Source organism: Thalassophryne amazonica, chromosome 1 (assembly GCF_902500255.1).
Source record: "Thalassophryne amazonica chromosome 1, fThaAma1.1, whole genome shotgun sequence".
Lineage (NCBI taxonomy): Eukaryota > Metazoa > Chordata > Actinopteri > Batrachoidiformes > Batrachoididae > Thalassophryne > Thalassophryne amazonica.
This window is the reverse complement of record NC_047103.1, coordinates 151,278,597-151,339,544: the sequence shown is the minus strand read 5'-3', so window position 1 is coordinate 151,339,544 and position 60,948 is coordinate 151,278,597. Positions and strand designations below refer to the sequence as shown.

Genomic DNA, 60,948 nt, shown 5'->3' with positions numbered 1-60,948 from the left:
TTTGATAAAAGTAAGTAAAAGATATAGCCTGAGAAACTTAGTTGTAAACAATATACAAAAAAGTGATTCTTTATGAAGTTTGTATGCAATCTCGCCCAAGCACAAAACTGCAGTTGAGATCCACAAATATGTCAGTCACTATTCACATTATTGCCAGAATTATTGGGGGAGCTGGGGGGGGGGGGGGGGAGCTTGGCTCATTATTGGAGGGGCTTAAGCCCCCCCAAGCTCCCCCTTGGTGCCGCCACTGGTGTGCAGCATCGCGGATCCTTTTCAAATATGTATTCAGTTTGCACTTTCAAAGGTTTTGTTAATCATACTGTATATGATCTGGGTGCAAATCTGTTTCCACCTCAGGTGAGCCTGAGTATGTTCACACGTCTATAAAAACCGAAAACGATAAATACCTGCAAATACCTGCAGATTTTTTTATAACACAATAAAACTGATAAGTGTCTGCAAAATTAGTGTTTCTCCTTGTAGTGTTTGTGTCTCTGATTACTGTATCATTAGTTATTCTCTGCGAGGGGTGTGTCCTGCCTGTGACGTCACTGAATCCGCCTATGCGCCTCGAGCCCATTCATGCCCGCTTCACAGGGTCGCGCGCTTTCCTCCGTCCGCGTCTCACATTTAAACCGGGAGCTGTAAATGCTATAAATTACTTTACTGACTGACTTGCTGTGGAGTGGAAATACACACGAACACTGCGGGGAGCACAGGTGAGAATTTATTTAACTTGTTTAACTTATGTAGTGATAATTTTCCCTTGCTGCCGCGCGCCTGGCGTCTCGAGCGCAGCGTCCTCATCGAAAAGCCAGACTCCGTTTAAGAAAATGTGCAGTATAAAGTTTCCGTGCCAAGGCCACTGAAAGCTACAAGTTGTTAAAGTAAGAACGTAACATTTTACTAAGGTTAGGTCAACTCTGTAATTCGGTGGTCATATTTTTTTAATTTAAAGTTAAATTGCCCTTCTTCTCCAGGAGTATATCCTCCCTTTGCACATGCATGCATCATTTGGATACAGTCTGTACTATTTGAAGAATCACAAGTAGATTTAATTTGATTCGTTAAAAAACATTGACGAGGATAACACAAAAAGCACAACACCTTTGTCTTCAAAGAAGACGAATTGATATAAATACAAGCAGCACCTTTCAAAATTCGAAAAACTAGGCAAGTACATTAAGTTAAGAAAAACTACAAAATGTTTCATACAAATGTAACTACAATTCACTATGTAACACAATGACTAAAATAGTAAGTAAAAACGAATAAAATAACTATAAATTAATAATAAAGTGATTGTTTTTTTTATTTAAATCAAAGACATTAAAAGTCTAATAGATTTTTTTCTTTTAATTGTAATCGGTTTCAGATTCTTCAGTGTTATTATTCCAGAGTCTAATGCAAAGCGGAACCTTCTAGGAACAATGTACTAATTGGAGCTGTGTGAGAATTGTTTGTAAAAGGAAGACAAATAAATTCACGGCAGTGTGTTGTGTTTTTAGGAACCCTTTCAGTTACTTGGAGCGTTAAACTTCAGCAAGCATGGACACGTTGTGCACAGGGCAGAGCTGGAGGTGAGTCAGTGTCGCTGGTGCTGACATGCGCAAGCTGTGGAAGCGCAACAAATCTGGGTTTCACATCTTATTTAGTATTGCCGGAGGTCAGGCATTGGAATTTTTTGTGCATATGCAGATTTTTCTTTTATTATGAGAAGAAGGGATTTTTTTTTTTGCCCTTTTTTGTGTAATCATTAAAGCCATGAAAAGTGACTGGTGTAGTCATGTTTGGTGATGTTGAGTCAAAACAGAATTTCACAGTAAGTTCAGACAAGTAAACATGTCATCCTTCACAAATGATGTAGACATGCCGTTGAGCCAGTCAGGATGCAGTAAGTGAATAGAGACTGCTAAATGCTGGACCCGCACTGAAATGCAACATTCCCTCAAATTTAAAAAAAAAAAAAATCTATTTTTACCTAGTTAATATATTAATTGGCTTTATGTTTTATGAGAAAGGGGTTCTAAATTTTGTATTTTAAAGTGTTTAATTAGTAATCAGATGGCGCTTGTTCATTAACATTATTTAGCATGGTTTTAGGTGTACTTGGAAAACAGTGGCAGTAGAAGTTGTCACTTCTTTTTACTCATAGAATGGGCTGGAAACACATTGCAGTTCATCCATCCATCCATCCACTCTGAGCATGGCCTGACAGTGAATCTAATTTAGACTGTTTCCCAATCATGCCAGTAGAATGTTGGTCAAAGAATGGCACCACTAGACTAGTTAGGTGTCACTGCAGGTTAACTTCCCTTTCCATCAAGTCCACTGCAGTGCTGTGCACCACTTGCAACCAGATTTGGGAGTCCAGAAAGGCTGTTGGTGAGGGCTCAGTCAACACAGTCTGCCTTATCCTTTGTGCAACACTTTGAGGGGACTTTGGGTGGATGACACGGTCAGTCCAACTCAGGCATTGTGGCCCATATAGACACGCTTCCCAAAGATGAAATCAAAAACACAGTCAACATAAAAAATGACAGCCTGCCCAAGAATAGGTATATGTCTTGGTGTCAGTGTTTATTCCCAGATGTGGTAGCACAGGTGTGAGCCTTTGACTCCCGCTGGATGGGATGCCAGTCTATTGTAAGTTACTGCCACAGCCAAGGGAAAAGAGTCTGTTCTGCCATGTGGAAGGACTGGATTGATATACTTTGCTTTTTCTGGCAACTAAACCCAAAAAAGTTTAAACATTAACCTTTTTGGTTTAAGTTGCCAGATGGTCCCTGCCCCTTTTATTGTGTTCTATGCTTTTAGAACATTGTCCTTCAAGCTTTCTACACTGAAAAAAATTGGAGTAATATTTACTTGAAAAAACCTAGGCAAGTTTTTTCACTCAGAAATTCCAAGTAAATTTTACAAGGGGAATTCTTAAGTAAATTTTACCTGCATATATTAGTTTTTTCTAAAAGAATAACTGAAATAACATTTGCTAGCAATTATCAATTGAATATTTTCATTGAATTTTACTCTGTCTTTATTCATGAAAAGTAAAACTGTTCAGCTGTTCATTCGAATGTGCTAATGATGTCAATGAAGTTATGTACCGACCAGCTCTGATTCAATTTAATTGTCATGATGTTCTTTTTCTTTAATTCAGAATGACAACAATGGACAACTTAAGGACATACCTCTGAAACGGTCTCTTTTGGAATAAAGACAGGCATATTTTAAAAGTTGAATCCCCTCCTTCATCAGCTGTGATGGACACAGAAAATGACACATGCCACAACAAGCACCACATCGACCCCAGGACAACTCCCACAATCAGTGCCGTTATGTTTGCACTGGGCATATTTGGCAACGTGGCTGCTTTATTGACACTGGAAATAAGCCGACGTAGAGCTACAAGGGGCAGGGGCATGCGTCAGTGTTCTTTGTTTCACGTCCTCGTCACATCACTGGTGGTCACTGACCTGGCTGGGACTTGTTTCGTGAGCCCACTAGTGCAGCTTTCGTACTCTCACAATACCACGTTGGTGGGAATGATGCCGGAAAACCGTGTGGTGTGTTCGTACTTTGGTGTCAGCATGACCTTCTTCAGCCTGGCCACCATGTCACTCCTCCTCACGATGGCATTAGAAAGGTGCTTTGCCATTGGCTATCCCTACCAGTACAAGCAGTATGTCGGCAAAAAATGTGCTTATATCACAATCCCATTTGTGTTTTTGTTGTGTGCTTTATTCTGTCTACTCCCTTTCACCGGTTTTGGTGAATATGTACAATACTGCCCCGGCACATGGTGTTTCATTGACATGAACCCGATGAACAGGGAGGACAGGATTTACGCCAATGTCTATGCTAGCATTATGCTTGTGCTGGTGCTGGCTATCGTGGCGTGCAATGGATTTGTAGTGTACCACCTGTTCAGGATGTATCAGCGTCGGAAGAGGAGTGGATCAGTGATGGTGACCACAAGATCCAAGAGTGACCGCAGGGCCATGTCCATGGCTGAGGAGGTGGAGCATCTCATCCTGCTGGTTGTCATGACCATCATCTTCATCATCTGCACGCTGCCCCTAGTGGTAAGATCACAGCACATACCTCATTCACACACACTTACACAGTTAAAAGATAACACTTTATTAATCTGAAAAGTGAAATTTGGGTGTTCCAGCAGCTCACAGGAAAAATTACATAAGAACACAGTAAAAAAAATATACATAGAAAAATAATAAGTTGAATAACTGCAATTTGCTATAAAATGAAATAAAAATGAATTAAATACGAGGGGCGATTGAGACATTTTGAGCCAGACCCAGATAAAGTAGGGTGTGGTTCTCCAGCATTTGCCTTCTGAGAAACTAACATTTCTTGAGAAATGTGTGAAGGTTTGATTCACTGGGTGAAATGTTGAGAAGCGTTGGTTTCTAAGAATGCACAGCATGGAGAACCACGCCCTACTTCTTCTGGGACAGGCTCAAAACTTCTCAATCCCTCCTCATACAATAAATACAGTAAGAACAAATTGAGGGCAATGGGAAACTATACGTGGCATGACTGTGCAGTGTAGTGGATAAATGAATTACAGTGCAGAATTGTACAGTCACGTGGGTGCAGGAAGGGAGGATCTACGGTAGGGTTCCATCCTGCAGCAGGGCAGCAACAGCCTGCTGCTCAGTGCACTCCTTTGCCCCTGCAGTAATTTATGGCATGGACGGGTGGGGTTCTTTATGATTGTTGACAGATTTACCAGCATCCTTCTCTTTGCTACCGTCTCCACAGGCTAGTTTCACCCACAGTACTAAGTCTGCATTTTGGGTGATCTCGTTGAGTATGTTGGTGTCCTTGGCTGTGGTGCAGCTGCCCCAGCACATGGGGCTCGACGCCACAGACTCACAGAAAGTGCTCAGCAGCTAATTCCTAACACCGAAGGAGCTCAGCCTCCTCAGAAAGATCTGTCCAACTTATCCGACACGTACTCTGGTACTTGTCGGTGTTCATCACCTCAGTTCTTTTTATTTACTTATTTACAGCCTTAGATCAAGTTCAGTTTATTTTAATTTATATAGTGCCAAATCACAACAAAGTTGCCTCAAGGCTCTTCACAGGTGACAGTGATAAGGAAAAACTCCCTCTGATGATTTAAGGAAGAAACCTCAAGCAGACCAGACTCAAAGGGGTGACCCTCTGCTTGGGCCATGCTACCAACACAATAGACAATGCAGGAAATTATACAGGAAATTTTGGGAGATTATGCGAGTCCATGCTGGTGTCCAGGATGGGAGGCCTGCAGAAGAAAACACTCACTCCCATCTCTGGATGGAGCCTCACTTTAAACAGAGAGAGAGAGAGAGAAAAAACAGAATTGGAGGCAGAAAGACAACAAATACAGTATAATTCATCAGCATTTAGTAACAAGAAAAACAGAAGAAATACTAAAGTGATCGCCAGCCACTAGCCCTAAGCTTCACTAAAAGACGCAGACTTTAGATAAAATTGAAAGGTGGCCCGCTCTCTTTACTTATAAAATGAATTTAAAAGGGTATAAAGTGTTGTGAAAGTGTAGGTACACGGACCCACAACAGGGGGCGTTAATGAACGGACAATGGATAAGCCAAAAGTAACAATTTAATGTTGTAAATTGTGCACAACGGAATACAGACAACAATCACTTTGGAACTACAGTCAATTACACGTTGGGTGACGTGTGGGCAGGCTTGAGGATAGGAGACGCCCGTCCAGAACCGAGCCGGATCCCACACGGCCCTCACCGCCAACGGATCTGAAGAACACCAGAGCTGCCAAGTCCTGGGTCCCCAGGTGGTCACCGTCTCCAGCTGTCAGACCTGGTACTGCTGACAGAGAACAGAAACAGCACAGGTGAGTGTGAGTATGCACACTCAGTAATCCCACAGTCTGTGTTCTTTTGGGAGGGAGCACCTCCACCTCCAGTCACACACTCGTGCAGCTCCTGTCTAACCACTTATCTGGTTGGGGTGTGAAGTGAAGCCGTCGCTGATCACACCAAATGCCAATCCCACAGATATGGCAACACCACAGGAAAATGGCTGCAAAGAAGTTCAGACTATTAGTCAGCGTTAATTACAGCAGAGAATATTACCTCCAAGGTAGCTGATTTCTCAGCGGGGAGGTGGAGTTGCAGTCCGGTTTTTAAGGTGGTGGTGATGTGGATGAGTGACAGCTGGTGCTGATGACAAGTGACAGCTGTCACTCCCGGTTGCTATGACGCCCTCTCCTGCTTGAAGCCCGCACTTCAAGCAGGGTGCCATCTGGTGGTGGTGGGCCAGCAGTACCTCCTCTTCAGCAGCCCACACAACAATAAAGCATAGTAACATACTAGCCATATGAAAGGGAAAATAAGTGCTTCTTAAGTCTGGACTTGAAAGTCTCTACAGAATCTGACTGTTTTATTGATGCAGGGAGATCATTCCACAAAGCAGGTGCACGATAAGAGAAAGCTCAAATTAAAACATTGCTAGCAATCAAGACTGCGAGTGAGCTACTTACCTTTGACAGTAATGATCTCATATAAGAGAAAGCCTTTTTTTTCCTTCATAAATTGATGAAAAGGAAATTTATGGGTATCAAAGGGGCCTTAAAATTAAAACTGTTAATGCATGATGGCAGTTTACTGCTTATAACATAAATTCCTGGTGATATTATTAGATTTCTGTAGTGACTATTTACCTACTGATGGTACTTGTACTATACAGTAGTGTTCAGAATAATAGTAGTGCTATGTGACTAAAAGATTAATCCAGGTTTTGAGTATATTTCTTATTGTTACATGGGAAACAAAGTACCAGTAGATTCAGTAGATTCTCATAAATCCAACAAGACCAAGCATTCATGATATGCACACTCTTAAGGCTATGAAATTGGGCTATTAGTAAAAAAAGTAGAAAAGGGGGTGTTCACAATAATAGTAGTGTGGCATTCAGTCAGTGAGTTCGTCAATTTTGTGGAACAAACAGGTGTGAATCAGGTGTCCCCTATTTAAGGATGAAGCTAGCACCTGTTGAACGTGCTTTTCTCTTTGAAAGCCTGAGGAAAATGGGATGTTCAAGACATTGTTCAGAAGAACAGCGTAGTTTGATTAAAAAGTTGGAGAGGGGAAAACATACGCAGGTGTGAAAAAATTATGGGCTGTTCATCTACAATGATCTCCAATGCTTTAAAATGGACAAAAAAAAAAAAAAAACAGACGCGTGGAAGAAAACAGAAAACATCCATCAAAATGGATAGAAGAATAACCAGAATGACAAAGGCTCACCCATTGATCAGCTCCAGGATGATCAAAGACAGTCTGGAGTTAACTGTAAGTGCTGTGACAGTTAGAAGACGCCTGTGTGAAGCTAATTGATTTGCAAGAATCCCCCGCAAAGTCCCTCTGTTAAGTAAAAGACATGCAGAAGAGGTTACAATTTGCCAAAGAACACATCAACTGGCCTAAAGAGACATGGAGGAATATTTTGTGGACTGATGAGAGTAAAATTGTTCTTTTTGGGTCCAAGGGCCACAGAGAGTTTGTGAGACGACCCCCAAACTCTGAATTCAAGCCACAATTCACAGTGAAGACAGTGAAGCATGGTGGTGCAAGCATCATGATATGGGCATGTTTCTCCTACTATGGTGTTGGGCCTATATATCGCATACCAGGTATCATGGATCAGTTTGGATATGTCAAAATACTTGAAGAGGTCATGTTGCCTTATGCTGAAGAGGACATGTCCTTGAAATGGGTGTTTCAACAAGACAATGACCCCAAGCACACTAGTAAACGAGCAAAATCTTGGTTCCAAACCAACAAAATTAATGTCTCGCAGATGTGAAGAAATCATGGAAAACTGTGGTTATACAACTAAATACTAGTTTAGTGATTCACGGGATTGCTAAAAAAGCAGTTTGAACATAATAGTTTTGAGTTTGTAGCGTCAACAGCAGATGCTACGATTACTGTGAACACCCCCTTTTCTACTTTTTTTTACTAATAGCCCAATTTCATAGCCTTAAGAGTGTGTATATCATGAATGCTTGGTCTTGTTGGATTTGTGAGAATCTACTGAATCTACTGGTACCTTGTTTCCCATGTAACAATAAGAAATATACTCAAAACCTGGATTTATCTTTTTAGTCACATAGCATTACTATTATTCTGAACACTACTGTATATGTTTGCTAAAGATACAGTATCCAGATTTGTTGTTCATTGTTCAATAAAGTTTGGGAGGAAAGCTTGCGGTTAGCACAGTGGTTCAGTGGTTGGCACTCTTGTCTCACATCAAGAAGGTCTGGGGTTTGATTCCTCTCATGCCTAGTTCTTTTCTGTGTGGAATTTGCACATCCTCATCATGTCTGCATGGATTTCCTCTCACCATGAAAACATGCACATTAGAGTCATGCTCCAATTTCTTCTATTGACCTGACCAAGGCAGTGTCTCACAATCTGGAATTGGTCCCCAGGTGCCAGATTGTGGCTGTCCACTGTTCCTGTGGGTTGGATTGTGTCTGTGAGGATGAGTTAAAAGCAGAGGACAAAGTCTATTGCCTGTACAATGATGATAAAAGCCCATCTTCTTTATAAAAATACTGTATGTTAGCTGGTTTAACTCATTATTAACAAGTGTCACTTCTGTCTTGGCTACCGTAACACAGAAGATTGTTCCACATGTTATGTTGTATCCTGCGTTGGGTTTGGTATTATGTTGTATGCCTGCTTTGGGTTTTATTATGCTGTATGACATAGGTGTGTCCAGCTTGTTGACAAACTTAAAATGAATCAAGAAAGGGAACTTGGAGAGTGTGACACCCACGCCTTACAACTTTGACACAGAGTAAAGCAAATTCAGAATTTCCATTTCAGCTGACATTTGGTGTTGACGTTTGATGAATTCGGTCCAAAATGCACTTACTTTATCCTTGACTAACACACAACCCTTCTACCATATTCAGTCCACACTGGGTGTTTGAATTAAACACTGATGACCTTGAGTTTGACCTTTCAAAGTCACCGAAAGGTCAACGGTCTTGTGACCAATAAAAATATATCTGACTTTATATTACTGTTGAATATGAACCAGATTGAATATCTCCTCACTGGTGCCAGAATTTGACCTTTGCCTGTGACCTTGACTTTTAACTGATTTTTCTTGATGTCAAATCATTTTGTCCTTGGCTGAAACCTCAGTCAGTTCACTGCTCTAGTGTAGGAAGGACATATGAATGGTGATCCACACATGGCATCAGCAGTAAACAAACAGACTGGAGCTACTCCCAGGATGGCTGCAGGGTTGATATAAAGAGATATATTAGAGATAAGAGGGCTCTGACTGCCCGACATTGGTGAGTACATGGTGCGGAAGGACTAATGCATCATGCCTCTAAAATACCCAGTGTGGTTAAGTTAACCTTCAGGCCCACCAAGAATGAATTTGGTCAAAATCAACATATTTCATTGATGGTTTTGGTGCTGCAGAAGAGTTTTCCGATTGATTGAAACTCGATTCACTAAGTTCGTGCATGTTTATTATTCTGCCACTGAGATTCTGATGATGACTAAAGGTGGTCAGTAGGCTGCACTTTTGAGGGTACAGTGAGTTTTTGTAATTTCAAGCAAGGTTGCCCCTTTCCAGGTTATTCATTCCTTAATCTAATTTTTAAACAAAAAGTTCAGGAAGGAAGAAATTATAGGTTTTTTTTTATTAGTTTAGGAAGGCAAAAATTTGTTTTGGGTTTTTTAAGGATTTCTTTCAAATGAAGCAATGTGTTAACAGAGGACTCCTGTTTACAAAAAGTGAGCTTGGCTTTTAAAACTAGGTTTTATGGGTTTTTTGGTTTTAAGGATGTAAATGTTAGTTTGTCCTAAAGCAGTTGGAAACATTACCGTCAGGTTTTTTTTTTTTTTCTTGTTTTTTGTTCAGTTGCCATCCACCCAAACACAGCATGAATCAGGAATATACTGAAATGTAATCTGTATCAGATGGGCTAAAGGTTATGCAGGCTGACATATATTTGTAATTAGCTGTCTCCAGCCACTGTGGCATTTTGGCAAAATGTATCTACTGATAAATAATGCACAGGACTGTGGCTTTTTACTGATTTTTTTTTTTTTTTTTTTTTTTTTTTGCAGACAGGAAACACTGTCGGTCTGACTCAGCCGATTTGTGTTTGACATTACATTTTTACAAGAGGAAATAAAAATGCCACAGCAGTGCCATTGTAGAGGTTTAGTGGAGTGGAGAATATTTTTGTTGACAATAAATTTCTTAATTTTAAACATAAAGAGCATTTGTGTTTCCTTTACTCTGGAATAGTACCACTGGGCATAAAGACCATTTGACCCCAGTGACTCTTGTCTTCACTGAAATGATTGACCTGTGGCTGACATTGCCAAGGAACATCTGGAATCCATCTAAGTGTGTGCCACGTTTGGTCCAAATCAGGTTGAAAATCAAATTCTTTGACTGTTGCATAGATTCTTTAACCTTAAGGGTTAAGGGTAATTTCTGTGCCAACCTTTAATGATGTAGTCAAAATCACCAAAAGGACATTTGATGATTAAGACAGCAAACAGACATGATCTTGGCAGTGATTGAATTTTTTTGAAATTTGAGCATGCTTAGCAGTTCCGGAGTCCATCTCCATATCTGTGCCAAGTTTGTTGAAAATTGGAATGAATAAGTTAAATTTTGACTGTTGGCTTGACCTTTGGACAGAGGTGGTGCCCAAGCAGTTAAGTGTGCTTGTTTCCGGTGCAGAAGGTTCCCGGTTTAAGGCCACCTTGGCCCATTCTCCATGTAATGTGGAGTTGCGTCAGGAGGGACATCTGATGTAAAACGTGTGTGAGATCAACATGCAGATCTACATCGATCTGCTGGGACTAAGGGACTTAGTTTGACCTGAATGACCGTTAACCCCAATGACTGACCTTTGGTAAACCTCTTCACCTGGGCACTTTCAGAACCAACCCACACCAGTGATGCCCGTAACGCATTACTCTATTCTAACCACTTTTTTTAGTAACAAGTAATCTAACGCGTTAATCTTTCCAAATCAGTAATCAGATTAAAGTTACTTCTCCAAGTCGCTGTGTGTTACTATTATTTTTGCATTGTGGGTCGATAGCAGCATTAAACTTGGTCCGTTTGCAGGAGGTCGGGGTTCGACTGAACTGCCCACTTTAAGCGAGCTGTGAGCTTTTCAGCCGCGGTTTTCTGCAGCAGCTACGACTCATCCTCACCTCTTAAAGCACGGTGACAACAGCACACCTGCACTGAGCTTTACAAAGACATTTTTATGCTTTTTTTTTTTTTCTTCTTTATTTAGAATTCTGAGCTGAGCCACTCCGTATCTGCTCGCTAAAAACAGCTGATCCTCCGCGATGCGTCAACAACTAACACTATTTTCCACTCAAATGCACCTAAACTCTCTTTCTGAGGACCGCATGATGTAAAAATGCAATAAAACTTTCTTACCTGTAAATCTGGTCACGTTTTCTGCATAAATAAATGTTATCCATTCTTTGTGCTCAAATGCCAAAGCAGGGGCAAATCCAGATGGAATGGGAGCGTGTGGCAAGGATGTGCCCCCCCCCCCCCCACCACAACACCCTAGATTAAAGGTCCAGTTTTGAAGCCTTTTTTTTACTACAACTACTAATACTACTTATAATAATAATAATAATAATAATAATAATTTTGACAAATAAAATGTTTAGAGAGAATTTAAATGTTAGAAAAGTGTTAGAAAGAATTTAATAGTTACATTTATAAACAATGTAGGTTAGAAATTGCAAGTTTTACTGTTACAGTGCTGTCAACAGTTAAATATGAGGTCAAGAAAGGGGTCTTTATTTTACTTTTTATAAAACAAGTATTTATTTTCATTGAAGTCAAGAAAGGGTGACTATAAAGTGAGCTTTAGCAAAACAGGTATTATTGTCATGTTGAAGTGGCAGAGGGTTGTTGTCGACAGAAACTAACTAAAAAAGTAACTAGTAATCTAACTTAGTTACTTTTACAATTGAGTAAAGTAACTAAGTTACTTTTTCAAGGAGTAATCAGTAATCACTAATTGGATTACTTTTTCAAAGTAACTGTGGCAACACTGACCTACACATATGTGCCAAGTTCCAGAAACCAATTACATATGTGTGCCAAATTTGGTCGACAGTGAGAGTGTGTGGGGGTGGGAGGCGATAAAACTTTGACCTTTGACCCATTGACCTTGACTTTTGTCATAACAAACCCATTAACAAGAATCTTGAGATTCCCCTTTGTCCCCATACCCAGTTTGGTGGGAATCTGCCGAAGTCCTGGGAGGAGTCGCGGAACAAACTTTACTCAAATTATACTCAAATGATTTGGATGTAAATTAAATGTAAATTAGTCCACTTTTGCAATTCATATTGGTGACATTTCATTGTTATTGATAACTTCTTAAAATAGACAGGAAACATTTAAACATTTTATATATTTATAAAAAGGAAATATCTTGCATTAATATATCCAGATGGATAAAAATACAGAAAACAGTTTTACCAGTTAAGTATGATTATCCTAATATTGTAATGCTTTAAAGCTGTACAAGCATCATTTACAGTGCATCCGGAAAGTATTCACAGTGCTGCACTTTTTCCACATTTTATGTTACAGCCTTATTCTAAAATGGATGAAATTATTTTTTTTGGAGTCCACCTGGAGTAAGTTCAGTTGATTGGACATGATTTAGAAAGACACACACACACACACACACACACACACACACCTGTGAATACTTATTTATATGTGATTTCTTAGGTTTTTATTTTTAATAAATTTGCAAAAAAAAAAAAAATCATGTCATTATGGGGTGTTGTGAGTAGAATTTTGATGGAAAAAATAATTTACTCCATTTTGGAATAAGGCTGTAACATCAAAAAATGTGGAAAAAGTGAAGCGCTGTGAATATTTTGCAGATGCGCCGTATGTAACACATCAGTACACATAACATAATGTGATTAAATCATGAGACTTGAATGTTTATTTAATGAAAATATCTCATTGTACTACTTCACTAACTAACCACAACCAAGTGGGGTGATAGACTACAAACTAATATCCTAATGCAATAGATTTAAATCCATCATACAAGCAGACTTTACAAGCAGCATATAATTAAATAAGTGGCTCCTAGATTTAATCAGTAACGTCATCAGGAAACAATTTGGGCTGAAACGGTAATGAGAAAATAATAGTGTCTGGCTCAGAAGGTGTAATTACAAATTACGTGTCAAATAGAGCAACAAAATCTCATCTGAGACCGAAGACAAACTTCGTGATGGACCTCAGTCATCTCCTATGACTGTGAAACACATGTAGAAATAAATGCAATGATATTTGAATTAAATTGACCCTGTTGGTGCAGAGGGGCCACTCAGTGATATTAATGAGGATAATAACACCTGGGAAAAGGGATTTTATCCTGGTGCCATGTGGTCTTTAACTTCTGCCTGCTTCACTGTGAATCATCATTTTTGCACCAAGCAAATAAAGAACTTGTCGGGCTTTCTCATGGCATTCTGCTCTGGTGACATCAATGCCATAAACTCTGGAATACTTTGATATATTTATGATTTCACCTGTGAAGGTGCACATTGAAGTTTTACTTGACCGGCACTTGGAGCTGAGCCAGGTAATTTTTGGAGATGTTGATGGATGTTACACAATCTGCTTGCACTTTGTGTGGGACCACCTTGGTTCTGGTATGACACTTTGGATCAATATGTTCCTGGCAGTGTAAAGATATGCACTTGTGGAGTGCAGTAATGGGTCATTTTATGCACCGTTGCATCTTGGCTTTTGTTGCACAGTCATGCACTTCATCTCTGCAGTGACTGCCAACTTATGAATCATACTTAATTTCATCAAATTAGAAACAAGTGAAAAGTGGAGCTTTTTTTTTTTCTTTTTTTTTTTTCTTTTTTTTTTTTTTTTTTTACACAATACTAAAAATATGGCTAAAATACAAGAAATGTTCAAGCCTGCGTCAACAGATGCTTGTAAATTTTCAAAGTTCTGGGATTTAACAGATCCTGAAAAGTGTAAATGTTAACAAACTGGCACCAAAAAGCCTTCAAAAAGCACTGCAAGGTCATGTTTTTTGTGTATTTCTGCTTTGAAAAATACAAAAAGGGCCTAAAAGGGATTAATTACAAAAGTATTTTTGAAGGAACAACTGAAAGCTGAAACTAGAGAGAAAGTGTCATTTTTTTTCCAGACCTGTGCTAATTAGACATATGTATAAGTGGATACTACCCAACACATCTGCATGTCATTTTTGGTAAAGATTCAGGAATGTGCACAGCGTGTAAGTGAACATGCCTTAAATTCAGGTTAGCTTTGTATTCGCCTAGTCTTAATCTTACATTTTACTCAGTTTTAGATTTTAGACCAAGGCAGCTTGGAATTTGTTGTAAAGTTTAACTTTATCTTTGGTTAACTTTCACTTAATTTTACATTCTGTTAGTTTTAGTTTTAGTTCTATTAGCTTTGCAGTTAGCCTTCAGTTTTGCATTTTATTTATATATATACTCAACAAAAATATAAATGCAACACTTTTGGTTTTGCTCCCATTTTGTATGAGATGAACTCAAAGATCTAAAACTTTTTCCACATACACAATATCACCATTTCCCTCAAATATTGTTCACAAACCAGTCGAAATCTGTGATAGTGAGCACCTCTCCTTTGCTGAGATAATCCATCCCACCTCACAGGTGTGCCATACCAAGATGCTGATTAGACACCATGATTAGTGCACAGGTGTGCCTTAGACTGCCCACAATAAAAGGCCACTCTGAAAGGTGCAGTTTTATCACACAGCACAATGCCACAGATGTCGCAAGATTTGAGGGAGCGTGCAATTGGCATGCTGACAGCAGGAATGTCTCCCAGAGCTGTTGCTCGTGTATTGAATGTTCATTTCTCTACCATAAGCCGTCTCCAAAGGCGTCTCAGAGAATTTGGCAGTACATCCAACCAGCCTCACAACCGCAGACCACGTGTAACCACACCAGCCCAGGACCTCCACATCCAGCATGTTCACCTCCAAGATTGTCTGAGACCAGCCACTCGGACAGCTGCTGGAACAATCGGTTTGCATAACCAAAGAATTTCTGCACAAACTGTCAGAAACCGTCTCAGGGAAGCTCATCTGCATGCTCGTCGTCCTCATCGGGGTCTCGACCTGACTCCAGTTCATCGTCGTAACCGACTTGAGTGGGCAAATGCTCACATTTGCTGGCATTTGGCACATTGGAGAGGTGTTCTCTTCACGGATGATGCAAAGGAGATGTGTTGCACTGCATGAGGCAAATGGTGGTCCCACCAGATACTGACTGGTATCCCCCCCCAGTAAAACAAAACTGCACCTTTCAGAGTGGCCTTTTATTGTGGACAGTCTAAGGCACACCTGTGCACTAATCATGGTGTCTAATCAGTATCTTGATATGGCACACCTGTGAGGTGGGTGGATTATCACAGCAAAGGAGAAGTGCTCACTATCACAGATTTCGACTGGTTTGTGAACAATATTTGAGGGAAATGGTGATATTGTGTATGTGGAAAAAGTTTTAGATCTTTGAGTTCATCTCATACAAAATGGGAGCAAAACCAAAAGTGTTGGGTTTATATTTTTGTTGAGTATATTTTTTTCAAAAACCATATGGATTTGAATCACGTGTGATTGCATCAGCCAAGCTTGAACCTTCGTGCGCATGCGTGAGTTTTTTCACGCCTGTCGGTTGCGTCATTCGCCTGTGAGCAGGTTTTGTGTGAGCAGTGGTCCACCCCTCTCGTCGGATTTTTATTGCGAATAAATGTCTGAATGATTTGGAGCTTTGGTGCATCAATTTTTTTCCAGAAACTGAGAGACCTCCAGGTGGACACCGTTCGGAAAATTAATATGGCTTTCAGGGACGATGTTATGGGGATTACACAGATTAAGGAGTGATCCAGACGGTTTAAAGACCGCCCACAACTGCTGAGAGCGCGCCGCACTCCGAGCGCCGATCGACAGGCTCAAACCCCGCTGAAACAACCAGATCATTTCCAACGTGAAGGCTTTGTTGATCCGGGACGTCGTCTGACTTTCACAAAAAGGCAGAAGGCGTGGACATCAGCACTTTTTCGGCACATTCCACTGTTACAGGAGTTTTTTTATGGAAAGAAAAGCGGAGGGACGCGCCACGGAGCCGTTCATTACGCGGCACAAAATCACCTCCATGTTGGTCTCACAGGACAGCTTTCAGGTGGATTTCAGACGGCTGTCAGTTGCTTTTCAGTCGTGTGATTATCCGAGAAATTGAGCATGAGCTGGACATGCCCCAACATGTCCTGTGAGGCTTCATCACGGCGTTGCTTTGCACCATGCGGCTCCACCGCGATGCGCGGAACTCCTCCGCATGTCTGTCTCAGTGTGCCGAAAAAGTGCTGATGTCCACGTCTTTTCACAATTCCTGTGCTAGTCAGATGACATACCGGATCAAGACAGCGTCCAGTTTAGAAATGAACAGCACATTCCACTGTTACAGGAGTTTTTGTCATGGAAATAGGAGCGGAGTTCCGCGCATGTTGAAAATGACCACAGAGATCTCATAAGAATGCTGACCTTACCCTTTATCACAGCAGGTGATTAACATCACTTTGAGCAGATGGGATGAGTTTGTCAGTGAAAACACCTGCTGGAGTCAGTGGCTGCAAAGAAAACCTGCACCCGCTTGGCCCTTTCTGGAATGTCTTTGGACACCACTGCTCAGATAGGTTGTGTTTGTTGGTTAGATTGGGAGTACCACTCCTCAAAAACCAGTAAAAACGGTTGTAGTTTCAGAGGTCGTGTGTTTATGGGGAGACATGGGGTCATGCCCCTCCCCAGCACCTGTTACGTGCTACTTTAATAAAAACTAAATAAATATAACAGTTGATATTGTTGTTTTTTTTAAATGTATTTATTTTTTGAGGGGTGTGTGGTCTGGACTCCAGAGTCAAATGTAAAATATGACTGTGGTGAAGCTTCAAAAATGAGAGGAGTCAGGAAATTGCAATATTTCACAAGGTGAGATGTGAATTTTTATACATTACCACAGCTGATCTTCATAAAATCTGGTCTTTCTGGGAATTGCTGAACTTTCATGTGGTTCACAATGTGTTATTGGACATTATAGGTCACCCTTACACAGGTAATGTGTGTATCAGGGCTGTGTGTTCCTCAAGGTTGTGTTCTGGCTCCTACACTGTATGGATTGAGTGTTGGGTAGGGTTGTGGAAACCAGTGGTGTAGGTGCATTTGTTGGAAAGGAATGGTTTACTGATCTTGACTTTGTGGACAGTGCTGTGATCTTTGCTCTTTGCTCTGATTGCAGCATTTGAGAAGTTGGACCAGGAGTCAGAGTGTCTTGGATTGTGTTGTCCTGGTTCAAGATGAAGATCCATGCTTTCAGTGACTTTGTGGCCATCAGAGGTGTATGTGGTGAAACTTAGGGGATTCTGATACCTTTGCAAGAGAATGAAGAGGTCCAAGTCTTTATGGTCCTGGTGCTTTCTGTCTTACTCTGTGGTTGTGAAACTTGGATGCTAACCAGTGACTGGATGTCTTTGGAACTAGGTCTCTTTGGTGGATCTTTGGGGACTGCTGGAATGATTTTGTGTCAAACAAGTGGTTACTTACGAAGACCTAGCTGAGGTATGATCCATTGTTGAGAACCAAAGCAGCTGGAAAAGGCCAAGGGAATGCCCGCGGTTTGACCTCTATGATGCAGATAGATGGTTACTTTTGACAGGTCGGGATGGACTGGTTGTCTGCCTGGATAGCCGCAATGACCAGGGCCCAGTCCTTGGTAATGCATAATTTATTGAGGGGTTCATATAAACACCTGGGGGTGTCTTGAAATGTGACACCATAGTTTGAGGACATGATACCACACACCCACATGACAAGTCACCCTACCTATAATTTGTGCTGTTGCTTGTTGCAACACATGCTTGTTGCCATCCAACATTATTCTGCCAACAACTCTGATGAAACGGGTCCAATCCCTGCCAAACTCCAACAATGCATGGATTATTACTGGGACATCCTAGATTGGGTCTTTTCGAGTTGAAACTTTGTGCCACTGTCAAGCGTCGGCTGATTTATTTCTGTTATGTGTCTCCATGATTATCTTGGTCTCACTAACATCTCATGAGCAGCGAGAGTTCATTATAGTTGCCAATGTCATGTCTCCTCTTGTAGCATAGAGAAGAAATCATTACCAATATTTTCCATCAGCACCAGTCTGCAAATAAACTTAACACTTATTAATTAATAATAAATAGAAAAATACTTCTTTGTCTTTGTTAGCAGATTGCAAACAAGCTTTAGAGGTGCATACTGCCACCTACCGTATCGCAGTGTGCGGAATAATGGCATCATTTACTCTGTCTATACAATACAGAAGGTGAAACAATAAAATGAAAATAAAAAGTCAAAATGTACAATCTTAATGCTTGGTAAACAGCACAAGTTTGATCAATTTAGCACAATCATAAAGCACTTTTAAAAGACTGAACAAGAGCAGTCTGTGAGTGTTGTAATTTATTCACAGCCTAAAACCACAGCGTTGATGCACAGATTGCAACGGTGTGCTTATTCATATTTGAATGAAAAAACACTGACAATTTTGGAACTACTCTTCACCCGGGTGAAGACCAGTACCTCTACCAGTATTACATAATTTCTACAGAAATTAAACTGTAAGCTGCTGATTGATGCTGCTTTCAGATACAGTATGCCTCAGCCTGTTTCCACATTAAAAACAGCTACAATTTGACATTAAGGAGAGAACCAGTGATTGTGGGATTTAAAGACAAATGGAAACAAAAGTTACCATCACAAGTATTTTCAATGTCTAACGTGTCAGAGAAGCCAACACGATGCTCTGCTGATCAAAGTCTGCATTCGTTTAAAGCTATTGTGTGTAGGATTTAGTGGCATCTAGTGGTGAGGCATCAGACTGCATTATGCAACCGCCAACCCTAATCTTCTTTCCCTTCATATTTTCACCTCTTTGATGACAGGGACTCATGCTCCCCTGCCCTCTCTTGTAATATGTAATGATCCACCATTTCACAAAAGTAAGAGCTCTCAAACTTGTTAACCTGCACTAGCAACCTGTAGACCAGTGGTGTCCAAGGTATTCCAGAAAGGGCCAAGAGGGTGCAGGTTTTCTTTGCATCCACTGACTCCAGCAGGTGATTTCACTGATGAACTCATCCCATCTGCTCAAAGTGATGTTAATCAGTGAAATCACGTGCTGAAGTCAGTGGTTGCAAAGAAAACCTGCAACCTCTTGGCCCTTTCTGGAACTCTTTGGACACCACTGCCATTGACAGTGTGTAGGTGAGCAACCACTAATTATTCTTCTTGTTTTCTTCATGCAAAAGGCGGACTGAGTATGCCCCTTTTGGGCAACTGTATCAATATGGTGGTGCAACATGGCATCCTCCATGAGAGTGCTCAGTTCCTTGAAGAAATAATAATAACACCAAAATGCTGCAAAAATATTAAATAATTTATGATACACTGCTAAGCGTTTAGGGCTAAATAAAATAATTTCATCATTTCCTGATCTGTTTATCACAGGCAGTAACCAGATTCAAACTGGAGATGTCTTGATCTGCAGTCATGTACAAGGTCTATTAGAAAAGAAACCGACAATTTTATTTTTTTTAAAAACTATATGGATTTGAATCGCGTGTGATTACATCAGCCAAGCTTGAACCCTCGTGCGCATGCGTGAGTTTTTTTACGCCTGTCGCTGATGTCATTCGCCTGTGAGCACGCCTTGTGGAAGGAGTGGTCCAGCCCCCTCGTCGGATTTTCACTGTCTGAGAAGTTGCTGAGAGACTGGCGCTGTGCTTGATCAAAATTTTTTCAAAAACTGTGAGGCACATCCGAGTGGACAGCATTCGAGAAATTCAGCTGGTTTTCTGTGAAAACTTTAACGGCTGATGATGTTGTGTGGGCCGCCTGAAGAGGAGGTACTGCTGGCCCACCACCACCAGATGGCGCCCTGCCTGGAGTGCGGGCTTCAGGCACGAGAGGGCGCTGCCGCCACGGACACAGCCGGGGGTGACAGCTGTCACTCATCATCTCATGACAGCTGTCACCCATCAACACTTCATCATGCTACTCCATAAAACCCGGACGTCATCTCCACCTCGTTGCCAAGATATCATCGACCTGTGAAGGTAACAATCTCAGCCGTATAAATAACTGTGTCTAGTAAACTCATTTTTTGCAGCTGTTTTTTCCTGTGGAGTGCACTATCTGGAGATTGGCGTGACCGGCGACAGCTTCGCTTTACACCCCACCAGATAAGTGCTGTGTGACAGGAGCTGCACGAGTGTGGATGAGAGGTGGAGGTGGAATCTCCACCATTGCTGTTACTGGGTGTGCACACACCCACATCTTGTTGTTTCTGCTTCTTGCCAGCAGTACCAGATCCGACATTCGGAGACGGTGGCCACCTGGGGACTCGGGACTTGGCGGCTCCAGTATTCTCCGGGTTCGGTGGCGGAGGAAATCGTGTGGTTCCGGTTCTTCTCAGGACAGACGTCTTCTATCCTCGAGCCTGCCCACACGTCACCCTTGTGATTGACTGTTTGCAAAATTTCACATTCCTCTGTATTGTGGTTGTGCTCATTCACAACAGTAAAGTGTTCATATTCGACTCTTTCATTGTCCGTTCATTTACGCCCCCTGTTGTGGGTCCGTGTCACTACACTTTCCCAACAGATGACAGATTTTGGATTGTTTCTGTCGCTGTAAGGACTTCCCACGGAGCAGGACGTCGCGCTGTGCTCCGAGGCGACGTCGTCATCCTGTTTCAAGCTGAAAACCTCCAAATTTAAGCCTCTGTTGACCCAGGACGTCGTGAGAGAACAGAGAACTTTCAGAAGAGGTCGGAATCAGCAGTTTATCCGGACATTCCACTGTTAAAGGAGATTTTTTTAATGAAAGACGTGCACGCCCGCCACAGGAAAAACACCTCCGTGTTGATAACCATTTGTAAAATCCAGGCGGCTTTTAGTTGAGTGAGTATCTGAGAAATTGTTTAACAGCAGGGCATGTTCCAACTTGTCCTTAAGGCTTCCAACGGAGGTGTTTTTCCTGTGGCGGGTGCGCCGCGCCGACGCGCCAATCCGTCCGCATGTCTTTCATTAAAAAATCTCCTTTAACAGTGGAATGTCCGGATAAACTGCTGATTCCGACCTCTTCTGAAAGTTCTCTGTTCTCTCACGACGTCCTGGGTCAACAAAGGCTTAAATTTGGAGGTTTTCAGCTTGAAACAGGATGACGCCGCCGCCTCGGAGCACTGCGCGACAACCCGCTCCGTGGGAAGTCCTTACAGCAATAGAAACAATCCAAAATCTCTCATCAGCCGTTAAAATTTTCACAGAAAACCAGCTGAATTTCTCGAATGGTGTCCACTCAGATGTGCCTCACAGTTTTTGAAAAAATTTTGATCAAGCACAGCGCCAGTCTCTCAGCAACTTTTCAGACAATGAAAATCCAATGAGGGGGCTGGACCACTCCTTCCACAAGGCGTGCTCACGGGCGAATGACGTCACCGACAGGCGTGAAAAAACTCTCGCATGCCCACGAGGGTTCAAGCTTGGCTGATGTAATCACACGTGATTCAAATCCATATGGTTTTTTAAAAAAATAATAAGGTCGGATACTTTTCTAACAGACCTCGTATATGCACTACACCTCCTGTGATATATCATGTACGAGGTATATTAGAAAAGTATCCGACCTTATTATTTTTTTTCAAAAACCATATGAATTTCAATCACGTGTGATTGCATCAGACAAGCTTGAACCCTCATGCGCATGCGTGAGTTTTTCCACACCTGTCGGTTGCGTCATTCGCCTGTGAGCAGGCTTTGAGTGAGGAGTGGTCCACCCCCTCGGCGGTTTTTCATTGTCAGGAAATGGCGGAATGATTTGGGCTTTTTTCCATCAAAATTTTTTCAGAAACTGTTAGAGACTGGCAGCTGGAAACCATTAGAAAAATGTATCTGGCTTTCGGTGAAAATGTTACAGGCTTGGTAGAGAATAAGGAGTGTTACTGTCGCTTTAAGGACGGCCCCCAGCGGCTGTGTGGCGCGCTGCGCTCCGAAGCTGCCATCGACAGGCTGAACGACCATTTCATTTCTAAACGGATGGCTGTCTGGATCCGTGACCATCGTGTGCCATTTCTCTGGTTATCACAAGAGCTGGACATCAACCATTTTCCGGCAGATGTCACTTTTAACAAGAGATTTTGTCATGGAAAGCCAAGTGGAGGCTTCGCCCGTCACGATGGATTCGCTACTGGAGCGAGACAAAGGAACACCTCTGTTTTGGTCTCACAGGACGGCTTTGAAATGGCGTTCAGACAGCTGTCAGTGGTTTTTCCATCGAGTGATTATCCGAGAAATTGTGGATGTGCCTGGACATGCCAGAACATGTCCCGTGAGGCTTCATCACGGCGTTGCTTTGCATATGATAAAATTGTTATCAAGTTGTTTTACCAATGAATATGGCTTTATACACCCTTCAGCCGAAAGCCGAAGGGTGTATGGTTTTCTGAAGGGTGTATAAAGCCATATTCATTGGTAAGTTGATAACTGATAATATGTCATGGACATGACGAGTGAAGCTCTTCAGCATTTCACCATGTCATTTAGGTCCTTCAGACTTTTTTTGAGTAAAGGCTTCGGTGGAGCATGAGCATGGCTAAAACCCTCAGACACCCCCCCCCCCCCCCCCCCCCCCGCCTTTTTTAGCATTTGTCTTTTTTTTTTGCCTACAATATGGCCAAAATATCATATTGCAATATTGTCATATCAGTATGATATAAGATATGACTATGATTTGACACACAGTGCAGCAACAGTGAAAATGAAACATTCTTAAACAAAACAGTAATAATACCACACTCATTTTGCACTCATCATGAGCTTAAGATACAGTGCCTTCCAAAAGTATTGGAACACTTGGCATTTCACGCATATGTTATACAGATAAAAAAAAAACAAAATAAGATTATAAAATCAAACCTTCACTGTGCCTTGTGATGGCAGCAGCATGTCTGCACATCAGCAACCAATGCAGCGTCTAGTTCTCTTTATAATGTCTGTTGGTCTACCGTCGGTTTGTGGCTTTTTTTCCCCCACTGCGGAGAGTTTTTGTACCATTTCCGCTTTGTGCCTTCATCTACCATAGAGTGAGCCTCGCGCCACACATTATTTTATGTGTGTTTGTGAAATCATTCATTACGCTATAAACCTACAAAGGATTTGGCATTTAATAAACCTGAAAAGGTCTGTTACTTTGTTTAATACACCACTTTCTGTGATAACAGACAACATTTGTGTAAAATAATTTTTTTTAAGTAAATCAGCAAATTTAAAATTTGGTCATTTACTCACACTTTAATGAAGACAAATACATCAAAATACACGTTTTTACTGAAACACTAGGATACTCACATACAGTACATTCATGCCAAATGTATACAGCTGTTTTCTTTAAACTCCATTCTGACTTTTACAGGTATGCATTCCAGACACTGTCCATGCACTGGAAAACCTAAGATCAGAAGTCATGACCCTGTTCCTGCAGATTACTTGTCCTGCATGGTTTCCATGTGTACCTGCAGAAATCACAGCTGATTAGTCCAGTGTGGTGTTTTGTAGCTCCTGATTGGCTGAGCACACCTGACTTAATTAGCAGTGGGTGGAGGAGGGAATGCTGGAAGGGTGTCCATCATGAACTCTGCCATGGTCTTGTTTTGTTCACGTGATACATGCTGTGACATCAGCGGGAGGTTGTCTGGAAATACTAAGGTTGTGCTAAAGTTCCATTATGAGTGTGCTACAGTTGTTTTTGCACGTCACATTGTACACATACGGCATGTTATATCATCAAACTGGCATATACCAACTGTGACGGTTATAGTTTCCTTCCGGTATGTATTCCTGTGAACGCGAGAGCACGTCTTTATTCTTGGCTTGTTTTGTGTATTGTTAATTGCTGTAATTTTTTTCTATGATTGTTTTGACTTCCTTCTTTGTTCTTGCGTTTTAGCTTTCTGCACTTTGACAGGTACTGACTGTTAACCGAAAGGTTCCAAGATTGTAACATGACTCAGACAATGCCGTGCATACATATCATACCATCATTTGAACATTTTTCTGTTTGTTCCTGACTGCTCTCCGATACTTTGGCTGATTTCCACCAAGTGTTGGTATATGAGTGAAGGCTAACGCCAAACTTGATCTTAACGGATTTGTTTTGGAAAAAGTCAAAGTCATGCAGGTTAAAGGTCATGCATATTTATGTGGTTTCTGGAATTGCTCAAGGGAGGTCAAATTTTCCAAAGGTCAGTTATTGGGCTCAAGATCATTGAAATCAAAGGTGAAAATATAACTTTTTCACTGCAGTTTGCACCAAACTTTGCAAACATATGGAGGTGGGATCTGGAGAGGTTAAATTTCCCAAAGGTCATTCACTGAGGCCAAGGTCATGTCTCCCAGGTCTTTTTGCTGAGTAGTAACAAACTTTGATATGTCACTGAAGGATGACCCCAAGATTTCTCTTTAATATTTAATTCTGGGAAAGGTCAAGCAATTTGATTTTCAACCTGATTTGAACCAAATGTGGTGCACGATTCTAGAGTTCCCCTGATAAGGTCTGCCAGAGGTCAATCATTTGGGTGAAGGTGAAGGTCACTGGAGTTAAGTGCCAGATTGCCATAGCCCTTACTGTACAAAACAGAAACTGAACATTCTGAATGTGTCACAACATACTGATTGGGATCAAACAACACGCTCATCCAGAATTAAAGATGCAAAACATTCAAGTTAATGTTGAAATGATTGTTATTGCTGTTTGAATTGTTTGCAGAGTGATATTTATTAAGCATTTTTTTTTTTTTAAGAACAGTTTGTCCAGTAGGAGACCTTGTTCTCTGAGCAGTGACTCCAAACACATATGCCAACATGCTCCCTTTGCTTCCTGTTTGAGAAATAATGCTCCGGGAGTGAATTGTATTTCACAACTCTGCTCAGCCCCCCAAAAAACAAAACAAAAACCCATCTGTCTTTACATGCTGACACACGCAGTCTGGCCTGTGAATAATCACAGTGATGATCTCATAATTGTGTTCAAGGCGACTCTGGGATGAGGACAGTTTGCAACTTTTTGTACTTCAAAACCACTTTGGTCAGCATCCATTAGACAATCATTTTCATTCTTAAATTATTTCACATCATTGCTTCCATTTGTTGTTGGCTCTTAATGCAGTGTCACGTCTCCTGATGAGTTTTGGGAGTTCTCGATGCTTCTGCTGCTCTACTGCCGGCTCGGCTGTGAACAGACATTTAAAACATTAGCGGCGCTCTTGGTTCTTGGATGACGGCTTAGTGCAGCAGCTACCATTAAGCATCAAGATGTTAGCATTACGAGACTGGCGTGACAGTGTTGGTGTCATCACTGCATTCTCACAGAATTTGACATTTTTACTGGAGTCAATCATGGGTTATTTAGTTAGGAAAAATATGACAATAGTCATCCAGGTGGCTGGTTTGTGATGCAGAAGAGTGACACATTCATGGAAAAGAATGAAGCACAGTGGGCATCTGAGAGTCACATCAACTTAAAGGGTGGAAAGTTTTCAAAGCAAGAAATGAGAGGAGGCAGAAGTGATGCGTCATTCAGATGATCTGCCCCACAAACTGTTTGAGGTCATGTGTTCCTGCGTTTAAACGGGACATTGTTTTTCCCCTGACCTCCAGAGAGAGCAGCGGCGGGCATTCTTAATCCTGCAGACTAGTTACGGCTTCCACGGATTGTGTTAATGTGCTGGCTCTCAACCTTGTGCTGTCAGCATGCACAGTTTATAGCATTTAATGCCAGACAAAGAGGACGACGGGAGCTGAATGTCACTGAGTTCTGCAGATTTAAAGCACAGAGAAGGAACTGCTAAATGCAAGGGGTGGGGGGTGGGGGTGGGAGGGCTGCTAGAGTGCCTTAATTGAGAAAGTGGTGACATGACGCGTTGAGAAAAAAAAAAAAAGGTCACGTGACTCCTGGTGCCATCTTGAGTTCAAAATAGCGTTCATTGTTAATCTGTCTGCATGTAAATCCATTACGTTACAGGTGCTGATTTGCCCCCTCACCAGCCTTTTACCCCTCTGCACTCCAGCCACGCCTCCAGATGGGCAGGCCACTACCCTAAGCATGAATCAGTAAAGTTATGTGTTTGCATGAAACGTTGCATTTTAACATCTGACGTTTATGTGCAGTGTGCTGCTCACATTGTTATACAACCCCTGGCAAAAATTATGGAATCACCGGCCTCGGAGGATGTTCATTCAGTTGTTTAATTTTGTAGAAAAAAAGCAGATCACAGACATGACACAAAACTAAAGTCATTTCAAATGGCAACTTTCTGGCTTTAAGAAACACTATAAGAAATCAAGAAAAAAAGATTGTGGCAGTCAGTAACGGTTACTTTTTTAGACCAAACAGAGGAAAAAAATATGGAATCACTCAATTCTGAGGAAAAAATTATGGAATCACCCTGTAAATTTTCATCCCCAAAACTAACACCTGCATCATGTCAGATCTGCTTGTTAGTCTGCATCTAAAAAGGAGTGAACACACCTTGGAGAGCTGTTGCACCAAGTGGACTGACATGAATCATGGCTCCAACACGAGAGATGTCAATTGAAACAAAGGAGAGGATTATCAAACTCTTAAAAGAGAGTAAATCATCACGCAATGTTGCAAAAGATGTTGGTTGTTCACAGTCAGCTGTGTCTAAACTCTGGACCAAATACAAACAACATGGGAAGGTTGTTAAAGGCAAACATACTGGTAGACCAAGGAAGACATCAAAGCATCAAGACAGAAAACTTAAAGCAATATGTCTCAACAATTGAAAAATGTACAACAAAACAAATGAGGAACGAATGGGAGGAAACTGGAGTCAACGTCTGTGACCGAACTGTAAGAAACTGCCTAAAGGAAATGGGACTTACATACAGAAAAGCTAAACGAAAGGCATCATTAACACCTAAACAGAAAAAAACAAGGTTACAGTGGGCTAAGGAAAAGCAATTGTGGACTGTGGATGACTGGATGAAAGTCATATTCAGTGATGAATCTCGAATCTGCATTGGGCAAGGTGATGATGCTGGAACTTTTGTTTGGTGCCTTTCCAATTAGATTTATAAAGATGACTGCCTGAAGAGAACATGTAAATTTCCACAGTCATTGATGATATGGGGTTGCATGTCAGGTAAAGGCACTGGGGAGATGGCTGTCATTACATCATCAATAAATGCACAAGTTTATGTTGATATTTTGGACAATTGAAAGGATGTTTGGGGATGATGAAATCATTTTTCAAGATGATAATGCATCTTGCCATAGAGCAAAAACATTCCTTGCAAAAAGACACATAGGGTCAATGTCATGGCATAGGGTCAATGTCAATGAGCAGATCTAATTTGATGCAGGTGTTAATTTGGGGGATGAAAATTTACAGGGTGATTCCATAATTTTTTCCTCAGAATTGAGTGATTCCATATTTTTTCCTCTGCTTGGTCTAAAAAAGTAACCGTTACTGACTGCCACAATCTTTTTTTCCTGATTTCTTATAGTGTTTCTTAAAGCCAGAAAGTTGCCATTTGAAATGACTTTAGTTTTGTGTCATGTCTGTGATCTGCTTTTTTCTACAAAATTAAACAACTGAATGAACATCCTCTGAGGCCGGTGATTCCATAATTTTTGCCAGGGGTTGTATAAACATTATGTGTAAAAGTAAAACTGTTTGTCTGTGTAGTGTGATAAGCAGATGAACAGTATGTCTCATGATGTTCCAGAGGAAATATGAGGATATTATTGTTATTATCATTATTATTAGTATTACTGTCATCATAAGATATGACGGTATTAGCAATTTATTAGCAAGTTATGTTATGATCTGTATCACAAACAAATTAGCCATGAAACATAATATCCTCCGTGTAGTCAACATTTGACACCTGATTAGTCTCACCTGAAGCTGCAGTACACATACGTGCATGTGCACATGATTTATAGGCTGCCTATGCCTCAGCAGCCTGAAAAGCAAACAGCTTGGTGTTGGAGTAATCCACATATCTTATTTGAAGGAGAAAATGATCCACACCTGTGCAAACATCAGGCTATGAATTCTGCAGAAAGCCTGAGCGCGCATTCTGCGTGCAAAAATCGACTTTATGCTGGACATACAAATGTGACATTTTACACCTGCTTGTATTTACGGGGTGATCCCCAAAGGACAGGCATATGATGAAACCATAGTTCAGTAAGATACATCTGTCAGTCTCTTCTGGTTGTACAGGAAAACTATGCTTTGCAATTCTATGGACATTTCTTTTTCAGTCTGTTTTTAATGGAAGGAATGCATGTTTTTTTATTCTGTTTCTCTTAGTCTGGCTGATGTTTATGCAGTACTAGGTAGTGGTAGTAGCAAGTCAATAATTACTGATGTGTTTCATTTCTTGGACTTTTTTTTTTTTTTTTTTTTTTTTTGCACGCTACATTTTACTTTTTCTTCATGATGAATCATCCCATTACTTTCCTCATAGCCCTCTAACAGAAGCTTTTGCTCTCCTGGGGTGAATTGTAGTGCCCTTCTCATCACCATTCATACAATCAGAGAGCTGGTAATCATAATTTCCAGGATCAGTATACATAACGTACTCCACAGGTGCATGCATTCCACGCATTTTGCAAATCTGAATTATTCCCAGTTGGGACCATGACCATATCAGAAATGTGCTACTGCATAAGAATCCCTGAAGCCATGGTCTGGAAGCGGAACTGTTGTTCAAATTTTCAAACGTTACACAATCATACCCTAATCTTCGCAAACTGCATGGAACACATAATCATCTCAGATGAATGACTCTAATCAAAGCCTCATTTGTGTTTAAATAACCCAATTAACCAGATTTCCATCACATGGATTAACAGATCCTGAATCACCCATTTTATCTTTTCATCACAATATGAAGATTATGGTCCAGGGCCCTCATTTATAAAACATTGCAGTGTGCCAACTGGGCCAACTGGATCAAGCTGCATTCCTCTGCAATGCCACATTGTACCAGATGTGTTGTGGAAGCAATATTACCTATTGCATCCAAGAAGATTTGTCCAAAACTACTTTGGTGGCACTAACAAATGAGAGCACTCTTCAGATTAACAACCTCAGTGTAGACAAATTGGCAGAGTTGGGATGAAGTCACCAGCAAGTCACTCTCAAGTCAAGAATCGGCAAGTCTCGAGTCATAATGACCACCACTTGTTTGCAAACTGACTTGAGACTTGCCAATTCATGACTTGAGAATGACTTGACAGTGACTTCATCCCACCTCTGCAAACTGGCATCAGAATCCCAAACATATTTAAGTGTGGATACCACTATGTCTGATGATCCAGCAGAGGACCTGTCGAACAGCATTCTTAAATAGTCTTTCACAAACTGGAATGCTGCCAGACATCCTCAAAACAAAACTTGGGACCATCATCACACTATTGAGACATTTGTTAATCAAAAGAGGGCTGTGGGACGGGATAAGGTGTAGTGTAGGCTTCATCATCATGTAGAATGCAAAAGTCCCGATTAGGACATGAAGCCCAGTGGTGCTGATGCTTATCCCTAGATAAGCTACAGGTTACTTCCCCAGCCAAGACTGGTAACCTTTTATAGTTGGGTGGGCTGAGGTGATGCAGAAAAAGTTCCTCGTCCAAGGATACAGAAAGTAGCATGATGGAGCTGCATACTGGTAGCCCAAATCCTATTCCATTGGGCTCCCTGCTCTGCAACATGCAATCGTGTTTTCATTCCACACATAAAACTTGCTCCATCACACCCTTGCTTGCCTTTCACCTTTCAAATGATGCAATGCCCAGGAAGAATTGCACAGTGTGCAACTATCAGCAAATCCCAGGGACACACCTTTGATAAACTGGGAACGTATCTCCCATCACCTGTGTTGTCACACGGTCAGCTGTATGTTGCTTTTCCTGGAGCAAAATCATTGAGAATCATCAGAGTCAATGTGGAAAAGTCAACACTTGAAACACAGTTTGGCAAAAACATTTGCATTTGCATGGCGGCACTGTGACTTAGTGGTTAGCAATGTTGCCTCACAGCAAGAAGGTCATAGGATCACTTCCCACCTGGGGCCTTGCTATGTGGAGTTTACATTTGCTCCCTATGTTTGCGTGGGTTCCCTCAGGGTGTTCTGGCTTCCTCCCACATCCAAAGACAAGCTGCAGGTTAGGTGAAGTGAACACTTTAAAATGTCCGTAGGTGTGAAGGTGTTTCTCTGTCTATATGTGGCACTACGATAGACTGACGTCCTGTCCAGGGTGTACCCTGCCTTGCGCCCTATGACTGCTGGGATAGTCTCCCGCTAACCCGTGACCTTTAATTGGAGTAAGTGGGCATAGCAAATTGATGGATGGATGTTGTGTACTCAGAAGTATTATAACAATGTTATGAATGTTTACTTTGTAAAGTACAACTCAGCAGTTTGTAGTGTAAGTTATGCTACTCTTTCCACAACTTCGTAGCCATGCAGAGCCTTATATGCTGTTACAAACCCCCTCCGAGAATCTTTCTGTAGCCTGACGTGCACCTCCCAAAAATTGTAACTACATGTTGAGACGACGCCAACTACATCATTTCCGGAATCTCGCTTTTGTGGTTTTACAATGAATGACTTTCATTGGATAGTAGGCCAGTCTTCAATGATGTCACGCCACATTGGTGGAGTATTGGATTGTGACACCCACCACCCCTGACTGTGAACTTTGAAAGGTTCAAAGTGATTGCGTAGCAGAGTTAAGGAGTAGTACAAGCATTGATTTCTTAGTTTTTTTTATTTATAATAAATTTGCAAAAAAAAAAAAAAAAAAAAATTCATGTCATTATGGGTGTTGTAAGTAGAATTTTGAGGGGGGGAAAAAATGAATTTACTCAATTTTGGAATAAGGCTGTACCATAGCAAAATGTGAAAAATGTGACGTACTGTGAATAGTTTCAGGATGTACTGTAAAGCGTTGAGAGGTTTGTTTTGTAACACATTATGTTCATAGCATAGTAATGATTACTTTATTTCAGGTAAAGATTATTATGAGCATAGCACACTGCATGCTTTGCACGCAGACATCCTGCTCTGTGTACACCTAATCCCGTCAGATCTCATAAGTGTAGCAGAGTATGACAGGTCCTGACTAGTCACTGGCTGGGAGACCACTTCGAAAGACCAGGGGATGTATGTATTTCTCCATGTGCAACTTGTGCCAAATTCCAGTGTGCCTCTGTACTGGATCTAGTGACCCCTAGAAACTGGGAGAAGCCAAAAGACGACAACAACATTGCATGCCAAGTGTTTAAGAATTTGTTCTGATTCCTTTATGAAGTAAAGTGCATTATGGTCATAGCACATTGTTTGCTTTATATTTAACATTAAAATGTTAAAACACAATTACAGCTACATATTAAAATGACAAAAGTAAAAACACAATTTTACATGTTGGGGGAAAAAATGCACAAGCGGTAATTCTGACAAAAAGGGTATAGGTACAGGAAGTGCTTGTTGGCCACTTTTTGTGTCTGCTAGACTTTTGATGTAGGAAAAGTACATTGACATTTGGGAAGCAGTGTTACTACCCAAATGGCAGTAAATTTTATATTTTGTAATTTTGCTTTATTACATCTAAATTTGTTTGCACTTCTTGGCCACCATAATTTGGCATCAGCATACAAATGATAAAATATCAACAGGTACAATGGAAAGTTTCTTGCCTGAGTTATCGTATTTTACTCTCACAACAAATAAATTTGGACTGTATGTTATAACGATTACTTTCGTCATTCATTGTGTTTGTCTGACTGGGGCCATAAACTTGTTCACTCACTGGAGGTTGTTAGTGTGGATTTATTGCCAGGATGTGACTGTGTCTGCTGTTACACATTGTGTTATCTCTCAGATGTTACTTAGCAGGCAGGCCAACATGTGACATCGTTCCCACATTTAAATGTTTTTCCCCCGTCTCTCTCTCTCTGTCCATTTCTCAGACTCGTGTGTACATAAACTCTACAGGACAGTACAACTCAAGGCCAGAGTCTCATCCTCTGGACCTGATCGCTCTCCGTTTTATCTCCATCAACTCCATCATCGACCCCTGGGTCTTCATCCTGCTCTCTCCCAGCATGCTGCACTTCTGCTGGGCTTCGGTCTGTCAGGCTCCTCTGGAACTCTCCAGAAGTTCGGTCTTTAAGTGTTCCCTGGCCAAACAGCCGTCTGCCTGCCAAGTAGAACTGAACCACCCGGCTCTGGACTACAGCGAGCAGCTAACGTCAGTCACTGTAGGACACCTATGACCATTGCAGAACTTTGACGTGAACACACTATCGTATCATCTTCTGAATGGGATTGTGTGGAGATCACACAGCTGTGATGAGCAGCATCTCCCACGCAGGTTTGCACAAGTTAACAGCCACCACTTGAGTCTGATTGATGAGCTACTTCAACCACTTTCATCTGTGCCTCTCACCATTTGACGAGTGCTTACAGACCTCTCTGGAAGCATGCTGGCTTCATTGGAGCTTTAGGTTGCAAGCATAAAAATTCAACATTTTATCTTCTTTGCTGCATGTTTATATTTTTTCATCTGTTAAATGAAAACAGATTATGATGTAAGCTGGGAAATGATGCAAGACCCAAAGAAAGAGACTTCCATCCGGTTCTGAACATGTTTAGAAAACACAGTGCATCCGAAAAGTATTCACAGTGCTTAACTTATTCCATATTTTGTTTTATATAACGGCTGAGTGGATCCTTGTCATTTGATTGGTGCTTTGTATGTCACGTGACATGGATTATTCGTACCATTTGTGTTGCGTTGCATTTAGCATGCAAATTTGGTTCCATACATTTGGTACCTGCACGCTGCGAACCCCGCCCACAAGTGCGGGTAGTGTTTAGCTAAACGTGGAGTTTGTTTTGCTGACTGGAGATGATAATTCTTATAATACACACACACACACACAAAAAAAATCCACTCCACTGTAAGCTGTTTGGAGGCATGAAGAGCTGTTTGGATGAAAAGCTGATGTGATTTTTTTTTTTCCGCTGGACTGAGGAACTACACAAAGTCTTTTTTTTTGTGGAAGTACGAAGTCATTGCACAGCATCACTGGAGTACACATCACAATTTGGACACCTATTTAAAGTTTGTGTTGGACTTTAGTAGCAGTGGAACACCAAAATGTAAGTCCCTTTTCTGTTGTTTATAAATTAATAAAATATCAAATGACAAGGATCTATTTTAGCTGTTATATAAAACAAATAATGAATGTTTTTACATACCATTCAGCTCGGATTCACTTCATTGAATGGTATGTTCCAGCTTTCACCTCATTAAATATTTGTACCATTGAACTCATAAACATTCATTATTTGTATATAATGTTACATTCTTATTCCGAAAAATTCTACTCACAACACCCCATAATGACAACATGAAAAAGTTTAGAAATTTGCAAAAAAAAAAAAAAAACTAAGAAATCATATGTACGTAAATATTCACACCCTTTACTCAATACTTTGTTGATGTACCTTTGGCAGCAATTACAGCCTCAAGTCTAAGTTTAGAGCACCTATCTTCGGTGCACAGCCATTTGCAGATCTCTCCAGAGATGTTCAATTGGTGCAATTGCAGGAAAGCGCAGGCAAAAACCATTTGGATAGTCAAAAAGTAATAGATTATCCTTGTACCAGTTTCACTTCAACAGCTTGCTTGTTATTGAAATAACTGCATCGGAGGAGGAACTTATCACCCGACCGTCATACAAATTACATTCACTTCAGTGTGTATAGGCAGCTGAGAAGTCAAACTAAACTGTTTTTTTTATTTATTAACTGGTAGATTATTCCACAAGATTCATGAAGGGAAAAAGCTCTGCCGCCTGTTGGATTTTTTTGTTTGCTTGTTTTTGCATACCTTGGAGACACTTCATTCCATCCATCACATTATGGAACTACCCCATGTCCTGGTTCATAAGCACCCAGGCAGACCACTGGTCCATCTCCACCTTTTGAAAGTAGACATAGCCAGGAGATATGTGCTGTTTTTCACATGCTGGGATCATTAGCACTCAGGCGCCTGTGCACTGTCACGCTCAGGGAAGTTCACCACATGGCCATTGTGTCATAACAGAGGTTCCCTCATAATGCAAGTAGTAGTCCACGTATTACCAAAGACATCTACTTGTCACCTTAGATCACTGTTTCCTGTCCAGGTCTTACAACTACATGGTAAGACTGTTAGCACCAGAACCATAAAGACTTGAACCTTTGATCTCCTGCCAAGATTTTGGCATTGTCTAGTGATGTAATGACTCCAGGAATCTCATGTCTCGATGTACCCAACAAATGAATGTCACTGTGAAGATCAGCAAATCTCTCAAGAGGTTTGACACTTTCACCACATACATTTCTTATGACTCAGGCCACAGAATCATTGAAGGACTGGATCCAGGACAGTCACAAACCCAGACACTCTGAGACCACTTAGCTTCTCAAATGCTGCAATCCCAGGAGGCAGAGGCCAGAGTTCAGCCCCAAGACTTTCTGTGTGACACAAAAACGGCTCTTTTTATTGTTAGTTTCAATTCCACATGACAGAAGCTTTAAATGTGACACCGATGTAGCCATACATGACACAAACTGTGCCCAACGGCTGCTTCAGCTCTAAAATTGGAGACGGCGCATTCAAATAAAGTTTATCTAAAAATTTTCATGACCCAGGACAAAAGTTATTTTTATTCACGTGGGTTTCCACAGGACTGTTTATAGGGAACAAAGCACTTTTCGTGATTGCTGTTAAATTGCGGCCCACAGTCCAAATGGAACATGTTGTGACTGTAGCCTCTTGCAAAATGATTTTCACTCTGCAGAAAAACACAGACTCAAACTCTGTCGCAAACTCCACAAAATCAAGTTAATAAGGTGGTAACATGTAAAGGTGGCCTGCAGCTCATTACTAAATGCAGTATTATATTAGAGTAGCATCACTACTGAACTTCCAGCAAATGCGGGTGAATTTGTTCTTTTTTTTATGTTTATGTAAATTTTAAAGTTGTGTACGGTGGCCAAAGAGGTCATAACACTTCCATATTAAAACAAACACAAGTGCAAAAGGAAAAAAAGCACTTCAACAGCAGGTCAATTTAATAGATTAAGAAAATGCTTGCAAATACAGAGAACACAAATAAATATAACATGGGGCAAATGCAGTAATTCAATTTGATAACATCTGCTACTTCAAAAAAAATGTAGGTGTGCATTTTTTTTTTTTTTCAAATGTGAATGAATTTGTCTGTCTATATGTGGCCCTGCGGTAGACTGCTGTCATGTCCAGGGTGTACTCCACCTCTCACCCGATGACTGATGGGATAAGATTCAGTCACCCCACCCATCCATAACCCTTGACTGGAGAAGGCAGGTAAAATGACTCAACATGTTTGCTGCAGATTCACAAAATCCACGTTACACTCTGCAAATAGCCACAATACAAAGTACAAGCAACACAAAAGAGGTTTGTGCACGGAGAACTTTTAGTAATGGACCCTTCAAGGAAGTGCTTTAGGCCTCTCTCTTTTTTGGGGAGGGGGGTAACCATAACAGATCTGATATTGCAAATAAATTGTAAAAAGGATTTCTTTTGTTTTTAAATACATACATTTATTGGAGGGGGGTTGATTATAGGAAGGAGGAAGATGGCTTAGTTTCATATTTGCCAAATTCTATATTGATGAACATAAATTTAGTCTGTGTCAACCCCTCCCTCTTTTTTTCCCCAGAAATGACATTTAAAATCTTTTGCATATTGCTCAAAGTTCCAATAAATAAAAATGCAAACAAAAGCCACCAAATGATAGCATTTGTTGGTATCTTTCATTGTAGCCTTTTAGGTGTGTTTGCAATGAAATGTTGAGGGTTTTTATCTATCATTTTTTTTTGTTTGCTTGCCTCATGTATTTTTTTTTCTGTTAAATAAATAAATGTGAAAATATAGCTAGCTTAAGAGTAAGATACTCTGTGCCATGTATGTCTGTTGTATTGTGGCTATTTGCAGCATATTTGTGTTTTTATGTGTGCGCTGTGTGGGTTTGCAGCCAAGATAAATAATGAAAATAAATCAGGGCTTGTGCTCAGGTGAAATTTGTTTCTTTTCTCCAAGCTTGTGTTTTCCCAATTTGCAAGACTTTATGCAACTACCTGTTGAACTGATGCAGATTTTTCCCCCTCTCATTTTTAAGTGTTTTCTGCATTTGCTAGTGTTGTGTCTATTTGGAAGCATTTTAGCTTCTCCCAGCAACTATATATGCTGGATTTATGCAGGGTTATAATGACATAAAATCACAACTATTATTACAGCATGCGTATTTATAATCAAATCATGATTAATTTTATTTCATTGATTATGCTAGATTGAAGATTAGGGCTTATGTACAGGAACGGGTTTCCTAAAAAAGAGAAAAATGTGGTGAAAAATTACATTAGAATGTGGATTTTAAAAAAAAACAACTTATGTAAGCATGAAATTAAATTTTAATTTTAAAAAGATGCTAACATGTAACATTTTGAGAAACTTAAACATCAGGTAAACGTTGTGACTGGGTATTTGAAAGTATCAGTGTGTGCTGTACTTGTGTGCACATGTGTTTTGTTTTGGCATAGTTTTGTGTGAGAACTGCAGTTTATTGCCTCTTTTGGTCTGTAATTGTTTGTGAGCTCAGCATCAAAATGTTTACAGCTTCCTGTGGCTGATTTGTGTGTTTATGTGTGTCCCAGATTGCACTGAATTGTTATGATGTGGAAACATGAGCTACCTGAAGTTATAATCTCTATTTATAAAGTACTGTATGTGGAAGTGAAGGCACTGAGCTGGTATGTGTGTGCATATCTTCACGGCACGTGTAAATAAACATCCATCAAAATATTCTGTTCAACCTGTTTTGTAACCTTTTTCCTCTGTGTACACACACACACGTACACAGGTTGTACATGTGTCAATTCAATTTATTTCATTTTATGTAGTGCGAAATCACAACAAAATTACACAAAGGCGCTTCACACAAATAAGGTCTAACCTTACCAACCCCCAGAGCAAGCACACAGGCGACAGTAGTAAGGAAAAACTCTCTTTGAGGAAGAAACCTCAAGTAGACCAGACTCAAAGGGGTGACCCTCTGATTGGGCCATGCTACCGACGCAAATACAGACACAAATTACAAAAAACAATTCCTAATAAAATGAATTAAGAGTAAAAAGCATAGTAACATACGATGCCAGTATGTTAGCCATACGAAATGGAAAATAAGTGCATTTTAAGTCTGAACTTGAAAGTCTATACAGAATCTGACTTTTATTGATGCAGGGAGATCATTCCACAGAACAGGGGCACGATAAGAGAAAGCTTTGTGACCCTCCAGACTTTTGATCCACCATTGGGACACAAATTAGGTCAGCTAGGTAGGGAGGTGTCAGTCCATGAACAATTTTATAGGCTAGTAGCAGAACTTTAAAATCTGATCTCACTGGGACAGGAAGCCAATTAAGGGATACCAAAATGGGTGTAATGTGGTCAAACTTTCTGCTTCGTGTCAAAAGTCTGGCAGCAGCATTTTGAACCAATTGGAGACTCCTAATGCTGGACTGCGGTAAACCAGAAAATAGAACATTGCAGTAGTCCAATCTAGAAGAGACAAATGCATGAATCAGGGTCTCAACATCAGCCATAGACAGGATGGGAAGAATCTTCGCTATATTTCGCAGGTGGAAATAAGCAGTCCTCATAATATCTCTAGAGCAACACCCCCACCTTGCTTCGCATCACGAGGGCTGTGACTAAATGTGTATGCTGGTGGGCAGGCCTCATTTAAGGTAAGGACACCTGTAGGTTTAAGCCAGGTCTGATGGTTATGCCCCCCTGGTCACCTCCCCAGGAAGGTCTTCCAGGCACGTCCAACTAGGAGGAGGCCGTGGGAAAGACAGAGGACATGCTGGAGGAATTATATTTCTTAGATGGCTTGGGAATGCCTCGGGATTCCGCAGAAAGAGTTAGAGGACTTGGCTGAGGATAGGAAACTGCTGTAAAAGCCCCTTGGTCTGCTGCCACTGCGACCCACACCCGGATGAATGAATGAGTTATGTGATGTGATGCTGTGACTCCAAACTGATGTAATGAAAACACGTCATTTGATGGTATTTTTACAGGAGTATCATTTCCCCCTCATAATTAGTCATAATTCCATAAATATGCTGATTGTTTTGTGCCAGTTAGTAAGCATGACCCAACCAACCAAGCAAACATTAGAAACGCATCAGCCTTAATTGAGTTTCTGGCCCATTAGCGCTTCGTCCATAAATTAACCATGTCCGTTTAATATGATAATCTTGTCCATTCTTGTGCTTTGATGAACTCACAGGAAGGAAAGAGTCAACATGTGTGTTGAGTTTGCATTTGAAAACATGCAAGAGATTTTGCTCCCTTGTCGACACATGGTTAATTCAAGACAGAAATGCCACAATACTGACAGCAATATATACACATTTTTTTTCAAATAAACTATATGTATGATCCCCCATTTGACAAAAATCAGGATCCTCAACCTTGTTATCCTGCAACAGCAATCAGGAGACAGCGTATACAGGAGCAACCACTGAAGCCTCCTGTTTTTTTCTTCACTCTTTTCCGGGCCATGCTACAAAATGCAAAAAACGAAGTTAGTCTGTCCCTTTAGGGCTCCTGTATTAAGATGGTGGTATAACATGGCGATCTCCATGACGGGGCTGGCACCCATATCGATATGAAGGGCTCATTCTAAATTTATGAAAACACATCGGTAATTATATACTAATTAACAGTCAGGAATGCTGTATCCCATTTGTGTTCATAAATACTCCTACACACTGTAGTTTTAAAAGAGTCTATACTACAAGTACGTCTTGTCTCATTTCATTGTAATGGTTTGCAGAGACAAAAATCACAAACCCAAAAAAAAAAAACAGTGATATTGTCGAAACACTTATGAACCTGAATATCACAGCAGTAACTCTCTTTCTCTCTGGTCCGAGTATACGTTTGTCATCATTAAGAAATATATGGAGAAACATGTTTTGTGTCTCACTCGAGTGATGTAATGTAGGAGGATAATGGTGGTGCACATATCTTTCCTTTTAAAGTGACTGGTTTTATTGTGTGTATCTTTGTTTTCACTTAGGTGCACATATTTTTGTGTGAGGAGTTAATATTTGCTCAGGAATCAGGTTTAATAGGCCAACTGAAGAAAAGCTGGAGAAATATTAACAACAGAGCCAGAGCAAAAGCAGCATTCAAGTTTGCCAAAATGAAATACAGGACTAAAAAGCTGGAAGTGCTGGACCAACACACACACACACTGCTCAGAAAATTAAAGGAACACCTTGAAAACACATTAGATCTCAATGGGGGAAAAAAAAATCATGCTGGATATCTCTACTGACATGGACTGGGCAATAGGGATGAAAGCATGCCACATTGTTTGATGGAAATGAAAAGGGTGAACCAACAGAAGAAGCACTACTGCTTGACCAAGCTGTACACCAGGACTCGAAGACTACACAGACCAACCTGAGCAAAGCCTGGATTGACTACAGGAAGGCCTATCACTCAGTGCCTTGCACATGGATACTGGAGTGCTTGGCACTATACAAGGATAACAGTGCACTGACAACCTTCATCAGGACCTCAACAAGCCTGTGGAAGGTGTCACTGGAGGCCAACTCTAAGGCAAGTGCACAAGTCGACATCAACTGGAGAATATACCAAGGCACTGTCCCTGCTGCTGTTCTGCATAGGCCTCAACCCCCTCAGCTAACTCATCACAAAGAGCGGCTATGGATATTGATTCAGGAGTGCAGTAACCATCAGCCACCTCCTGCACATGGATGGCATCAAGCTGTATGGCAAACGTGAACAAGATATTGCCTCACTGATCCACCTCACCAGGACCTACAGCGAAGATACCAGGATATCATTCGGATTGGATAAGTGTAGCCGAATGGTGGAAAAGAAAGGGGAGGTGATCCAGACTGAGGGGGTAGAGTTGCCAGAAGGCAGGACAGCAGACATACAGAACAGCTACAAGTACCAATGGCAACCATGATGAAGATGCCAGAAGGTGAGTCACAGCCAAATACATCCAGAAGGTAAGACAGGTGCTGAGAAGCCAGATCAGCGGTCAAATAAGATCCGAGGCATCAATACATACACTCTACCAGTCATCAGATACCCAGCTGGAATAGTACGTTGGCCACAGGAGGAGATAGATGCCACTGATGTCAAGACATGAAAACTCCTCCCAATGCACGGAGGTTTCCATCCAAAGTCCACTACTCTGAAGCTCTATGAGCAATGGAAGGAGGGAGGGTGAGGATGAATGACAACCAGATCCACAGTGGCAGGAGTCTACCACAGCCGACAGGACCCAAGTTGCAGGTTGTGCAAATGTGCCTTAGAGGCAGTCCAACACACAGTAGCAGGATGCAAGCTGGGACAGTGTATACTGAGAGGCACAACCGAGTGTTGGGAATCATGTACAGGAACATCTGTGCCACAAACGGATTAGAAGTCCTCAAGTCCCAATGAGAGACGCCACTGAAGGTGGTTGAGAACGACAGAGCTAAGGTCCTGAGAGGTCGTAGCCCTGGTGTCTGGTGTCTTTTTACAAATCAACAGTGGGAAGCATCCTAGCTTTTTGCATTTCTGTGTGGTTTACCGAATGTTTTGTTGCAGAACAGAGAATCTCCAGAGAATCATTAACATAGCAGAAAAGAAAAATATCATTGCTTGCCCCCTCCTCTCTCCGTCAGACATTGCAAGCAGCCACATTCTCTCAAGAGCTAAAAACCATCATTCAGGACAGTACACACCCTGGTCATCATCTGTTTAAACTGCTACCCCCGGCAGGCACTACAAATCTATCAAATCCAGAATCTCCAGACTCACAAAGAGCTTTTTTCCACATGCTATAAAACAATCATTGCATTAAACAGTCACTGACATTAGCCCTCACCCCGCCACCTTCTTGCACATGATCACTTGCCCATGTTTACCTGGATGCTCTGCACTTTATACTTTACATTGTGTATTTTAAATTGTTGTATGTGTATTTTATTATGTAACTTTATTTATTTTACGTGTACCTCGTGGAGTTGCAATCTCAATTTAATTGTTCTGCAATAGTTCAACAACAATAAAAGCTTTCAATTCAATTCAAATTCCAGACAAGCAACTGCTGGCCAACCAACCAGACATGGTGATGGTTGACAAGAGAAAGAAAACCACAGTTGTGATGGATGTGGCAATCCCAGCTGACAGCAACATCAGAAAGACGGAGAAAATGAGAAAACAGAAGTACCAAGAGAGGGAGCAACTGGAGCAGATGTGAAAGGGGAAGTCCAAAGCGATCTGAGATGGAGAATATTATACATATAGTGATAGTGAGGCAGTGAATTAAAACTGCAAAAATTCAGGTTTTTTTAAGCGATCATTTTAAAATAATTTCATAAGGAAGTGCAGCAGATATTGGAACTGACTAAACATGTATTTTGTTTGCTGAAATATAATCTGTGGATTATAAGAAACTAAAATTTGTACATTTTTAGCCAAGGTGTATGTAAATGTGTGTGACTGTATTGTTTTATTTGTAGCTGAGGCAGTCATGATACACTCTATCATGGCTTTTTTAGTGTAAACACCGAGTCAAAAGTCCTGTTTGGCTTCTGTGTTGAAATGATGCTTTAAACTTTCACTGTTTTTCTCTTCCCCAGTTGCTCTGAAACCACATCCTGTACTTCTCTGCAGTCATGAGCACAGATCTCATGCCTCATTCAACGTCAGGTCAAAAAAAAAAAAAAAAAAGAAGCAAGTTAGCATGTGAGAGGTTCCCCTTCTTCTTAATGTCCATACTTATTCACAGCATTTAGAGCTGTGCTTTTTCACACTCATCCAATAACAGTGTGTATAATGTAAAAACACTGCTTAGGGCCCTGTCCCACTGACGTTTAGGAGGATTTGCAGATGGAATGTGCACAAAAGTGGCCCACATCCGCCAAACAACCGCAACAACCGTGTAACATTCCTGTATGAGTCGGCTGCCATCCGAACACGTCCGTGATCATCCGCAGAGGCACGCATGTCCGCAACCAGGATTTTTGAGCGGCTCAAAAATCCTGCTGCGGATGAGATCCGCATCACTGCCTGAACACATACACAGGACATACACAACCAACGCGCTGCATATCCCCTGTCATCTGCTGATATCCGCAACCAACGGGTTGGCGCGGCTTGGAGGCAGACCGGGACAGTGTGCAAAACAGATATGATGCGTGCCCCGCACGGCCACATCACGGTCGCAAATGGTATGTCGCGCATGCAGACAGAGTGGGCACGGATGAAGCGAGTGCATCACAGCCACTGTGCCCCTCATGGGGGCGCCTCTGCGGTCACCTTCGCTTCTGTTCCCTGTTATAGCCGCTTTTCTTCCTCATGTATTCGCTGATCCACCCCGGGACATTTGTCATTTCCGCCCACCTTTGTTGAGGACGCTCAGCTTTTGTCTCCTCATTTCATGCGCAAATCCTCCTAAACGCCAGTGGGACAGGGCCCTTACTCCCAAATAACACGGTTGAGGAAGCACCTCAACAATCAGCCCTCTTTCAATTTGATCAGTACTCTGCAGGCACTAAGATGACAAAATCCCACATGTGACCCTTTATGACCTGTGGGTCAACTTGAGTCTGGAAGCATGTGCGGGTGCTGCACTTTGCCGGATCCATGACACTACAGAAAGGCCTTGGGTCCTGGATGGCAACCAGTGATGTGCAGTCAGGGGAGGCAGGTGACGCTGTGCCTCACCTGTCATCATAGAAAGAAAAAATATGAAATGAAAAAATAAATTAAATGGTTATATTTATCCACCGATTTGTACTATAAAGTTATTTTCCTTTTAACTATACCAATTTTATATAATATTTATTAAACATCGCCTTTTTGTCAACAGCTGTATGTGTGTGTAACGTGTGTCATGTGCTGAGCAAGCATAAAACGCAGTTCTCCTGCCTCATGTTAGGGGGCACTAGGGATTCTTCTTGCAGCAACTCCTCAGCTGCAGAAACACCCTGCTCAGTGTGCCGCTTTCGTCGGAGCAACATCTCTTCTATAGATAGATTTCTGATGACGTCACGGATTTCCCACAATTCTGCAGTCTGCCATGTTGTGAGTCAACTTTGTCACTGATCTATATTATATAGAGATCAGTGACATCACCACGATAATGTTGACGTCAAAGCCGAATAAAAATAGCAAGAAGGAAAAAACAATATATCGTGACACACTGAATCCAATTTGCAAAGCAAGGCATTTACAGAAAATTGCTGAAATTGCCAATAAAGACCCATACACGATTGGAAAAGAAGAACGGTGCTCGGACGAGGAAGCGCTCCCGACTATTACCTTCCCAGATCTTGTCAGCTATTTGGTATACGGTGTGAGTGCGTACACATTAGAGGAAATGAAAGCCTACAATTGTTGTGTACGTGCAGACGAGGATGATTCGAGCTAGAACAATAACACCGGGATTTATGCTGCGCGCACAGTTGTTGCGCTGATCTGCAGCAGCGCTGGCATTTTTATTATTACTGATCCAGTATCACCTGAGCGTTTTGAATAATTTACCAACAACTGAGTGCTAAAAGTCATGCTGAAACGATGTGGTGTTCTGCAGCCTGCGCAAAAGCATCTCCACGTTACGCATCGCCAGTTAGTACAGGATGGATCAAACCATCTTCCTCTGTCCTGTGCGCAGAGGAAGGCTTGCAAGAAAATAAATGTGACAATTTTCATGTGCTCACAGTGATAAAGTGCCAGAATGGAACCTGGTGTGCATCCATGGAAAGCTTACTTTATAGACCTCCGTGTGCCGCCTGCCCCTGTCATAGGTTAACAGTCGTTGCGCAATGGTCGCAAAAAAAACTAACACCTTTGGGCTATGACCTCAGATCAGGTGATACCACCCACTGAATTTAAGCAGCATATTAAATGGCGATGATTATATTGCATTCTTGGCAGATGTAATGAGAGTGAGTGCGTGTCTATGTATGTGTGTGTGAGAGACAGAGCAAAAAAAAAAAAAAATTCAGTTAAACATCAAGTTTTACTTCTTGCTCTGATGGCGAGCAACAATATGTGCCTTGATTGTCAGTATATTGTCACTTGGGACAATATGTGCCGGCATCTCTTTTGTTAAACTGAATCAGTGCCACACAACATGACAGCTAGCGCAAAGGGTCGTGGGAAATGCGCCAGAGTGAAAACCCATCTATTTTGGCATTGTGGGATAGCTCACTGGACTACTTTCGTCTGACCCTGCACTGAATTTGAAGATGCTGCTGGATGAGTGCGAGTATTGACTTATGATCATTTAGGCGTAAAAACACACGAGATACACAAGTTCTTGTGTCAAATATACTCCTGATGTTTTTGTTGTCCATCAAAACGCACCATCAACACAGGTCTGGGAACTACTTTTTGCGCAGGAATTCATCAAGCACGTCGGCCACAAGTGCGTACTAATACAGAATACACAGAAACTGGATAGTTGTTCGGCCAAACAAAAGAGCGTCCGCTTTTAGCTTGCCATAAGCTAAGCTACTGGCACACATGAGAGCATGCTGCAGAATAAGTGACAGCAATCTACAATTTACAGTCAGCAAGTTAAGAGCCACGGTCCATTTATTTTACTTTCAGACTGGAGGATTACATAGCCAAAGTAAACAATTTTCTAAACTGGACTTTCAATCAAACCCTAATTAAAGGAAGACCAAGGAGCTACAAGGTTTTTTCAGACTGTGGGACAGAAGACCTGCTCTTTTCAAACGGAGTGGGACACACTTAAAGTCTGGCTGTGTGGACATCCAGCAAGAAAATGCCTTTTCTGCTGCCTTTTTTTTTTTTCACCATGTGACTGTCTGGATTCAGATGGGATATTGTGACCTGAAGAATTTTCTCAAACACGAGCGGGTTGACCACTCACATTCAAAGCCAGAAAGGATGACTTTCTTGCCTGGCAGTGATCTCCACTGAGACAGAGAGACTTTTAAAACTGACGGAAGATAAGGAACACTTACAAACAAGCCATTGATGCTTTTGTTTAGAAGGAGCGGCACATGTGGACTTCATTTATAAGTAAAGGCAAGACCATAATATTTTTTTTTTTATGTGCTTTTTGTGTGCTACAGTTTGTATGTGTAAAGAATGCTGATATGAAATTTTACACATCACCTGTTTACTGCTGTCAATCAAATGGTGACTAAGCTGCTCTGTAGGGTTCATATGTTTGTAAATCTGATTGTGATGAAGTCAGTGCCTCACCAGTCATCAACCTCACCGCACGTCACTGATGGCAACCACCCAGGTGGATAACCGGTCCATTCCCACATCTCTAAAATAATCATGTATCTACCACAGGCAAGTGAAATGTGGGCATCCCCTTTGCCTTCTCCAGCTACTGGGGTCCTCAACACTCAGACAGCTGGATCATGCACAGAGAACCAGCCCACTTGGACAAAATGTTGTAGCTGACTCGTCTTCATAATGCATGTCATACTCCTCATTCCAGCAGTACCCAAGGATCCTTTGAAGACAACTTGTACCAAGGACATCCAGTTGTCACCTTAGGTCACTGGTTAGCATTCAGTCTCAACCATGCAGCAAGAAAAGCAGCAAAAGGACTCTGAAGACTTGGACCTTTGTTCGCCTGCACCTCTGTCCACAGACGTCATGACTCTATCAGCTCTTCCCAGGTGTGTCTCGATCATGATCAAAGTCCAAGGACCCACATACATGTATGTCACTGCTGAGATAAGTGAATGTCTACAAGTTCAACTCTTTCACCGCACACAGATAAAACGTCTGATGGCTGAGTCCAGGAAGCTGGTAAAATGTGTTAGTCTTGTTCCAGGATAATCTCAAACCCAGACACTCTCATTCCTCACCTGTGGGAGCTCATCTGTAGGTGCTTTGGAGTAATTTCCATCTAAGATAGTACATAGCATAAAGCAGCTGTAGACTAAAACTAAGAATGCTGCAGGCTACATATTGTAGTTTTCTACTGTTTAATTACAGTGAAGGACTTTAAAATTCAATGCTCTCCCAGAATGTTTTTTTTTTCCCCAGCTGCCCCTGGTTGCGTGGAACCACAACAGCAGATCTGGAAGTGATCCACATTGGGATTTGGCACAAATCTTTTATGCAGGATGCTCTTCCTCACTGCAGTTCCATGTTGAAAACACATACACAGCTTCTGGCATTCGAGAGCGGTTTTGCCAAGTATTAATCAGGATCTCCTCTGCTGTGTATAGGGATACATGAAATACCTCCCAGAATGTATTATTTATTTATCTTACTGCCACACAGCAGCAGCTCAGTCAGACAGCAGCAGCATTGTTGTGATTCTGGTATTTTGTACTTCAACCAGTCGACATGTATACACTGTAAATACTACTGAATGTCATTGATAAGATTACACCTCAGAAAACACCTCCACTCCCCGTACCAATGGGCCTCTGGGACTGTAAAGGACTGACGTTTTTTTCTTCCCAAGAGATTTTGGAGGTACAACCATAAGGAAGACAGAGCCCGTCGCTAACAGTCCCTGCCACACCAGACAACAGGAAGGCTAAGGTAAGCAGCTAACTGTCTAATCTGTCTTTTGAAAAATATTTAGTGAGGAAAGGGATAGACCATTAATCGGCTATCACCACATTTACCTCCTTAGGGATCCTTTCTGTGCTACCAAATCCTTCAAATAACGTTTTTCCTTGTACATGGTGACAATAAGTGCTTTGCATTGTTTTAGCGTGCCCCATATATTTACATTATTTAGCCAATTAATCTATGTCAGTGTTTGTGTGCTACATCAATAGTGCACAATTAAAACAATTTTTATCCCAAGTGGAAAAAAATTAATCTGAAAACATCTAAAAATCGAGCCCAGGTAGAAAGACACTAAAGCTGTCTTTCAATTTTGATGCCCATTTATTTGCAAATTACAACTTATAGGATCTAATGCAGGGGTGCCCAAGTTCAGTCCTCGAGAGCTACCTTCCTGACACTCTTAGTTGTCTCCCTGTTCCAACACACCTGAATCCAATGAAAGACTCGTTAGCAGACTTCAGTAACAGCAGACTGGGTTTAAATTACTCCAAGAACCCAAGTTTGTATTTGATAAGTATCAGTAATATAGTTACTATGAAAGCTAATTTGAAGTCATACACCACGTTTCTGTTGGTGACATGACATTTGACCTTCGGTGATCTTGAAAGGTCAATCTAATTTAAAGTAGAAATTAAAAACTGGCTAAAGCTTCAATTATGGTTACTATTAAACACTAATATAAAGTTCTGTATAGACGTCTGTAAGGCCATACCCCTCTCAGTCAACTAAAAGCAGGTAACACCAACCACAGGGATGCACAGCCAGAAGCTGGTGTAAAAGTGCAGGGAGGGGCCCTGGCTACCATCTGGGAGGGTGATGGGGAGACCACAGGAGGAGAGAAGAGACTAGACACAACCAGCTTGACACAGGACACACAAAATGTAGGGTGGATAAGACAGGACCGGGGCAAAGACAGACGAACAGCAGACTGACTGAAAACTCTACAAACTGGGAAGGGACTGACGAACTAGGGGCCAGCTTTCTCAATGAAGAGTAAACCAAGGCTGACCGGGCCCAATGCCACATAATGCTATAGCGGCAGACTAACACAGCTGCCAAGAGCACTACCACCTCAGCCACCAACTCTGAGATAAGCAGAGGCTGGCAGCCATGAATGCAGTGAAATGGTGACTGTAGAGAAGACCAGCAAGGAATTGTGGACGTGGGCATATTCCACCCAAATGACCTTGTCTGCCCATTTGGTTGGTCACCGAAAGACTAAACACCGTAATGAAGTCTCCAACTCCTGGTTGTCCCACTCCGTCTGACCAATGGTCTCGGGGTGGTACCCTGAGGTCAGACTGACCGAAGCACCTAACAGCCTGTAGAATTCCCTCCAGAAGTTAGACAGAAATTGGGGACCGCTATCGGAAACAATATCAACTGAGAGATCACGCAGGCAGAAAACATGTTGGGGAAGTGACTCGGCTATCTGTTTGGCAGAAGGGAGTTTGGTGAGGGGAATGAAATGAACGATTTCAGAAAAGCAATCTACAACTGTGAAACCGACTGTATTACCTTGCGATGGCGTCAGATCAGTGACGAAGTGAAGTGAGAAGTGGGACCAGGGATGTCGGGGAATGAAGAGATGTTGGTATGCGGTGTCCTAGAGGGCTTACATTGAGCACACACAAGACATACACCAAGGAATTTCTTTGTGTCTTTATTCAACGTGGGCTACTAAACCATTGTTGAATGAGCGTAAGGTGTGACTCACCCCAGAATGGCACATCAAGTGTGAGGAGTGTCCCCACTGCAGCACCTGAGGTCGGACTCCCTCCGGGACAAACAGCCAACGAGGCAGACACCCAGGTGGGACATGGGCAACGACAGAGGCGTCCCTCACCGACTGTACCACATCCCACGAGAAAAGCCCAACCATACATGAGAGCGGTAGGATGGAGATCTCCTCCCGGGGCATGTCATCCGTGCAAAAAATGCAAGACAAGGCATCAGGCTTGATGTTCTTGGAAACAGGACGGTAAGACAGAGTGAAAATGAATCTGGTAAAAAAAAATAGGGCGCACCTGGCTTGATGGAAATGAAGGCATTTGGCAGTACGCATGTACTCTAAATTCTTATGGTCAGTCCATTCTAAAACTGGCTGGCTGGTCCCTTCCAGCCAATGCCACCATTCCTCCAGTGCCAGCTTAGCTGCCAGGAGCTCCTGATTACCCACATAATAACTGCACTCCACCACAAACAGTTTCTTATAGAAAAAAGCACAGGGATGTGCCTTGCTATCCTCAGTGGAACGTTGTGACAGAACCACCCCTACTCCCACCTCAGACTCATCCACCTCCAATATAAACTGCCTCATGGGTTCAGGAATGGATAGCATGGGGGGGGAATAATAGATGCAAAGAATGAGCAACTGTACTGTAATTCCTGATAAACCATCTGTAAAAATTAGCGATCCCCAGGAAGCGGTATAATTGCTTCCTATTATCTGGCTGGGGCCAATTCAGGATGACTGTTACCTTGGCAGGATCCATTTTAACATGACTGGGAGAGACTATAAACCCCAGGAATGACACAGTAATTTGGTGGAACTCACACTTTTCTGACTTAACATACAGTTATTCTGTAGCAGACACTGAAGCACCTAACTGCTGTGACACACATGCTCAGAAGGGTCTCTGGAAAATATCAAAACGTCATTAAGGTATACAAACACAAAAATATATAAAAAGTCTCTTAAAACATTGTTAACCAAACACTGGAATATGCCAGGAGGAGCATTGGTTAACCCAAAAGACATCACGGGATATATACGTAATGTCCACTGGGAGTGTTGAATGCAGTATTCTACTCATCTCCCTCCTCACCAGGTTATAGGCATTGCGCAGATCCAGCTTTGTGAAGATGGTAGCTTCTTGTAGTTTTTCTAAGGCTGAGGAATGGAGGGGAAGAGGGTACTTGTTCTAAACTGAGGTCTCACTGAAGCCCCGATAATCAATACAGGGATGTAATGATTTGTCTTTTTTGTCCACAAAGAATCCTGCCCCCGCAGGGGACAAAGAAGGATAAATAGTCCCCACTGCCAGTCCCTCCTGAATGTACTCATTCATGGCCTTGCGTTCCAGGCCTGAGAGGAAGTATAATCTACCTCTAGGTGGGGTAGAACTGGGTAGCAGGTTTATCTCACAGTCATACTCATGATGAGGAAGCAGGGCGGAGGCACCTGTCTTGCTGAAGACCTCCTCAAATCGTTGTACTCTTCAGGGACCCCAGGGAGAGCCAGAGGCGGGGACTTGTGCTGCTGGTCCCTGGGGGGCTTGACAGATCCTTGGTATGGCAGACATATGAAAAAACACCGGGCCCCCACCTGGTGATTTGAACTGATGCCCAGACAACCTGTACATCAGAATCATGTTCCTTCAAACAGGAGAAGCCAAGCACAAAGGGTTTTTGTGGGGAATCAATGACAAAGAAGGACCATAGTTCAGAGTGGTTATCTGGCATGGTGAGGCACAGTGGGCTTGTCTTGTGAATTACCAGGCCCAACAGCCGTCCATACAAAGCAATAGCTCGTAAGGGTTCCTGAAGAGTGTAGAAGGGAACCGCCAGCTGGCGGGCCAGTACTTTGTCTAAAAAGCTTTCATCAGCCCCAGAGTCCAATAACGCCCCCACATTTAATGGCCCAGACGATGACTGTAAATAGGCGGGAATAAGAGAACAGTTAGAGTGAAAAGCAGCAGAGTGACTCACCATATGACATGCTGGTGTTATGGCAGACCTGAGAGGGCAATTTGCAATGAAATGTCTGGGTTGGCCACAATAAATACACAGACTATCTCAGACACGTCGCTGCCATTCCTCTGAAGAAAAGCAAGCGTGCTCCAACTGCATGGCTTCCTCCTGAGCGTGAGTGTACCAGCCGGTGCGGGGAAAGCTGATGCTCCTTACTGAGGAGTATAAGTATATACCAACTATATATATATATATATATATATATATATATATATAGTCGGTATAATACACAAGACAATTTAGCAGGGAGCACAGGGGGAGAGGCAGGGTAAATAGAGACAAAATTACACTGATGAGACACACCTGGGGGGACACAGGAAGAAAGCCATGATAATGCTCAAGAGACAGGGACAGAGACAAGGGATACCAAAATAAGACAGGAAGTGCATTAGACAGGTACAGACATGTGACAGGCAGAAGGGAGCACTTTCTCAGTAACTGCAAAAAACAATATTAAACATTTGTAAAAGTGAAATAACATCAGAATCGATTTTTACTGCTGTAACGCTAAATGACGTGCAACAGTCTCTCCTGCGCTCTGCATAAGGGGTCAGTGAATGCCAGTTAGACCGTTATCGAATTAAATAGTCATTTCACAAATCTGTCAGCTTCTTAAAAGATTGTGGATTTTCAGCTCAGAAATCAGTTTGTTAAGAAATGTTTGTGTTTTGGATTTCTTATGTGAGATAATCATGAGGAGAAATACAGCAAAAGATACTCTGCTTGGCTGCACAGGCAACCAAGAATTGCTGGACTGAAAATCTGATTTTACATCCTATCTGTGTTGTTTGGCTGGGACATCAGAGTAATAAATTATGGCAGAAATGTGCAAATGCTGTTTTTCCTGTACTGCAGCAGCTTCAGTGTGTCTGACGTGAATGTTTCAGAAATTGTGAAACATCGCTTGCTGGTTCTTCTGTCTGAATGCAACAGAGCAGGTCAGAACAGGTGCAGCCTCCACACAACACGTAACAGCCACCTACAGCCAAAACATCCCCTTCTCTGATAAAAACATCAGATAGTTTATTCTTGATTTATATATTTGCTTATTTCTTGGTCATTAGGAATGCCTGTGTATGCACTCTGTAAATCACAGTAAGTGCAAAAAAAAAAATTAGTCTTATAACTCAAAAACAATAAATGTGATCATCTTCTACATTTAAATATAAAAAGGACATATAATGAGGACAAATCTGATTCAAATTTGGTGAACATTGATGCACCAGATAAATCCAAAATACCAACTTTGTTTGCGTTTGTCATGACTTTCTGCCACCTGCTCGGCATGTCTGGGTTTGTAGGAGGGAATAATATTTTGACATACATGATAGAAATTAGGAGCAGGTGTGGTTGAAGTTCCAGCAAGGATAAATTGAGTTTGTCAGCTTCTTTTATTTCCTAAAGCTGAGCTCTGTTAGACCCGAAGGGCATCACTGATTGCATATATTATTATTTTATTTATTTATTATTTTTAATCACAAATTTAATAACATATTTCAATATTAAATTTAAGAGTGAATACAATCTGCATTGCTCCAAGTAAGCTGATGTATTTATGTATATCCCAGGTCACCAAACTGTGTAGTACATAGGTTAAATTTGTTTTACTAAATTATTTGTGCTTGCTTACAATTGCGATGTTACAATCTGAAATGTATTTGTTGTGTGTGTTTATGTGTGGGTTGATGCGCTCCCGGTCATAGTTCCTCTTGTGGTTCCCCTTCCATCTTTGTCCTGGATCTGTTGTCTTGGTGGTGTTTGTCTCCCTTCTTCTGTCTAAGGTTCATGGTCACATTCCCATGTCTCTGTCAGTCAGCTGTGTGGGCAGCCCCCTGGTGTGTGTGTGTGTGTGTGTGATCTGTGCCTTTCCTTATCTCAACTGCCCTGGTGTCTGACAGCTCTGCCACGTCTGAGTGTCCCTGCCCCTGTTTTCCTCTGTGTGTATTTATTTTTTCCACATGATTATTGTACTTGTGTTCCGGTATTTGTTTTTGTTATTGTGATGTTTTCTGTTATATTATTTCCTGAGAGAATTAGTTCTGGTTTGTCTCGTTCTGTTTTGTTCTTAGCGCTTGGATTATATGTTTGTTTTCTGTTACTCCATCGGTTATAGTAGTCATGGTCACATTTATTATGCTGTATCTTTTATTCTTGAGTTGGGTTTTGTTTCTGTCAATTTACATTCTGTCAGAGCTCGCGTGGTTTCAGGCTTCCTCTGTTTCCCTTGTGTTTGCACCTGTCACTGATCAGTTAATTTTTATTTAAACCCTCACCAGTTCTTGTTTCTTTGCCGATTGTTTCTCTCCACCTCTCCGTTCCTTGTGGTTTCCCCAGTAATTTTTCTAGTGAGTTAGGCCACAGGCTGGAATAGGTCCAGGGAGCACCCCCCACACACACACAATTTAATGAAGCCATATTTTTTAGATTCCCTGAACTCTACCGAATATGAAATGGAGAGGTAACAGAAAAAATATAGGGATCAACTTGATGAAAACACTGTTTTTCTTATTATACCTCAAATTGTCTTGTCCTCACCCAATCACGGGCTGATTTTTTTGCATTTTGAGATGCATAAAGGTTGTATAAATGTTGTGTCTATCATATAAAACTATACATTTTTAAAAAGCTTAGATTCTCTATTTACATGATGTCCACTATATTTCTGTGTAACAAAGGACAAGTTCACAGTATAGCATGTTCGCAGCCCTAACCCACACAGACAATTTTAAAAATGTTTCAAAAAAGTTTATTTTACTCCAACAAAAGTTAATGATGAATCAATATCTGCTAAATAGTATCAAACTAGAGATCTCTGGCTTTCATATGACACCAAAATCACAGTGATATGTGAAGAAGAAATCAAATAACAACTACAATAAAATTCCATATTTATGCTTCAAATTATTGCAATAGCTTTCTCTGAGCCACACGATTGTCACATTCATTTCTAGATTAGAACTTTATGTGCATTTATTAGAATCATAAACTAAATCAAATCCTGCGGTAGTACTAGTGCAAATGTTCTTACCTGAACATTCTTCATCATCAGAAATGATCAACATATCATAAAAATGTAAATGACAGATACAAGGTTAAAACTAAGCCTTTCACAGTATATTCATGACCTGGTGTCCACACATTATCTACACTAGATCAACAAACTAGTAAATGGAACAACAAACTAGTAAACTGAACAATCATGAGATTCTGCACAGCTTAGTCATCATCACTGTCTGAATCATGACACTGGGAGAAGTCAATGTCATCGTCCGACTCTTGCAACTCCATCCCACTGTCTGCACAGTCCACAAGGCTCTGTGGCAACACTGGACCAGCAAACCACAGTGGCGTAAGCTGGCCATCTTCTATGCTCCATCTGTGACCCTGTGGGGCAGGCACCTCAGGTGAATCCGAAGAGTCGGATTCGCCTGAGGTGGATGTTTGTCACCTGTTGGACTTGGTGTTGTAAATAAATGCCATTGTGTTTGGCACATGCTCCCTGTGTGCTACCGCCTGCATCCTGGGGTTCTAATCTGACTATTTGTGAACCAAACATAACAGTTTTTTTCTCTATTTTTCTTCCTCTTGTTTTGCCTTGGCTCAGTATTGCTGTTTACTTTCTATTTTCACTTTGCCCTTGTGTCACAATTCTGTTATCACTGCTGCTGTGACACTGCAACTGTCCCCATGTAGGACTAATGAATGGATAATTATATTACTATTAAAAAAAGAAGCTACTATTTACTCTGTGGCAAGGCTCCTGGGGTGGATGAAATCCGTCCTGAGTACCTTAAGTCTCTGGATGTTGTGGGACTGTTTTGGCTGACACGCCTCTGCAACATCGTGTGGCGATCGGAAACAGTGCCTCTGGATTGGCAGACCGGGGTGGTGTTCCCTCTGTTTAAGAAGGGGGACCGGAGGGTGTGTTCCAACTATAGGGGGATCACACTCCTCAGCCTCCCCGGTAAGGTCTATTCCAGAGTACTGGAGAGGAGAATTCGACCAATGGTCGAACCTCGGATTCAGGAGGAGCAGTGTGGTTTTCGTCCTGGTCGCGGCACACTGGACCAGCTCTACACGCTCCATTGGGTGCTCGAGGGTTCATGGGAGTTCGCCCAACCAGTCCACATGTGTTTTGTGAATCTGGAAAAGGCGTTCGACCGTGTCCCTCAGGGCACCCTGTGGGGGGTGTTCCGGGAGTACAGGGTCCGGGGTCCTTTGCTAAGGGCTATCCGGTCCCTGTACAATCACAGCAGGAGCTTGGTTCGCATTGCCGGTAGTAAGTCAAACCTGTTTCCAGTGCACGGCTGCCCTTTGTCACCGGTTCTGTTCATTATTTTTAGGACAGAATTTCTAGGCACAGCCAGGGTGTAGAGGGGGTCTGGTTTGGGAACCACAGAATCTCGTCTCTGCTGTTTGCGGACGATGTGGTTCTGTTGGCTTCGTCAAATCAGGACCTTCAGCATGCACTGGAGCGGTTTGCAGCCGAGTGTGAAGCGTCCAGGATGAAAATCAGCACCTCCAAATCCGAGGCCATGCTTCTCGACTGGAAAAAGGTGCTTTGCCCTCTTCAGGTCGGTGGAGTGTCCTTGCCTCAAGTGGAGGAGTTTAAGTATCTCGGGGTTTTGTTCACGAGTGAGGGACGGATGGAGCGTGAGATTGATACACGGATCAGTGCAGCATCTGCAGTGATGCGGTCGCTATATCGGACCATCGTGGTGAAGAGAGATTTACCAATCGATCTACGTTCCGATCCTCACCTATGGTCATGAGATTTGGCTCATGACCGAAAGAACGAGATCGCGAGTACAAGCGTCCGAGATGAGTTTCCTCCGCAGGGTGGCTGGGTGCTCCCTTAGAGATAGGGTGAGGAGCTCAGCACTCGGGAGGAGCTCGGAGTTGAGCCGCTGCCTCCTCCACGTCGAAAGGAGTCAGTTGAGGTGGCTCGGGCCCTTTCCGGATGCCCCCTGGATGCCTCGCTGGAGAGGTGTTCCGGGCACGTCCCACTGGGAGGAGGCCCCGGGGAAGACCCAGTACATGCTGGAGGGACTACATCTCTCGGCTAGCTTGGAACGCTTGGGGTCCCCCGGAGTAGCTGGGGAAGGTGGTGTGGGATCGGGAGGTCTGGGCGGCTTGCTTGAGCTGCTGCCCCCACGACCCGACTCCGGATAAAGCGGAAGAAAATGAATGGATGGATGGATGGATGGATGGATGGATGGATGGATGGATGGATGGATGGATGGATGGATGGATGGATGGAAGCTACTATTTAATTCTCTTAAACCTTAAAAATTAATCCACTTTGGTGTGACTGTACTGTAAATCTTTTTTGCAAGCAAGTATATGCTACGGGTGTTTTTTTTTTTTTAAAGTTGTAGCAAAAGAAAAAAAAAGGGACAGAAAAAGACAAAAATATACCATAAATAATTAACAAAACTGTTTTTGTGCCTGTGCTTGTTTTGCTGCCTGTGTTAAATGAAAGAAGCTGCTGCTGACCACGCCCTTTCCCCGTGGCGTCCACATGGGTGTGTGGCATCAAGCAGGCACGTAAGAACATCTGTGGCATATGTCACAAGGTTGAAATTCAGCAATTTCAGCCTCCAGTATTGCTTTGTATGTGCAAAAACATAAAACTATGGAACTGTGAGGGTGTTTAATATGAAATCCCAAACACATTTGACTTTAAAAAGTCGATAAAACCATTTTTTTGCACAATATGGCCCCCACACTCAGAGTTAGGCTATATTATATAATCTGTTTTCCAGGAGAAATACAGAGGAATTATTTTCTTAGATTTGATCTGGGGACTGTTTCTCCTTCTGAAGCAGCAGATTTCGAGCAGTAGTGACATATTTTTCTTTGGTAGACCAAAAAAAGAAACTCAATGCAACAGCTAATTTGGCACATGGTTCCACATTCTTCTGTACATGGGTGTGTGTTTCAGCAGTGAGTACAGAGCTCTGTCAGGACAAGTTAGGAGAAACTGATACGTGTGTAGTTTTGACAAAATGACAGCATGAGGTTGTACTCAGAGAAAACCTTCAAATCCAGACCACTTCAAGCCCGAAATGAATCCCACAGTCTTCTCACAAATGATTCTTTCATGTGTTTGTGGTCCATCCCTGAATAGCTGAATGCAAGTTAATGATTGGAAGTGATGTTTTCCCCACAAAAACAACAACCGCACTCGCCCCACCGCATTCTGTCACCAAAGGCAGTTTGCATGTCGCCTCCTGTACTCCATGAGCCTGATTTTGACCTTATCTGCACCATTTGAAGTGCCCAAATAACACAGTCTCAGTATACCATGGCCTACACAAGAATGTATGCTAGATATCCAAGAGTGATAGCTGTAGCCAGGTAGGGGTCAATGAAAGATTACACAGAGGTCAAAATTGTAAAAAGCGCCAATCATATTCGCCCTATTGACTTTTCAAATCACGCAAAACCTCGGAGAGGTCGCTGCACTGCGAGATCTCAGTAACACTGAGAACTGCATTGAGACTCTCTGATCACGCTGCACTTTAACCGCTGTACACGGACACCAGCATTAACATCACAACATAAAACTATTTTTATATTGTGCCTAAAACTGTTATGAATATATTCTCTGGGATTATAGATGTTGTTATTGTGTTTGTTTTATGTAAACATGTGAGAATCACAGGCTGTCTCTCTGTTATTTTCAAATGGAGCTGCTGTGAGCTACAATCACTTCCTGATCATGTCGTTCTGCGGAAAGTGAAGTTTGCTCTTTAACGTGTGGATTATTGTTCTTTACAACACTGTTTGTCCGCTTTGTTCGAGACTAATATAATATGTCTGAAATTCGGTTTGCGTTTATTAAATTCCACGCAGATTAAACGTAACAGACACAGATTATTTGTAATTGTTTTAGCAAGTTTTCAGGGTATCATGCAGCAGTCTCTTATTAATGTGATGAAAAGCATAAAAAATACATTTTTCCAGTATAATATTAATTTACAACTGTCATCGTGTTGATTCTCTATATGTTGTTTGACTGCAGTGACTCTCTGGCATGCAAGGGATTATGGGATACGTCAATAGGGCGAATTGAAAAGTATGCCACATAATGTGTCTGATCATAGGGATCCCAAAATGGTATTGGACTATCTATGCCTGAATATTATGGAGTTATGGGATGAAAACAGAAAAAAATGGGTTTGTGCAAGGGTAGAAATTGAAAGTTGCCCCAATTTTGGTAAAAAAAAAAAAGCTAATTACTGGTTGATTGAAATTAAAAAGTAATATGAATTATGCCAACTAATTAATTTACTGTATTTTCTGGAGTATAAGTCACACCAGAAATGTTTTTTCTCTATTGTCAGTTCTTTACTTTGGGGTTTTTTGTGCATTGTTGTTGTGTACATTTTGTTATTGGCATTGATTCTTTTATTGTTAGAATTAATTTTTTTTTTGCACTTTGATTCCTGTGAAAGCCCTATACAAATAGTCATTTTAATTATTAGTAGTAACAACAAATATGTGATTTTGTTGGTATATAAGTTGCACTGGAGTAAAAGCACCTCCCAGTCTATTAAAAAATGCAAATGCTCTTGAAAATATGGGAATTAATGCAAAGTTTATTCATTTTTCTGTTACCAGCTGAACTAATTTCTTATGGGTTTCTGTTTTCCCAATGGAGGTTAGCGGTTCCGAGAATTCAAAATTTATCATATGCCCAAAATAGTGACAAAGTAATGCAAACAACTTTTTTTTTTTTTTTTTTTAAATCGCTGGATCGTTAGTGATAAACAATTGAGGAGATATTTCCAGCTCAGTATATTTTTTGTATTATACCAAATTCACAACCCCAATTCCAATGAAGTTGGGACGTTGTGTAAAATGTAAATAAAAACAGAATACAATGATTTGCAAATCCTGTTCAACATGTATTCAGTTGAATACACCACAAAGACAAGATATTTAATGTTAAAACTGATAAACTTTATTGTTTTGTGCAAATATTTGCTCATTTTGAAACGGATGCCTGCAACACGTTTTAAAAAAGCTGGGACAGTAGTATGTTTACCACTGTGTTACATCGCCTTTCCTTCTAACAACACTCAATAAGCATTTGGGAATTGAGGACACTAATTGTTGAAGCTTTGTAGGTGGAATTCTTTCTCATTCTTGCTTGATGTACGACTTCAGTTGTTCAACAGTCCGGGGTCTCTGTTGTCATATTTGTGCTTCATAATGCGCCACACGTTTTCAGTGGGTGACAGGTCTGGACTGCAGGCAGGCCAGTCTAGTACCTGCACTCTTTTACTACGAAGCCACGCTGTTGTGCAGAATGTGGCTTGGCATTGTCTTGCTAATGCAATAACCTGATTTTTAATAAATCAGTTTATTTTATTTTTTCAAGGTTTCAACAAAAAAATAAATAAGAGTACTAAGTTACATTATTTCATGGTTTAATGTTAAAATATTAACTTTGGTTCATGTTGAAAAACATCAATAAATGTTAAGGAATTCATAAGAAATTCATAGTTCAGTTGTAAGCTAAAAAAGGTTGAATTCCAGATCCATTTCATTTCTTTATTAATCTTTTTGGTTGAGATGCTTTGAGTGCCTTACGTTAGACCGGAAGGGGAAAGAGAAAAAAAAGCAGGAGTTGCGAGGCGGAGGAGGACAGAAGGTGTCGTGCAGGTGCATGGAGGGACATGGGGTTTTGAAGAGACTGAAAGTAATTAAAAGCAGAACCACCTTGAGCTTGGGTACCAGTTCCTCACATCTGTGGACTGCAGAGGAGTTTTTTGTGAGTTTGAGTTGCAGTTCCAAGACAGAGATGAGCAGGCTAGGCTAGGCTAAGCTAACACTGAAGCTAACGCTGTTGCTTTGAAGTTTTACCTCATTAACAGTCGAACGGGTGGAGAGACGGTGTTATTGTCAGTGAAACCACACTCACTGCGTGGAGGACCAGGGAAGAGAGCTTCTGCATGCACATGGTCGCTCTCTGGGTCTATGGTGCTAAATCCAGGCCAAACGTTTTGTAATCTGAAAATGAAAAAAAGATTGAAAAAAAATTTGTTCTTGAATTTTATAATAATTTAAAAAGTATTATTAAAATAAAAATAAATGTAAGATATATATTTTTCAGTTTAAATATAGATTTTGATTCAACCTGTAATTATTTTGATCAAATATTTATTTTCAGTAATATTTCTTTTTTTCCAACCGTCAGATCTTTTTTTTCACTTCAGATCTTATTTTTCAGTTTCAATCTTTTGGCCCCGTTCTGACATGGGTGGGCGTGGCTTCGATTGAGAGGGGCATGGAATTGTGAGTGACAGCAGAGCAATCGTCATCACATGATGTTGCTTTCAGGAAACATGGGTACTTTGATAGATAATGACTCTGCTCCCGTCTCCATCGTGGATTATTACGCAGCTGGCGCATCAAAGAAAATAGAGAGAATGAAAGCTTATTATGAGGCTTTAAACCCTTGAGATAAAGCTGTTTATTGTGATCGATGTGTAGCATTTGGTTCAGTGGATCTGTATGTTGTACGGGATAGTGAATTTAATGACGATGTAACAAAGTGTCCAGCAGTTTTACAGCGTAAACCTAATATGACCAGAACCAAGCAGACCGCTCGTAAACCCAAAGCTGGAAGAGCGCTCCGACTACCGGCGGTGTGAAGAAGCCTCACCGTTACAGGCCCGGCACTGAGGCGCTGAGAGAGATCCACCGCTACCAGAAATCCACCGAGCTGCTGATCCACAAGCTGCCGACCAGGTCGGCCTCGCCGGCCTCTTGCAGAGCATCACAGCCGAGCTCTGAAAGCAGAGGTTGGTCTTGAAGTCCAGCGCGATTTCTCTCACCGGGTGCTGGAAGGGCAGCTTGTGGATCAGCAGCTCAGTGGATTTCTGGTAGCAGCGGAGTGCCACAGTGCCGGGCCTGTAACGGTGAGGCTTCTTCACACCACCAGTAGTCGGAGCGCTCTTCCGGGCGGCTTTGGATTTGGATTTCCGGGCGGTCTGCTTGGTTCTGGCCATATTAAAGCTTCCGTCAGATCTGCTGAGCCAGGTCTGTCTGTGTGTAACTTAGAAAGCTCGTAACACCTCACTGCTTGATGGACAATAACTGCTGGCAGCCTGTAAAATGAGCGACCTGCCTCATTTTCATGCTGCGATGCGTCACTGTGTTCACGGTCTTGTGTGGATTTGGGACACATCGGTTTTT

At 41.6% G+C, this 60,948-nt stretch overlaps 1 protein-coding gene and 2 long non-coding RNA genes across 3 annotated transcripts; 2 read left to right on the top strand and 1 right to left on the bottom strand.

The window, feature by feature from the left end:
- Positions 1-587: 587 nt before the first annotated feature.
- ptger2a (prostaglandin E receptor 2a (subtype EP2)) lies at positions 588-32,801 on the top strand. Its single transcript, XM_034176228.1, has 4 exons — positions 588-719; positions 1,509-1,580; positions 3,161-4,085; positions 32,237-32,801. Exons 3-4 carry the CDS (start codon positions 3,264-3,266, stop codon positions 32,540-32,542), a joined length of 1,128 nt encoding a protein of 375 aa, XP_034032119.1. The 5' UTR covers positions 588-719; positions 1,509-1,580; positions 3,161-3,263; the 3' UTR covers positions 32,543-32,801.
- LOC117515607 lies at positions 23,779-43,083 on the bottom strand. The gene is made up of 3 exons (XR_004562193.1): positions 43,005-43,083; positions 39,513-39,522; positions 23,779-23,789 (listed from the first exon to the last, which is right to left on the bottom strand). It is a non-coding gene; the product is annotated as an uncharacterized LOC117515607 (long non-coding RNA).
- LOC117515601 lies at positions 43,008-48,799 on the top strand. The gene is made up of 3 exons (XR_004562192.1): positions 43,008-43,087; positions 47,262-47,266; positions 48,787-48,799. It is a non-coding gene; the product is annotated as an uncharacterized LOC117515601 (long non-coding RNA).
- The last annotated feature ends 12,149 nt before the right edge of the window (positions 48,800-60,948 follow it).

Excerpts from the sequence above, each read along its gene's own strand:
- ptger2a (XM_034176228.1), top strand. The coding sequence starts at position 3,264 with ATGGACACAGAAAATGACACATGCCACAACAAGCACCACATCGACCCC. Across the intron at positions 4,086-32,236 it reads TCTGCACGCTGCCCCTAGTG|ACTCGTGTGTACATAAACTC; the intron begins GTAAGATCACAG and ends TCCATTTCTCAG.